General features: G+C 37.4%; 7 protein-coding genes across 9 annotated transcripts; 2 read left to right on the top strand and 5 right to left on the bottom strand.

Moving 5' to 3' along the window:
- Positions 1-9,684: 9,684 nt before the first annotated feature.
- Positions 9,685-12,229, top strand: LOC110879900 (elongation factor 1-delta 1). Its single transcript, XM_022128438.2, has 8 exons — positions 9,685-9,840; positions 10,702-10,808; positions 10,902-11,018; positions 11,103-11,193; positions 11,321-11,441; positions 11,556-11,669; positions 11,760-11,921; positions 12,017-12,229. Coding segments are annotated over exons 2-8 (690 nt in total). The 5' UTR covers positions 9,685-9,840; positions 10,702-10,725; the 3' UTR covers positions 12,019-12,229.
- Positions 12,230-14,509: 2,280 nt separating this feature from the next.
- Positions 14,510-16,153, bottom strand: LOC110879901 (60S ribosomal protein L17-2). Its single transcript, XM_022128439.2, has 7 exons — positions 16,033-16,153; positions 15,911-15,947; positions 15,705-15,745; positions 15,264-15,494; positions 15,070-15,172; positions 14,857-14,924; positions 14,510-14,753 (listed from the first exon to the last, which is right to left on the bottom strand). Exons 1-7 carry the CDS (start codon positions 16,033-16,035, stop codon positions 14,709-14,711), a joined length of 528 nt encoding a protein of 175 aa, XP_021984131.1. The 5' UTR covers positions 16,036-16,153; the 3' UTR covers positions 14,510-14,708.
- Positions 16,154-18,143: 1,990 nt separating this feature from the next.
- LOC110879902 lies at positions 18,144-21,517 on the bottom strand. The gene is made up of 6 exons (XM_022128440.2): positions 21,304-21,517; positions 20,998-21,043; positions 19,334-19,454; positions 19,184-19,242; positions 18,592-18,692; positions 18,144-18,463 (listed from the first exon to the last, which is right to left on the bottom strand). Exons 1-6 carry the CDS (start codon positions 21,421-21,423, stop codon positions 18,425-18,427), a joined length of 486 nt encoding a protein of 161 aa, XP_021984132.1. The 5' UTR covers positions 21,424-21,517; the 3' UTR covers positions 18,144-18,424.
- Positions 21,518-26,970: 5,453 nt separating this feature from the next.
- On the top strand, positions 26,971-30,454 carry LOC110879904 (SNF1-related protein kinase regulatory subunit gamma-1). The gene is made up of 6 exons (XM_022128442.2): positions 26,971-27,380; positions 28,117-28,289; positions 28,379-28,582; positions 29,045-29,320; positions 29,396-29,559; positions 30,157-30,454. The coding sequence occupies exons 1-6, from the start codon at positions 27,215-27,217 to the stop codon at positions 30,452-30,454; spliced, it is 1,281 nt and encodes a 426-aa protein (XP_021984134.1). The 5' UTR covers positions 26,971-27,214.
- Positions 30,455-30,639: 185 nt separating this feature from the next.
- LOC110879903 (exocyst complex component EXO70B1-like) lies at positions 30,640-32,982 on the bottom strand. The gene has a single exon (XM_022128441.2). The coding sequence runs from the start codon at positions 32,762-32,764 to the stop codon at positions 30,866-30,868; it is 1,899 nt and encodes a 632-aa protein (XP_021984133.1). The 5' UTR covers positions 32,765-32,982; the 3' UTR covers positions 30,640-30,865.
- A 10,493-nt stretch (positions 32,983-43,475) lies between these two features.
- LOC110879905 lies at positions 43,476-48,467 on the bottom strand. Of its 3 annotated transcripts, none has more exons than XM_022128444.2 (5): positions 48,216-48,458; positions 47,644-47,814; positions 45,561-45,671; positions 45,414-45,480; positions 43,476-43,778 (listed from the first exon to the last, which is right to left on the bottom strand). In XM_022128444.2, the coding sequence occupies exons 1-3, from the start codon at positions 48,387-48,389 to the stop codon at positions 45,564-45,566; spliced, it is 453 nt and encodes a 150-aa protein (XP_021984136.1). In that variant the 5' UTR covers positions 48,390-48,458; the 3' UTR covers positions 43,476-43,778; positions 45,414-45,480; positions 45,561-45,563. The 3 variants fall into 3 exon arrangements, with proteins under 3 accessions (XP_021984136.1, XP_021984135.1, XP_021984137.1); XM_022128443.2 differs by having other exon boundaries at positions 43,476-43,793; positions 48,216-48,457; XM_022128445.2 differs by lacking the exons at positions 43,476-43,778; positions 45,414-45,480; positions 45,561-45,671 and adding an exon at positions 45,935-47,419 and having other exon boundaries at positions 48,216-48,467.
- A 2,163-nt stretch (positions 48,468-50,630) lies between these two features.
- On the bottom strand, positions 50,631-53,108 carry LOC110879907 (pentatricopeptide repeat-containing protein At5g50390, chloroplastic). The gene has a single exon (XM_022128446.2). It carries the CDS (start codon positions 52,931-52,933, stop codon positions 50,819-50,821), a length of 2,115 nt encoding a protein of 704 aa, XP_021984138.1. The 5' UTR covers positions 52,934-53,108; the 3' UTR covers positions 50,631-50,818.
- Between the last annotated feature and the right edge of the window lie 18,440 nt (positions 53,109-71,548).

Here is a 71,548-nt window from a genome sequence, read left to right on the forward strand (position 1 = left end):
CCCAGTGCACATCCAACTTATAGCTGATCTTGGTCCTCGTCGCGTCACACGACCAAACACATGTTACACCTTCGCGTAGCGTGAAAGGTCTATGCTAGGACAAAGGTGTCATGAGTCACCACGTAGGCATAACACGTGGTGCCATGTGTCCATTGGTGCTCAAAGAGTCGTTGTGTCGCGCGACTGCATAATGTTTCCACCGTCGTGTAGCGTGACGTGGCCTAAATCAGAATTCCTTCGTTTTTCGTGCTGGTTTCCATCGTACACGTTTGGAGTCTCGATTAAGATTCGTTATGGTCTTTTCAAGGGTTGTTACACAAAATCTTATGTGGTTTTAAAACTTATTTTAGTTTATAGCATGTACTTGTGAGTGCCTATATTTTAAACCATACCCATGTCGTCTTGATGATGGCGCATATGTAGATACTATAGCTTATTTGGGTGTCAGGTTGTTTCTTGAATGCACACGGTCGTTCCACGGTATAGTTATTCTATCGACCGTGAAACTTATGTTCCCTAAATATTGTATCTATTAACTTCGTTGGGCTATCATTCCATGACGTGCCATGGATATGGATCAACTGTGAGATTGCTGTCTATTTTGATCTTTTGTTTGTTGTGTTGTGTTGTGTTGATACATGGTTTTAGCAAATGAGAGACATGTATTATAAACATACACGCATCTTATAATAATGTTATATGTTTGAATTTTTAACATCATTAAAACAAACATCCTATAATGGCCATATGTGCATGATGCGTGGTTGAAAACCGGTGTTTAATCGTATTTAAGTTTATGTTTTTACATGACTTTCGATTTCGAATGGCCTACTTTAGATTAGAAATGTGTTTTGCAGGTCTAACAAAGTTTAATGAGCTATTCGGGAGCTTTAGGAGCATCAGGGAGCGAACGGGATCAACCTGGAACGCGAAGTGAATAAAATGGAAACCAAGAGTTAGACATAGCGTCGTCGACGCCCATATAGGCCGTCGGTGATGCCCCTTGGTTATTCGCGTCGGCTAGAAATACTGCTGAGTTCATTCATCTATATAAAAACATGTTCTTATAATTACAACATTCAGAGTTTTTACATTTGTTTATCTTACCAAACTACTATTGGCTAACTCATCGTCCAATAGTAAAGGAACTAATTTAAATAGTATTTGTCACTCGATGGCAGTTCTTGTGACTCTGGTCATATCACTCATTAGCTAACCCATTGTCCAATAGTGAAGATTATCAAGTAGTGTATACAAAATCCCAATACCGATGATAGTTTCCCAGTAAGAATACAAAAACTTAATCATTGTAATACAAGTAACAATTGGAAAACATTTAGGGTTTTGAAAGCATTTAATAAAAAAAGAATGACTCGCTTTGTAGAATTAGGGTTTCGATTTAACAAGCCTCCTGATTCTAAGCCTCTTAATTCACAATAAGTTTCCAGCTCTAAGTCTTTCGATAATTAAGCATCTACTTTATCAGTGAATTTAAGCCTTCTGATCTAACCCCTAATTAAACACACAATGCAACACGTAGTAGTGTATTAACCCAATTCAACTTTAACGATAATCACGAGATTCAAACCACAACGTGATGACAAAGTATAGCCTTATTCAGGCAGCACTTAAACATCCGTTGATTTGGTTTTAGATCGATCGGACAAGGTAACGTACCAGCGATTAGGGTTTAATACACTTTCTGCGGAGCTGAGTTTCGAGGTTTAAGGGTTCTAGAATTTGAATGACAGAACGAGAGAGAAAGAAGTATCAATTTCTGATCGAAACTGGTGCACTAAATTCATCCCAGACCTGGCCTTATATAACTCAATCTGGCTTCTCCCGTGCGTCGCGGAAAAAGACACGGTGTCTTCCGCGTGTCACCGGGAGGGTCACCTGTCACACCCCGATTTCCACGTGTCTCACCGGTGGGCCCGGTGGGGGATTACCGTGATGATGTTGGCAACAATATAGTCAAACCACACAATTATATAATGCACAGCGGAAGCTTAAGATAAATATATAAACTTCAACCTCTGGTTGTAATATCAAAGGTATTACAGAAGTTGAATATATCCACAGCGGATCAAAATAAATAAATATTGTTCATTCAGATACGGCATCGAGTTTGCGAGACTATGTTCGATGCTTAGGCAGCTAATACCAGCCAATTTCGTCTAGTACCTGCACTTAACCTTTTTGGGGAAAATACGTCAGTTTACACTGGTAAATACATTCAACTGACACATTTGAAAATGTTTATTAAAATTGATTTGAATGCACAAGGCACAAACTCTTTTATAACTTGGGAAAATTATAATAAAATCTTGTGAACGTTTTACATGTTCTTTTATGCGTTCAGTAGCCCGGGTCGTGCCGGGTTAAAGATTTATAGACACACCACATTGCGTAAAACCGTAGTATAAAAACCAACGGCTACGTCTTTTAATTTAATGTCGACACTTTATACCGGGTGTACGCCTACACCGGGATGTCGATGGTCGTGGCCATTTCGTAAAATGATGCCAAGGATATCCGGGACAACGGTCATTAAACCCCCCAAAGGCTTATAAGAAACAAAACTGTTTAAATGAGCCGATCATATTATTTAATTAACCACCTAAGCGATGGAAGAATACAATGCTCAATCAAGCGGTATTAATATACCGTAACCCAAGCCCATATAGGGGAAATAAGTTAAAGTATTTACCTTTGCAAGTATATTTCCTTAATTGGATTAAATCACCGATAGCTTTTACTGGGGCTCCTAATCTGGAACGAAGGTTTTAATTAACCTCTTAGAATCCTAACGAGTCTTTATAATGGCCGTAGCCTAGACCGGTTGGTTCCGATATGTATAGATATGGTTTAATCGCGTGAAAGGCGAAAACCGAGAATGGAATGTGATTCTTCCCCAAACGAGTTCAGAGACTTGTTTTACATGGGTTAATGGTTCACACTCTGGATTTTGGGGTTCAAATAATATAATTTGACCCGTATCGGCTAATTTATGAAAACTAGTTTCATAAGCCGAACCGTGCGCGCAATAGGCGAAACGGTTAACCATGAGAGTCGTACGCTTATTTCGAAAGCCAATATGCCTTAAATAGGTTGTGGTATCAGTAGGATACCTTCCGTGACGCCCGTAACGAGTTTAAGTTAATATTATGCCCCGTAGGGGCTTTTCGGTCATTTTAAAGGCTTTAAAAGGGCTTTTCGAGTTCTACAGGAAATCTGAGTTTCTCGAACAGCTTATAAAGCTTAAAATACTTTATTTATTATTTAAAACCAGTAGCAACTGGAATCGGGTCAAAAGACCCTGTAGAACTCATGTTTTGGCCGAAAAGGGCATATTCGGTATTTACCGAACCGTAGCCATAACCGCAGGTTATGAGCGAGGTAAAAATTATTAAAAATCTTTAAAATTCCCAAAATATTATTTCAATACAGTGGGTAAAAGTTTTGGTGACGAAATCTTGGTTTAGATAGGTGTTATGCTAATTGCGCCGTTAATTACTAAAGTTTGCTTTAAATGCGCTATTTAGCATAACTCTCATTCTAGACCTCGGATTGACGTGAAATTTTAAGGACATGCTTATAATTTAATAAGCAAGGTTATGGTCCGTTCACGTGTCCGAAATACTCGTTTTATTTTATAAAGGCCGTTACGGTCAACTTTTAGGCGAATGACGGAAATGCGCAAAAGACTCGGATAACTCATGAACCGATCACAGAGGTTCATACCATCATGTAACCTGGTCCTAAGAGAGTCCTAAGGTATATCTATACCTCAATAAAACGGGTCAGAACTGAAGTCAAAGCAAAAGTCAAACTTTTGCGACATTCGGCTCCGAACCGGATCAATATAGCAAATGGTCGATTCAAACGAGCGCAAACAAGTTTATATACTTATTATCATGTTTTATAAGTGTCAAAACAGATTTCATAACATATACATTACAGATTATGCATAAATCGCTAAAATAGCTTTCTGTTGACTTTTTAACCGCACGTTTGACTCGATATTTGACATAGTTAGAGTGGTGATCAGGGGGAACCTTTTTAGAGGTTTATTACCCACATAATTACCTACTCAAAACTACTTTTGATCCGTCATAAGACTGAACCATTTGCAAGTTATTGTAATGACAACCGTTAGTTACGACGGTTGTGTTTATAGGCTAAAACTATGGAAATGTGTGACCAAAATGGTTATGAACGACTTACAGAAGTGTGTTCTTGCTTATAGAGCAGAGAAAAGGACTTGAGAGCTTAGAATGATCAGTAGATGAGTTGTTTGAGGTGTGGTGAACATATGCTCACAATGTGGCTATTTATAATGTTCAAAAGGCCTTTAGATCATCACAACTCATGCTACAACTGATCATGGATGATGGGCAGGTGTCCCTAAGTGTTATGGGTCGAGTAGGGGGCACCCATGCCTCATTGATTGATGTTTGGTCGTTCAAATGCTCCAAAAGGCAAGTAGTTACAACTTTCTGCATCTGGGCGTCTAATGCGGCCCGCATGGGAGTTCCATGCGTTTCTAATGCGGGCCGCCTGGGATTTAAATACCAGGCGAGTAAAAGAGGAGGCTCGCGGCCCGCCTCAACTTAACCACAAATGCAATGCGGGTCGCGTGGGGCCTGTTTTTCAGATTTTTAAAATCTTTTGAAATGATTACGAAATCCTGGTAATTAATAACGAAATCTTTCGTAATGATTTACCTGACCTTTCGGGTTTGAAGGGGTAACTTTGTGGTTTGGCCCTCGGTTATTTACCGATAGGGGCCTCGTGTTATTTACCCGCATTATAAAGTCCCCGTTTAGTTTATTAATTATTTGGAAAGCCTTAACTTTCACTGTTGACGCTTTTAACCCTTCTCATACGAATTTGAGTATAACTCTTTCGTTTTAAGACGGAACTTCGCGGAATTTATACAGTATATTCTAGTGAGCGTGTAATATTGTTACGAAGCCTTGGGAACGTTAAAGGGTCACTCAGAGGTAATATTAAACATGTTGACACAATTAACCCCTGTAGCTCGTAATCTCTCACCTTTTTCCGCGTTTCGCTTCCGTACGATCCATGATTTATTCGTTTGAAGGTATAAGCGTTATTTAGGGTTACTATACAGTATATATACCCTTGTTGACATTTATAACCCTCGAATTTATATACTTTCAAGGTTTGTCAAAATTAGTCCTTTGTTTATTATGGATGCCACGTGTAATCAAATGACACGTGTTAACACATCATTGGACACAAAAATTCGAGGTGTTACATCGGCCTGGCCTAGACCTGACACGTGGCACCTCGACGTGACACGTGTCCTCGACCACCTTTTTCGCCCAATCATGCGTTTTTCTCGATTTTCCTACTGATACATATCGCGTATGCTCGGGTCTTGATCTTAAATGGTTCGGTTTTTAATTGTGAGTTTAGTAAGTGTATTTTTGTGCGGGTTGGTTCATTAGCCGTCAAGTTTTCTTAACCGCTAAGTTTTCAGCTTGAGTATTACAAGTTTCGACGCACACACTTAGGTTTTGATTACGGGTTGGCATTGGGAATATTGTTGAGGGTTGTTACATTCAATCCTAACCCTAATCTACCACAATCATCACCATCATCCAATCTATCATTCATCCGCATCCACAATCCACTACAAACCCTAACCATCATTGTCACACCCCTCCAAAACCCCACCCCGCCTTGGAGGCGTGACATGCCCAGGATCATAGCCACCAATCATATTGAACAACGTATTTAAGTAAATAAAACCAACCACAATACAATTGGTGTCAAAACATAGTTTGAGTTTACAACGGAAGCAAAACATAAGTTTAATATAAGTTTTCCCCACAACGACCACGCCTCCTTGTGCAAGCTCCTTAAGCTAGGGACCTAACGACCTGCAAGGCATGTAACAACAAGTCAACAACAAAGTTGAGTGAATTCACGGTTGGTTCACTGGCTTACTAGCCCGTATCGCGGTCTCCCAGACATGTGTGCGAAGGTTAGTATTCGTATCGTATCGTATCGTATCGTGTCGCGGGCCTACAGGCATGTGTGCGAAGATTAGTGGAGTGGCATCCTACCTCTGGAGGATGGCCGTGCCTTGTAGAAAGTTTGTGAACTCACCTTTGCTTTTGCTTTGCTTGATTTGCTTATCTTCTTTGATTGTAAGGGTATGGGATAGAGTTTAGCCTACTGATAAGCCTAATAATATAATGCACACGAAATTAGGTAAATAACCAATACAACATTTACGACAATTCACGAGATTAAACCCTCACAACGAATGACAAAGTGTAATACTTAACAATTCAGCAGATTCACAACGAATAACAGAGCATAGTCCGAAATTGGATAATACTCAAATATTCAAGTCGAAATCACGACGATTAACAAAGTATAAACTCAATTTGAGCAACACTTAATCATACGTTGGATAGTTTCAATCGATCGGACGTTGAATCGTAATAACGATCGAATTAATACCCTGAATCGTAGCAGCGTTTCGGGATTGGTGTGTGTTTTGGAGTAATCAGACAATAACTCAACGTACATAGAGAATTTGTACGTCGTTCCAACTCCCAAATTCAAGTCCCAAAGCCCTCTATTTATACTGAAAAATTGACTCCCTCGCGTGTCGCGACAGGGAGATGTGCATCTGTCGCGTGGCGCGACGGGTAACAATTCTAGCCTAGGGTAGCCACGTGTCCAACTAGCCTAGCTGAGTCGACGGAAACGTTAAATTCAATTCTTACAACGAAATATGAGGATAATCGTCAAGTAGGAAATACCCCCCCCCCCTGAGTTTTAGGGGTCCTGATCCTGATTCCGATTGTTATGAAAATTTTAGGGTTTATGCAGAATTACTTGGGTTTCTTAATTAGGGTTTCCTTAATAGATAATTAACACCGTAAGTATTAATTTTAGTGAGAGTTGTTACAATCATCATCATCATCATCACCATCAAGGCTTCAAGATGACCATGTTCAAACTCTCATTGATGGTTGACCATGCTTCATTTGTCATGAACGGCTAATCCTCCCGGGCTTCACCCTGATTTAGACTTTTGTAAGGTTTAAGGTTTGCTTTATGTTTATTAGTTGATTTGTGACAAGTTGAGTTATATTTGAACTGATTGATAATTGTCTTACATTTGAACTAGATTTGTGAATTGTCGAGTGGTGATAAAATTTGACTTTGCAAAATAAGTTTGTGTATTTACGCCTCATATTTTGAAAGGATTTACTTGTTCGAGGTAATGAAGTGCATTGCAGTCCGTTATACACGTTGATAGCAATTGACACCTAAGCCTCATGATATCAAAATCGTTAATGACAAATTCAACCAAATCAATCTAAAAATGTGTAGCAACCCTAGGCTTTGCAATTGTTGAATCGGGTGTGAGCCTTGTTTTCTAATTATTGTTACAATCATGTTTTCGTGCAATTGGAAGTGTTCAAGTTTTCTTAGTCAAGTAATTTAGTAACAAACTTGTCGGTTCAATCCGACATCTCTTTTCAAACAAACAAACAAATTAACCATTTTCGTAGCAAGCTTCATAAAAAGTGCGACAACATTAATAATCAATCACGTCCATACGCAAACGGTTCGACCCCTTACTACCACTAACACATTGTTAAGGGTAATTTGGGCATTATAAATATTATCTTTGACCGGGGCGCGACACTCCGATCAATGCACCAACAGTTAACACAATATACATGTTGATTCAATGGTATACTAACTAACTAACTAATCCATTAAAATTCAACTTGAGGGCCGGCCATAAGCATGTGCGGGGTGGGCGACGGCTCAGGGCCAAAAACGTAGAAGGGCCCGTACGTTTTTTAGAAGCATAAATATAAAAGATCTGGAGGGAACCCATAAATATAATTAGAGATGAAGCCACTTTCAAAAAATAATTACAGCCTAGTGGAAAGGTCCCTTGTTTCCAACCAGATGGTGGCCGGTTCGAGTCCCTTTTGTATATTTTTTTGTAAGATTAATGTCTAGTTTGTTCATGGAAGTTCCAATGAACTTGGTGTATTTAATGAACTTGGTGTATTAGGAATTAATTGTAACAGATTATACTGCACTTATGCCTTTCTTATTAGGAATTAACTATAACAACTCATGTATCAATGTTTTTGTTTTCTTATTTTTTGTTTATAATTGCTTTTAATGAATAATTATATTTTAGATCAAATAAAGAATTGTACAAGTTCAAGCAAGATCGTATTTGTAAAGCAGATAAGTGTGAATTAAAAGCTATGTCGGCACCAACCATAGTTGAACCGGTTGCCGACTCCCCTTCTAAAGTTCATGTGTTGGGTTCGAGTGTACGTGCTAGGCGTTTTTTCTGTTCAGTGGGCTTACTTTGTTTCTCGCTATTTCCTTATTTATTGCAAAAGGTTAGGTCAGACCCGGTTTTTTTAATCTCGCTCAGGGCCCAAAATCTTTTTAGCATTTTCGGAGACGGCCCTCTTCAACTTATTGGTACTTAACCTATAGTTAATTCCCGTATTCCTATAAGAACTAGAAAAAAAGACTATGCATTTATCTTCAATTTTAATTTAAACTGTGGATACCTTATCTTTAAAACAAATAGCATGTGAAGGGGGTATTGACATGAGGTCGGATTCTCATACATAGCCCAGGCATAATCTGGGCTAATCACAAAGTATACGTACATGCATTTAACCAACACATGATAAGGGGACACATGATAAAAGCTTAAGCTTTAACCAACACATGATGAAAGCTTTAACCAGCAATTCCTTAACAAACCCTTGATCTAGACATGATATCCACCACCCTTGTTTAAGCCCGAAACACTAGGCTAGACCCACTATCAAGCCCATTAAGTCTTAACACACAAGGGGAAGACTTTATATTCTATTTTGGATTACAAAAATACTCGAGCCCGATGGGTATACTCAAAACCCAAAGCATTTGGGATGGGTATACCTGATACCCGATGGGTTTATGGGTATGGAAAAAAAATATTCTGCGGATATGGGACGGGTATGAGATTAAACGATATCCGCCCGATTACCCGAAACTATATATCCGTTTACCCGAAATATATACCCGAAAACTTTTAAGTTTTATATTTATTTTTCTTTAACTATAGCTTAGTAATGTTTCATTATTTTAGCTTTATTATTTGAAAAATAAACTTTTTATTTTAAATATATAATTTGATGACACTATTTATATGATATGAAATACATTTTGTAGATTAATATTATAATATATTTAAATTAAACAATATTAATGATCAAACATAAAAGAACATAAAGTATCTTTTTTTATATAAATGGCTGATTAGTTACGATAAGTTCTGCTGCAAAGCTTATTAACCCAACTATTAATTAGTTGTATTTATATAAGTAGTTAGAGAACCTCTTTTATGTTTGTATTTGTATAAATATAACTCCATATGTATTTATTAAAACATAAACAAATAAGCATAAATGAACGTTCACGAACATAAATGAACGAATAATACACGTGTTTATGTTCGTTCCTTTAATTAAGTGAACAAATAATTTTGTTTATGTTCATCCGTTTATTAGATTAGATAAACGAACTTCCCGTCAAACGAGGTTACGAAGGTAGAATAAAATATGCTTTCCACTCTTTTGTTACAAACCAGCAAAACCCGAGGGGCCTTAAAGCAATTAGTTCTTCCTCAGATTTCATCAATATGACCTTTATACCCCTGTTCGTCCAGCTATAAATTGGACTAGGGTTTTGCTCGGAGCCTTTCACTTCAGCCGACTACGAACGACTCAGGGCAGCCATCGGATATCTCACAAACAGGTTCACTCCATTAATTAGCTTTTTTGTTTTATGTATCATCTGTTGATTGATTCACAAATCAGGTGTAACACGATTCAGCGAGTTGTTACTATATTACTATTTAGTTAGATCTGTATGTTCGTTATGATATACAGCTCATGTAGTGGTTACAGATACATTGCGTCGTTCCGATCATAACTAGGGTTCTGAGAAAGAGATGAATATTCGATATTAAGATGCAATTGTATCTAATACTGTATTACTGATTGTCATGTTAAGATCTGAGTTCATGTAGGTTAAAACTTAACAGACGCTATACAGTTTCTAGATCATGATTTATACAAAAAAATTAGTTTAGAGTAATGAAAGGTGGTAATGCAGTCTGCAGGTACTATTAGGATTAGTTATAAAATAACAAAGTTGATGTTAAAATGAGCTGATTTTAAGCTCAACAATGATGTGTTGTTTGATTCACATTTTGTGTTAAATATCTTATATTTAACTCAAGGTTAAAAAAAAAAAGAAATGAGTTTTGTGGCGTTTTCCCTTCGCCGAGGTGGAAATAAAAAATAATATAAAAATTATACATCTTATAAAATAAAAATACTTACTAAATTCATCAAAATCATCAAAAACACACATAAAAAGACATAAATTGCTTGAAACTGACACAAAAAGTCAAAAACATCTAAAACAAATATCAAAAACCCCTGAGGCGCAGCCCTTTTTAGCGCCCGCGCCTCAGCCCTTCTGAGGCGCACATACAATAAAACCCCTTGAGCCTCAGAATCGTTTTTTGGGCGTTTCGCCTCGAGGTGCGCCTCAAGGCGCACACTTCAACCGTTTTTTAAAACCATGATTTAATTTGAAAAACTATTGCAGACTAGAATAATCAAGCATTCTGCTATGGCGCCCACTTTTTATGTTGGTTCAGAAGCCGGTCTCAAGAAGCTCGATGAGTACCTTCTAACTCGTAGTTACATCTCCGGGTGAGTTAACATTACCCTTTGATATACTCAATTTTCTTTTCTTGGTTCTTAACTTTTATGATACAAAGTATTTATGAGTTTTTATATTAACAGGTACCAAGCTTCAAAGGATGACCTCACTGTTCATGCTGCTTTCACTAAGGCTCCATCAGCCCAATATGTGAATGTATCCCGTTGGTTTAACCATATCGAGGCACTTCTGAGAATCTCGTAAGCTCTTAAATTTTGGATTTTATAAAGAATTCTTTAGCTCTAGAGGCTGTGAGGTCATACTTATCGTTGAACTTCTTGTAGTGGTGTCTCCGCTGAAGGAAGTGGTGTTATCGTAGAGGGATCTGCTTCTTTCACAGAAGAGGCTGATGCAGCTCCTGTTGCTGACGCAAAGGTAAAATGATCTGACTTTTTATTTAATTTTCTTTATAATTGTTTGATTATCTGTTACGAGGTGTTGTATTTATCTGTTACTTGCTCTCACTGAAATGTGATTTCATGTTCATGTATATATCATTCAGGCTGCTGCTGATGAAGATGATGACAGTGATGTGGATCTTTTTGGTGAAGAGACCGAAGAGGAGAAGAAGGCTGCTGAAGATCGTGCAGCTGCAATGAAGGCATCTGGAAAGAAGAAAGAATGTGAGTTTTCACTCATTATATTCTATATTCTTGATATTTACCATACATCTGCGTATTACTGTTATCAACACTGTTCTTGTTTTCTTACTTTTTTGCTTTTTGTTATGTTACCAGCTGGCAAGTCTTCGGTGTTGATGGATGTAAAGCCTTGGGACGATGAGACCGACATGAAGAAGCTTGAGGAGGCCGTTAGAAGTGTAGAGTTGGAGGGATTGTTGTGGGGTGCATGTATGTTTCTTTTTCTTTTTTAATATTTTGTCGCTACATTCATGCACAAAGTTGATTTATGTAGAAGTATTTTTTTTTTCATGATTGCAGCAAAGTTGGTCCCAGTTGGATATGGTATCAAGAAGCTCCAGATCATGTTGACCATTGTTGATGATTTGGTGTCTGTTGACACTCTCATTGAGGAAAGGCTTACCGAGGAACCGATTAACGAGTATGTCCAGAGCTGTGATATTGTGGCCTTCAACAAGATTTGTAAGTTTTTTTAACAGTGTTTTTGGGTTTTTATATTGTTTTGGATTGATCTGGTGCATTGTCTGTTTTGCTAATAACCGGATTTGCGTTTGCAGAGTGCATCAATGGTGGACTGGATGCTACTGTGAAGCATGGCGGCTTATTTTTGTTTTATTGTGTTTCATCCTCTCAAGGAAAATTATCTATCAGACTTTATTGTTTCAGTTTTGAGTTTTGAATATTACTCTTTTATTGTTTATTTAGTATATTGTTGAGATACATTTTGGTTTTGCTCGGTCCGAGGAAAAAATCCAACATTTTAGTTTTTACAAGACATGTTTCGACATCTGGGAATACTATTTCAATAGAACTAAATAAAAGAAATCAAAAAACAATGATCATCTCATTAAAATAGATGTAGAAAAGTAGACCATCATTAATCAAACCTCTGCAAAAACCCCACAAAGATGTGTGACAAACCTTGAATGCCTTTCAAGCGTAAGCTGTGGATTCAAAATTCACCGGTTCATGGTAGATAAATATTAAAGTTCAAGAGTTGGCTTGCGTTTCAACGCCTTGTCATAAGCATCAGGTTTCAATGAGTCTTTTCATGAATCAAGAGCAATGTGATAATTCTGTCAACGCTTGGTAACCAAACTCTGCAGCTAGTAACAGTGAATGCTTCATAACCAGACTCTGCGCAAGTAATGTGATAGCAATGGTGGATATGCGGCCATAACCAGCAAAGAGTAGTGTCAAGATGTTATTTGCAAGAACCTTACTTGAATCATTATCCTATGGTTTATGACTTATGGTGGTGGTTGATTAGTTTGAGCAAGCAGTCCATTGTTTTGTTAAACCGTGTAATGGTCACCCAAAGTTTTATTTATTGTTCTTTCACATATGGTTATGTTTTGCTAGGAATGAAGCTTGTGTGTTAATGGGATACTTGATTGCCACTTTGGAGACTGGTCTTTCTTTCTTATATTAACTAACTCCTCTATAGAAGAAGAATTCAGAGAACATTTTGCATGTAGTGAAACAGCAGTGGGAACATGTTGTAGGACACCATTTCCATTTTGCTATGTCTAAGATGGAATCTTTAAAAGGAATCCGGGGGGGGGGGGGGGGGACGCTTACATGGAAATCTAACTGAAAAAGCGGAGATCCCCAGGAAGGAATTGTAAGAGATTCAATCTGAAATGATTGCGGGCCCTTGTAATCCTGAGGAAATGGATTTCTTAAACGCTCTTAAAAGGTGTCGTTAACGATGAGATGTTTCTAAAACAAAAGGCTAAAGGCTTAGTTTCATGATGTTTCAAGGCGGGTAAAAATAGGAGTAGAATTGATTATGGTATAGATATGAAGGGAAATTTCTTTCAAAATTCTCATGTTGGAGAGCAAACATTTGAGAGTATTTGTCATCCTGAAAGGTTGTTTATCAAAGTGGCTTTCTTTGATATAGGATGACGAGGCCCTTGACATAATGGGTTTTCTACCAATTGCTTGTTGTAATGTGTTGTATTAGCAAGATCATCTGCAACTGTTTGAAAAATTCTTTGGGAAGAGGGGTGACCGGTGAGTGAGAATCAAACTGCTTTTGTTAACCCAATAACCAATGAGAAATTACCATTGAAATATATATGGTCCTGCCAAGGTTGCCCTTAAAAAGCGATCTTTAGAAATCTTATGGATCATGAGTCTATCAAATGTTCTCTTGGTTTTCACCCATGCATGATAGTTTGGATCATGACCTGCTTGACTTATGGCTCTTATTCTATTAATGTTAACGGGGAAGTGCCATAGTTTTTAAGAGGTTTGAGGGATTAAGACAAGGGGATCTGGTCTTTTTGTATCTATTTACTCTTATAATGGAAATATTGAATCTTATGATTATCAGAAATATTAATCAAGCTTGCCGCAGAAAAAAAAGTCTTTTATCTTCCCGTCCCCCAAAGAGGAAATCACAATGCATCTTGCTCAGCAGGGGTAGCTTGGAGTGAGAGTGTAATGATGTTAAGGTAAGGAGGCCGCCAAAGAGGAAGGCAAACTAGCCTATTAAGCGCAGTTGGGAATAATGTCAAATGTGACAAAATAAGTTGTGATCATCTTTGTTTTGGTGATGATTTACTGGTTCTCTTGCAACTTGGTGGAGGTCATGAAAAAGTCTTTTAGTAGGGTTTCTGAGCTTCCTAATATGAGTAAAAGCCTAATGTTCTTTGGGAATGTTATGCATTGCTCCATATCAAAGCTGTTTAATGCCTTTGCTTTCATTTAGAGTTAGGCAACTTCAGTTGATGACCGGAGAAACAAGTTTTTGCCGTTTGCTTGAAAACCTCAGTTGATTAATAAGCTCTCCTCTTTAAATCCGGCTTCAATGTTTGAAATCCTCTTTGAATATGTTTTGAGAATCAAATCTACTGCTGGCCTACTATAACAAAATACACAGTATTTTTGGTCGGTCAGCCAACCTTAGCCGCCCTGTTTTACCAGCACATAAAAATAACCAAACTCATTTTAAGCCATTGTACAACCACTCACGAGCTTGACCTATTAAACTCAAACCAATCAAAAGATATGTTGAAACATTTAACTTAACCAAAACAAAATTGGACAACCAGCCCTGAATGGAACAAGTTTTGCTCAACATTTTAGTTTCATAAAGCACAAGTACCTCATAATTGAAAATAGGAGGATAAGAATCTTTGGAAACAAAAACACATGGTTCTGATATAATAAGTGAAAACAAAAACAGAATTCCTTCTACCAACAAACTATGAGCCTCACTCATGAAAATGCACTCCTGACTTAAGCTTGGTTCTTCTTGGTTCTAGGAGCCAACTGTGTCTCAGGCTGCAACATCCAGAAAAGTTTCACAATTGGTTAAAAGTTCAAAACACTTGATAACATTTATTTATTTATCATTGAAGATTGAAATAAAGACTAAAAAACTAACCTCCTTTTTAACTGGTTCTTCTTTCTCAGACAAAGTGAGTTCAATGTGACAAGGCGAAGACATGTAAGCTACACAATAAACAAAACTTTACTTCATTCATCCAGCACTAACACATAACTCATTTTGACCCAAACTCATTTTTAAACCAATTACAAAGTGCACAAAATCCACCCAAAGAAAGAGTCAAATGTAGTTATGGAGGTAAAAACTCACGGTTAATTCTTCCGTGAGCACGGTATGTGCGACGTCTTTGTTTCTGTGCTTGGTTCACCTGAATGTGAGAAATGTGAAGAGCATCCACATCCAACCCTTTGACCTACAACAATTAAAAACAATCAGAAACCTCGTAAGCTAAAAATATGTAAAAACTAAACGACAAATTCTTCAAGTATTAATAGTCTGTCTACCTCAGCGTTACTCTCGGCATTTTTCAGCAGATCAAGGATGAACTTTGCAGACTTAGCGGGCCAACGTCCTTGTCCATTGGAGTGACGGTTTTTGGCTTGTGCGGTACGGCCAACACCACGGCAAAACCGGGTGAATGGAATAGCTTGCTTGTGAGCCAAGACATCTTCCAAGTATCTCTTAGCCTTGATCAAAGGCAACTTACGGATAGCATGGGCAGTTTCTCGGGTGTTCTAAAACAAACAAAAACACCATTCATTCAACAAACATATGCACAACTGAACTACAAGTTCCTGAAACTAAAATCCAAAACATACCTAAACTAGAAACCATTTTTTAAGTCTAGAATTTCATATCAATGAATAGAGTTATAACCATCAATCCACAGTTTAAATCAATAAACTAACAAGTGGCACATATGTAAAAACTAAATATAAAATTACCTTAAAGTGACACCTGAGATCTGATCCCCTAGCTTTGCAAGCTGATTAAATACCCAATAATAGTACAAACAAAAGTTAATATTTAGTATACATACACACAAGCTATGAAGCCCTAAAAATAACAAACAAAGCAATCTCAATAGAAGATCGGTATGAACATTTCAAATCTGACACGTATGAATATGAAACATGAATAAAAGACTTACATTTGGTGGGGTTTTCTGGTTCCTTTGAGTATTTCACCTGAGATTATCGGAAACAATAATAAATTAGCACATAAATCCAGAAATATTAGTATGTTTTGGGTGAAATAAGGGTAGATACGAACCATGACTGCTGAGGATGATCGTGCCGCCGGTGAAAATGCTGTTGGATCTTCGGAGGCCGCCCCAGAAATAACCTAATGGGAGGTCTAGGGTTTCTAACTATAACTACCCAGCCCTGCCCTGGGGTTTACTTGGACTTGGGTTGGGCCTTATACTAGCCCACTTAAATGGGCTTTTTCTATGTAGTTACAAAAATAATTCTATTCTATCGAAAGACCACCGACGCACCGACTCAATGAACAACTTATTAATTATTATTACCTTGTTTCTAGGGTTTTAAATGAAAGGAAAAAAAAAAAAAAAAGAAAGGAAAAGTGGAAGGATGGTAAATAAAAGAAAAACTTCATTTGTTAGTAACCAAGTTTTTAAAGTGTCACACTTAAAAAAGACAGTTAAAAGTTTTTTTCTTCTCTAAAATCACTCAACTTTCATTAGGTGTTTCACACATGATATTAACCAAGTGTCACACTAAAGTCGATCTTGTATCTTCAATAAACCTGGCCTAAACACCAATCAGTTCTCTTCGTTCTATTGGTGTATAAGCTTTTTGCTTTGTATCAATGTAGCAAAACCATGAAGACTACAAAATAACTTGATAATTTCACGCCGACACCGTTGTTTTATCAAAAACTTTCGTCTTCCCTTCCCACAAAGATTTAACCATGTTTGATGACTTGATCTACGATGATGTGGTTGCACTACAGTGGAGTATGTCCCCTATTGATATCTCAAACTTGTATTTAGAAAACTTACTATAATCGCATCTACATCTTGTATTTTGATGACTTATCAAAAACTTTCGTCTTCCCTTCCCACAAAGATTTAACCATGTTTGATGACTTGATCTACGATGATGTGGTTGCACTACAGTCGAGTATGTCCCCTCTTGATATCTCAAACTTATATTTAGAAAACTTACTATAATCATATCTCAAACGTGGATGAAGTAATTGGGGGGGGGGGGGGGGTCACTGTTACATTTGGTTACTGTGTTCTGAATAGTCTGCACTTGACCGCTCGACCATCCTCAACTCTTCCTCATCTCGCCTCCCTCTAGTTTGTGGGTCTATACTGACATGACACCTGACTACTTTTATGATTTCATGTAAATTTTTTTTTGTGTTTTTGTTTTTGTTAACCCAAAAAATAACTTATATACACATGTGGATTCTTGCCAAAAGAATCAATATTGTTTCAGAAAAAGCATGCAATATGTTATGCCAATACAGATATTAGTCATGTTACTTTTGTATCTATTATGCAAACTGAAGAAAAAAAATATCCCCATCAACTTCGCATCAACAAATCCACGAAAACCATTTAAATAAACTTCAAGCTCATAGCAATCAATTATGTGAATCCCATTTCCCAGTCCCAACCTCCCATCATTGACAATCTTTACTTGCAAATCGCATACACATGGTCGTGGGTTTGAGGGCTTCTAATCAGCCTTGCAACCTTCTTCGCAGAAGCTGTTTTGACCCAAACCAAGTTAATACTTTTTTTAAACGGACCTTTTCAAATTTCAACCCAAACTCATTTTGACCCATCCGTCGGGCTTACTCCTATATCACCCAGTAAGGAAATTAGTTACCGTGTGTAAAAGATATGTATGATATGGCATATAACAAAACCATTTCACTACCAAGTTGGTCAATCCATGATTCGTTGCCAGTCCTGTCTGCTCTATCGACCACATCCACCACCGTCTTTCTTATATCCCACCCTACTCTCCCCAACTCCCTCTCCCAGTCACATCTTTCACTCACCACCTTTTCTCATTGACCTCCGTCCAATCCGTTTGAAACACATGATACAATTTGATAAAGAAATATACTAACGCAACAAATACACGACACCAAATGTTAAAAATCAAATATTTTAGACCACTTCCAGTGGTCCGTCAGTGATCCAAATTTGCCGTTCAAAAAAAAAAAAAAAAAAAATTTAGACCACATATACATATGCATATAGATCCATCAACTACGCTTCCAAGTTGACAATCATAAAAGCCTAGAGATGATTTTCGTGGTTTACTTTAATTTCAACTAGCAATACCTTTTTCCTAGTGAACCAAAGCACCATTAGATTCGCCATACGCAATCACCACAACTAGAAAATCAACCAAGACCACTCCTGTTAGGAATCAGTTGGGACCAACATCCCCAATCATACCAACTTTCGGTTGCCATACACACAAAAAAGGGAAAAAAAACTACAAAAGAAACACAAATCGTTTTCACGGTCTAAAATGTAATCACAAGCATCAGCTTATAATATTACACAAATTGACTTGCTGCAATTACCATTTTAGTCCTTTAACACACTGATAATATACTTCTTTAGTTATAAGTGATGTGTGAGTACCCAAAACTTGGGAGTCCCAGAGATTGCTCAACCAAGTGCAGATTTCAAACGTGCAATTATCTCATCCTGCCATGTTGGACAAACCAAAAATGTCAACTAAAACAATACGTATCGTCAAACCATAAACTTGATTATAAATTTATAAAAGTTCACAAAAATGTAATATTATAAATTCAGTAATTCAAGTTACTTGCCTTCCTTCCTCTTTGGGAAAGGCCTCTCTCTCTTAATAGCACTCGGAGTCTCTCTACAGTCAAAGCGTTGAGATTTTCAGGTAGCCGTGATTTCGGTCCCTCTACATGACGTTAAGATCAAAATATCAACTGGAGTTATTTAGAAACAAACGTATATCTCATCATCATCATCATACTCAGTAAATCCCACCAATAGAAAAGCAAAAGGTAGGGTCTGAGGAGGGTAAGATGTAGACAGCCTTACCTCTACCCCGTAGGAATAGAGAGGCTGCTTCCAGTGAGACCCCCGGCTCGATAGTAGTTTTGCATCAAGCCTTGGACATAAGGCACATAACACTCAAGCAATCGGGGCAAAGACCGATTACTCGATTAGTGCATGTACCCATTTGTCTTTCAGCTATCAACGCCACCACATGATGCATGATTAACCATCCTCAGCTTTTAACATTATTTTCACGAAATTAGTAAAATAACGTTAAAATTAGTGCACTTTCACTTTTGCCCCCCGATGGCCCACACATATATACATTATATGCGCATACTACAAGCGGGGCGTAGATACAAACGTATATCTAAAAACTGCAAAGCTCACCTTGTTGGGATGCTGCCCGTTTTGTAGAGGTCCGACCATCCACAGCTCTTTCGGAAACCCTAGAATTGATTATAAAAAGACAAGATAAACAGCCAAAACAAAATATAAAACAAAAAAGAAATGAATTAATGAAAAAGAAGAAACATGTACCGCTTTCTTGAGCCTTCTTTTGTGCCCACACCTTTTGCGCTTGATTCAGTTTTCTGTTGCTGCTTAAGCAGAAGAGATCTTATAAGTATGTTCATTTGATCCGTTTTTATTAGCTGGTTATCTGGATAGAAAAAATGAAATGAGTCAAATATTTGAGTTAACATGCAACATTGGTTCATTGTCAAGCTATACGTTCGCAAACCACAAAACCCACTTCCTATTGTAGTAATTACGGGTAGTCAGACGCCACCGGCGAAGTATAGTGGGTGCCCGGGGGTGCACCCGCCCACCCCAATGTTTCGGTTAGAAGTGTATAAGTTCCGATTTTTCGTCCAAAAAAATTAAAATTATATAGGATCGCCCCCGATTATTTTTCCTAAATTGTATATCCTAAATTTTTATAAACTTTGTATATAAATGATGGGTAGTTTGGTAAATATACACTTTGTTTTATTTGGAACTATTATTATTTGACCTGAGGAATCGAATAGCCAACCCGACCCGACCCGAAACATAACGATAGGAAAAAATTTTTTGGGTCCCATCACTTTACGCCCCCTCGAAACTTTTGGTCAAGCTCCGCCACTGTCAGACGCATAATACGATGATAGTATTCACAACCTGTGTAAAATCTTGATGCTTGCAGCTAATTTATTTAAATAAACTCCTTAGTCCTTACGTAACTAAATGTGGACCTTATTCTTTGAATTTTTCCAAAAGAATAATATTCTCAACATGTTACATAGTATCCGGTTCATCTTGGCTGCATGCGCAGCAGCAATAACTATGAGAAACCCACCAATCCACGTATGATGTGTGAACAATGACAGTCGTGTACCACGGTCAATAGCTAGATATAGATAAGGGGGCATGGCATGGCATACATATGGTGAGCTACAACAATGGTTAAAGAGCCTACATAGCTAGGTTAAGAGATTAGTTATAAAGAAATGCTGGTTAAACTATGGTGCAATATATTCATTATGATCTTCAAACAGTGTTTACAGTCCAAACTTGAACTCCATTAATGTCGTGACCAGGGGCGAAGGTTAGAAGGGGCCGGGAGGGGGCCCGACCCCCCGAACTTTTCGCTTAGTAGTGTTATGTATGCAGCTTTGGTATAGAAATTTTTGGGTATATACGTTTTCGACCCCCCGGTTCTATAGAAATTTTTGAGCATATACGTTTTCGACCCCCCCCCCTCGAAAATCTCAAGCTTCGCCACTGGTCGTGAACTATAACAATCAAATCATATGTTCGCTTCATATATTTTTTCTAATAAGTCGTATAATAAGCACATATATAAAAATGCTAAAAGTAAGCATTATTAAGGTGTTACATCAATTAGGAATTAGGATACACCTTTATTGATCATAAAAAACATAGCATTTCTCCTATTGACACGAACATAAAAGATAAACCTATCTAATACCATAACCAATGAACGATGAAGCATGTTTCACAACCACTAATAACATTCACACAAATTGCTCAATGAACCAAATCTAAAGTTCTAAACCATGGGCGAGGGTGCCCGTATTCATCAAACAGCATATCGCTTAGATTAAATCTTAAACACAGTAATCCAGCATAATACACGACGACAATATGTAATCATCAATCTATTCACATATCATAATTTGTACATAAGATTCCACAGTTACCTGGGGGTGATGTATCATGATCAGTAACATAGACACGCATTCCACCCTGCATATATGTATACATATATAAACATGAACAAATACATAAAAAGAGAAAAACATATGCCTGCCTGAACAGACTCTATTATATTCGGTTGTTTTCGTTTACCCTAGAAATCATTTTATGTAATTCAGGACTGAAAACAAACGGTGCAATTGCTAGTGTATAACATCAGAAATCAATCATGAATCATGATAAAACAAAAGGAATGATTAAAGGAGATAAGTCAGTTAGGGTTTAGACTTTAGAGGGAAAGAATGAATTACGAGATTGGAGGAAACAACAGGGGAGGAGAAAAGGCCTTTGGAGGGAAGATTAGAGAGGAACTTGGAAGCTCCCTTTTGGTTCCTGGATGGAGTTGCAGAAGCAGAAGCATCCATGACCATGGTGTTGAAGAATACCCCTGGTTTTACCGGTTATTTGAACCAACGAACGAACAGACAAACGTTCGCGTAAGTTTTGATGGTGGAACAAATATATACAGTACAAGGGGGAGTGTGCAAAGTCATCTAATTCTAGGGTTAACAGTACAATTTTAATGAAAAAAAAAAAAGAGTAAATTACGTTTTTTTGCTCATGTGGTTATATCACTTTTACTATATTAGTAAAAAATAAAAATTTTTAATATATTTGCCTTCATGGTCTCTATAACTAACCATTTTAGCCCCCATGATCTCTAGACTTAGGGGCCAAAATGGTTAGTTATAAAGACCATATGGGCAGATATGTTAAAATTTCTTATTTTGGGCTAATATAGTAAAAGTAATATAACCACAGTGGTCAAAAACGTAATTTACTAAAAAAATAGTATAATTCGCAGTTTAAACAGTTTTGCCACACTCATTTAAAAAGTGTCATTTTCGTCCAATAGTTTACTATGTTTTTTTCTAATCAGCCCCCAACACTTAACTCAGTTAAATAAAACAATTAAAGGTAGGATATTTCGGTAATTTTATATATAAGTACTTTATTTATTATTAGTTCCGAAAATCTGTTTTGTCTTTTTATTTATTAATATTAAATTAAAAATATATAAAACATGTCTCTCATAATTAAAACTCCTCTCTGTTACTACAACCTCTTTTTCTCTACTTCTCTCTACCAGATATTACCATCATCTCCAGCCGCCACCACCTGCTGAGCACTGCCACCACCACCATCCGGCCGCCACCACCACCGCTCTCTTATAAAAAATACCCCGAAAATCTGTTCAAATCTAGTAAATCTAGATCCAATTGATGTTCTTAGCCATTACTTCAAATCTATTCAGTGTTCACCTCAATGAACAATAACCCCCAAAATTCGAACCTCAAAATTGAACCAAAAATACCCAAGTTCACTGTTCACCACCACTACCACTCCCTTTCTATCCTTCTCTATCTCTCTCTAAATCTACTACCACTACCACCACAAAATCAATCCAAAAACTCCCTAACTCACTAACGAGATCTGAAACCTCCACCATGTCTGTGGAGATTGAATGAATGAAACTTAGGTACTGGAGCAATCATGGTGCTGGACGCAATCAAGGTCTACGACGATGATGTCGCAACAATGATGGTGGCCAGATCTGAAACCTCTACTCACCCCCTCCACCACTGTTATTGCCGCCGGTGCTGATGGCTTTGGTTGACGACGGTGATGAAGGATTGAGGTGATAGCGCGACAATGGTGGTGATGATGGTGCGATAATGGTGGTAATGGTGATGATCGGAAAATGATGGTGGTTGTGGGGGTCGGCAGGTGGTGGTGGCTGGTGCTCATGGGTGAAGGTCGGTAGGTGGTGGCTGGAGGCTAGTGGCAGTGGAAGTTAGTAGAGAGAAGGGGTAATGAGAGGAGGTTGAGAAAGGGAAATAGTGTAAAACAAAATAAGATTGATATTTATGTTTATACTTTTATCTATTAAATTACCAACATACCCTTCTAGTTAATTAATATTTTGGATGACGTTAAAGGTGGGGAGCAAAACCGTGATAAGTTAGTAAACTATTGGAGGAAAATGTCAATTTTAAAATGATTTGGACAAAACCACATGGAGCAAAACAGAAATTTAGTCAAAATAAAATGACCAATCGGTCTCAATTGATAGACACAGATGCCTCTTAAGACTATGGGGTGTGGAAGGCTTGGGGTTGGCAGCATGAGTTGGCACATGACTGCCACGTAGGCAGTGTGAGCTCCCCAACCCAAGCCCAAAAAGATAGGGGAGTGGAGGAGCTTGGGTTTGGGCATGAGTTGACAAGTGAAACTAAATTTTTTTATACATTCTTTAATAAAAAAATCATCAAATTTTTTAAAAGATCAAGAGAAAAATGCCCGGATAGTCCCTGTGGTTTCGCCTTTTTCACCTATAGTCCCCAACTTTCTAAAACTACCTGAATAGTCCCCAAGTTTTCATTTTTTGTTCCCGGATAGTCCCTGTGTCTAACTTCAGTTACTTTTCTCTGTTAAAATGATGTGAAATGACAAAAATACCCTTTCCTTAAAAGGCCAAACCATAGGGACTATCCGGGCATCTTATTCATTTTTATTTATAAAACCCCACCACCACACTTCATCTTCAACCTCCACCCACCATCACCCTCATCCACCCTCCACCATCAACCCGAGCCGGAACCGAACCGAGTTGCACCAAGACCTAAATTGAACCGAATCACCACTCGAGCCGGAGTCACCACCACTGCAACGAATCGAACAAAAATGACCAAAATGAAACTGACCGGAGACTGAACCGAGTAAACTCAAAACTAAAACCTGAACCAAGACTAACCTGCACCGGAATCACTTGTCAGAAACTGAACCGAGACTCGAACTGGAACCGAACATTGAATCTGATCTGAGCAGAAACTGAACCTAGTATCAAACCGAGACACGAGCCGAGACTCCAAACCTGGACCGACGAGACCCTGAGTTGAACTAGATGAAACCAAAACTTGAAGCCCGTATGAACCAAAGCCGCCGCGAGCGGCGCTGCTGTTGCCGGAACGCCACCACCGTCTACCATCGTCGTCTCCATCGACCACCACTATTGACACCACCTGTAAATCACGTAAGGAACCAGAAAAAGGGTGGATCCAAAAGGATCAAATGAAAAACGAGATGAAGAAGATGACGAGTTCATCTGTTACCGGAGTGAACCTGTTGAAACGCGGTTGCCGGAGCTGAAAGTGTCATCCCCGCAGCTCGAATTGGAAAACCGACGCTGGAAAAGGTCTCGGGAGGTGCGGTTTAAGGGGGTACACCCTGGTTCCACCATGAAAAACGGCCGGAAAACCCTGGTTCCACCGTGAGTCGCCGGACTTTCGCCGGAATTGGAGAGGGAGAGAGAGAGAGAGAGAGAGAGAGAGAGAGAGAGAGAGAGAGAGGGTGATGGTGGAGGAGGGTGATGGTGGGTGGAGGTTGAAGATGAAGTGTGGTGGTGGGGTTTTATAAATAAAAAGAGAAAAATGCCCGGATAGTCCCTGTGGTTTGGCCTTTTAAGAAAAGGGTATTTTTGTCATTTCACATCATTTTAACAGAGAAAAGTAACTGAAGTTAGACTCAGGGACTATCCGGGAACAAAAAATGAAAACTTGGGGACTATTCAGGTAGTTTTAGAAAGTTGGGGACTATAGGTGAAAAAAGGCGAAACCACAGGAACTATCCGGACATTTTTCTCAAAGATCAATTATATTAACTAAAAAACACATTAAATTAAAAAACTACAATAAATTATACTAAAAAAGACCTCAAAGTAAAAAACTACAATAACTTGTATTAAAAAACACATCAAATAAAAAAAAAACTACAATAAATTATATTAAAAAAAGACATCAAATAAAAAAATACGTCAACTAAAAAGTTGTATGGTTGCATTTTTTATAAAAAAATGAAGGTTTTTTTTTTTTTTTTTTTTTTTTTTTTTTTTTTTTAATTTGAGAGTGTAGTAGTAAAGAATGATAGAAAAAGGGTTGGGTTGATTTATATAGATAGTAAATAATAATATTTTTTTAAAGTAGCCGTTGGTTGGTAAACAGTCAAAACAACAAACCAATTATCTTCCTCCACGTCCAGGCTCCAATCAGAAGCCGCCCCACGCCCAACCCATTTCCCACGCCAAAGGAACAACACCCATTCTCAAGCCCCAAGGGGGACGGTGTAGGGGGCTTGGGTGGGTTTCCCACGCCCAAACTCCCGCCCCACTCCCTTCAGTTTAAAAGGGGCCCATTTAAAAAGCACTTGCAATCCGAGGCAGGGCCGGCTCAAAATTTTCTAATTTTTTCTAGGCCCAAAGCGGATAGCAAAATTGGGGCGCTTTTTGTAAACGAAAAAAATTGCTATGAATCCTATAATTCATATATCATCTTTGTATACGCATAATTATAGATCATAAACCTTAATGTTAACAATCTCAAAGCCAAAATTACCAACATATAATATATTTTCTTAGAATTTAAGGCCCTAGAAATATGGAGGACTAAAGCTCTTGCTTTATTTCACTCCCCCTTGAGCCGGCCCTGAATTCCGAGGCAAAGAATAGCGATGAGTGAGGGTAATAAAACAGTCATACTATCAAACGAGATCAAACCAGACATTTGTCTTCACTTTGGCCCAAGAAAATCACTACACAAGAGACCATGATTTTGCAGCACCAAGGTAATAGTTTCAGAAAGGACACTTGTAGAGATCTCAAAGTGGCGTTGGAACACCCTTCGATATCCGAACATAGAGACAAATAGAACTTAGCATAAAAGTATGTTTTCGGTACCTCAAATGACACGGGTTAATTATGAGGCCCTCTCCCACTAGGAGTGCTAAGTGCAATTGTAAAGATTTTTATGAGTTGTTGCTCAGCTCTTAATTAGTTGTATCATCAATATCGTATCCTTATAGAACATTTATCAAAATTCAAATTGCTATGAATAATATCACAAGTTTTTTTTTTTAAATCCATATACCATTATTTAACAATTTAACCTAAGATACACATGATCGTCTATTCAAACAATAAAAAAAGTCTCTTAGGGACATTCAGGTGGTAAAGTGCCTTTCATCTATCCATAAGATGTATGGTTTAAATCCTGCAAGGTACATGTATGTATAGATGATTAATACGAGTAGATTAGGACCCATTAAAAAGTAATATAAGGAAATGAGTATATTCCCATGGCGAGGTGTGACCTTGATGTTGTTTAGTCATGCAAAGTGTCACAAGTTCAAGATAACATTTTGTCGTCAACGGGTGATAATGGCCTAATTCGTTACATACTCTGCCTATTGTCATCCCTAATATAAAATTTTAAACATGCATAAATAGTATCCATATGGAAATAATAAAAAAAAAACTCAATATATAATAACTTATAGGTACCCGTCACACGTATGAAAAAACATTTTAGTTCAAAAACAAAGGGAATTGAAAAGAGACGGTATCAAGGGGAAGACCACACTCATTTAGTTTTAAATACAATTTATCACATAATGGAATTCTAGTTAACCATGTTTAGCTAGGTGTTATAAAATCGGGACGCTGACATGGCCATTGTGGGGCCGCAAGGAACACCACACCCATCCCGCTTACCGTGAAATTTTAGGGTGAATGCCAACCCCAATCTCGTTTGTCACGTAAAATAAAGAAGGTTTTGAAGTGTTGTGTGGAAGAAATCTGATATGGAGGCGGGGAGAGGGAAAGCGGGGAGCTTCACATGTATAACACATTAACACACAACCTTAGTAGTTCTACTTATTGAAGTGTTTCAAGGTTAATTAACTTGTTAGAAGCTTAGAAAGCTCGTGTCCTCACTTGATTAAGCTAAATTGCATTAACTTATTGTTTTTAATGAAAAATAAAACTATCATTTGATATCACTCTTTTCAAAAATCAAATATGTAATTTCTGAATTACAAATAAAATTCAAAATATAACCACAATCTCAGTATCCATATAAGCAAAGCATACATTCCCACAAAAACAGGGTTTCATTTGGATGAGAAAATTTCTGATCATCGTTCGTATACGGTCTAGCGAATAACTCGTGAAAACACATTTTGACCAACTTCATATCATCCACGTGTCGCCATGCACACTTTCACATTGCTATCTCAAATCCATCAACGACCCATATCTTAAAATAACTGTTTTGAAATGAGAATTACATTTACGTGACCTCCAAAATTAACCGATTTGTACAAGAGAAAATGGTGGTTGAAGACGGAAGCCCGAAGAGCCCAGAGGCGAAGTTAGGACTCGAAGTCGAGGACCTATGGGACATACAGGAGCCACAGTTGTCTCCAACCGAGAAGCTTAATGCTTGTTTCGAAAGCATTCCTGTTTCCGAGTTCCCACAAGCCTCGTCTTCGCAAGGTATTTGCATGCCTTTTCGAGTTTTGTTCATTTGCTTTTAATCAGGCCTGATTCGGCAGATCATGTTTTCAGCAATCAAGAGCATTTCAGATCATGTTTTTATATCAATTGATCGGCACTATCGTCATATAATGTAAATGAGAATATCAACGAAGACGTAAAACACGATTTGGAAATATCATCAAGTTGTTAGCGGGGGAGCTTGAATAAAAAATCAGCTTACTCTTAAAAATTCAATATTTTACACTACAAAAAAATCGGGAATTTTCGGTAAAATTAACACTACAACCGAAAAAATCAGTGGGGGCTACCAATAACCTCCGCCAATGCAAGTTGTGACATCAACGGTTGGGCCATATTTCACTAGACAATGTTAAGACTCGTGAAGGATGATGTACTACCACTTCTCAGTTTTAGTGATTTTGAAACATGTATTAAATACATAAAGAGAGATGTACAAATCAAGAGCATGTTTTTACAATCACAAACATGTATTAACTAATAAGAAATTCAAGCATGTCACAGTCATATATTTGTATCAGTGAATAACGATTAAAGGATAATTAATCCTAAACAACATCGGTTGGGAACATGATCATGATACGCTTTCGATTGTTGATGATTTTTACATAATTTATGGATCAAGTTAGTGGATTATTGAATCTCTGAATTTATCAATGTGACAATTGTATGGATGATCAGATCTCTGATTCTTATATTTGTATCCATTGTTCAGTAATTGAGATCAAATCAGACGCTAGTTTGGGCGAAGCTGTTCAGTTGCTATCCCAAAACAAAATTCTTAGTGCACCCGTTGTGGACGTTGATGCGCCAGAAGATGCAAGTTGGCTCGACAGATATCTTGGGATAGTAGAGTTTGCAGGCATTGTGGTCTGGATTCTGCATCAGGTTCATACTTATATCCTTAAGTTAAACTTCAATAACTCAAATGAATCAGCAAATATTAAAAATTTACCGCGTTGCCTTTACATCTGTAGTCGGAAAAGAAAGCAGGGTTAGAGGGGATAGATGCTGCAGAAGTATTTGCTAAAGCATTACAAGAGTCCACAGGACCTGCTGTTGCGGCAGCCGCAAGTGGGATGTCGTCGCCAAGATATAGAAGTTCACAACCTGGATCTCCGAAAACAGACGGAAACTTTTTTGAATCCTTGACTTCTTCAGATTTTTATAAGAATACAAAGGTTGGGTTCTAACTGGTGTTTAATATCTTACAAGCATGGTTGTAAAAATCGTGACTAGCAACCGATTAGTCGCCGAATAATCGCTAGTCAGAGGTTCACCGAGTAATTTTCCTCTAATCGGCCAATTAATCGCTAGACAGACAACGGCGCCCCAAGACAGTCCCAATTGGCCAAAAAACGGCGGTTCTGGACAAATTTTGGCCAAACTCTGGTCAAATCTTGAAAATTTCGTGATTAATCTTGTCTAATTAAAAAATGCGGCGATGAGGGGTTAAACTTGTCTTGCTAAAGAAATGTACCTAAAGACATGTGCGTATATATATAGAAAAGCCAATCCGATTAATCCCGGTTAATCACTAGTCTGTACCCCACTAGCCGACTAGCGCGTAGCGATTCTTACAACACTGCTTACAACACATGAAACTCTCAACGTTTTTTTTAACTTTGAAAGATGTAATATAGGTTAAAGATATCTCCGGATCGTTTCGATGGGCTCCATTTCTGGCACTGCAACCATCTAACTCCTTTCTCACCATGCTTTTACTGCTATCTAAGTACAGAATGAAGAGTATTCCGGTAGTTGATTTAGGGGACAGAAAGATAGATAATATTATCACTCAAGCTGCAGTGATTCATATGTTGGAGGAATGTGCTGATCTCCAGTGGTTTAAAAGCTGGGGATCTAAGAAATTACATGAACTTGGCCTTCCTTATATGAAAAATAATCGGATTATTAAGGTATACAACTTAGACCATAATTCTATATTTCTAATCGTTTTATATATATATATATATATTTTTTTTTTGTTACAGGTGGATGAGGATGAACCGGTTCTGCAGGCGTTTAGAATCATGCAGGAGAAGGGTGTCGGTGGGGTGCCAGTCGTTGCGAGTGGTGGAAACAAGGCGGTTGGCAATATAAGCATCAGGGATATTCAGTTTCTCTTGATCGCCCCCGAGATTTACAAAGATTACAGGTTGGCTTAAATCACTCAACCATTTGCTATTACAGTAAGATAATAACTAGGGTGTAGCAACCAGGGACGAAAATGCCCCTGCACGTGCCAAGCACACTTAACAGGTTGAATGATTGGTGTTACGTGAGGTGCACTATAATTGTTACAAAAAGTGAAAGAACTGGTACTTTTTTCGCAATTTTTAACTAATGGACTGTAATGGTTATGTTCAACAAACCACAGGGACGAAAAACGTAATTAACTGTTTTTTAAAAGGAATGGACGAAAATGCCCCTGCATGTGCCAAGCACGTGGTCTGACTAATGGTTAAATGAATGGTGTCCGATTAATTTTAAGTTTTCTAGTAACCAATTAGTGTGCCTTATGTCCAAGGCTTGATGCAAAACTACCATCGAGCCGGAGGTCTCACTGGAAGCAGCCTCTCTATTCCTACGGGGTAGAGGTAAGGCTGTCTACATCTTAACCTCCTCAAACCCTACCTTAGCTTTGCTATTGGTGGGATTTACCGAGTATGATGATGATGATGATGATGAATTAGTGTGTCAAATATGGATACAAACGTAATACTTCCAATGATGTTGGGGTTTTTTACTGCAGATCTATCACAGCAAAGAACTTTCTAACAGCAGTTAAAAACTATTTGGAGGAGAATAAAAAGGAATCCCCTTTGATGAGTAGTATGATTACTTGCAAAAAGGATGATACACTTAAAGATGTAATCATGAAACTTGATTCCATGAAGATTCATCGTATATATGTAGTCGACGGAGAAGGGAACCTTGAAGGGTTAATAACACTCAGAGATATAATTTCAAAGATAGTACATGAACCTAGAGGATATTTTGGTGATTTCTTTGATGGTATTTTACCCATACCTCAAACCTCTAGGGTTTAGTAAAAAGCTATGACTTTGTGATAAAATATTTTCATTTTTCTTTTTGTTAGTACGCTTTCCTTTAAAACGCCCTCTATAACAAGGGCGTTTTTGTCGGGAAGAGTTTTTAATATGTATTTAAATACTCTTTGATTTTAAATAACTTGAATGTCGATCACATTTGTTAGAAACCGAATATAACAACATACAACAAGAAGACCATCAAGTATATCATTACACAATGACACAAGTTACATGTTACATGTACAAAAAATTATTACGGTATACCGAGTTGGGCAATTTAAAACCTTCAACCCAACCCCTAATGACACAAACAACAATAATAAAGGCCATTTCATCATGCCGGATTAAATAGATGAAGGCAAGTAACATACCTGCTAACTGCTGCTAAGGGTGTTGCATGATTGCATCCTATGTACCTTTTCTCTTTATGTTGTTTAAAACTGCAGGCTTTCCTTCGAATAAATCCGACAAATAATTTTCTAAATCATCAATGGTATATTTGACGTATTTCCCGGAATGTCTTCCACCATCGAGTTGACTTCCAAACCTCCCTACAAAAGCACGGTAAGCGGGGAGTACTTTTTCGGATATTGATATTCGAAGTTCTTCTCGAAGTTGATCATCCGGGACTCTCCAAAGCGACTGTATCCTATAAATTTCTTCAAAACATGCATTGAAGTTTTTAAATCTTTCTTTAAGAAGTAATTTAGATGCACTGCTCGACCCCCCGCCAATCCCATCATCCTTCAGACACAACAAGGCTTTCCCCCATGCTGATCTGAGATAACTCGTGTGCCATTGACGAATCTGACCGCTATGTTTGCGGATCCATCGATCACCCAAAAGGTTTCTAAGATCAGAGTCTTTTACCTTTTGAACAATGTAAAGTATGTTGTTCATCAAGAATATGTATTTCAGGGCGTTATCATCATACAATCTTGATTTCTCTTCAATATTTGCTTCTAAAGAAGTGATTAGCGACAATAATCGACATGAAACAGGAGATAAAGTATCACCAGTGTCAATATCGTCAACTTCTTTAGAATTCAAATCATAATCTTGACTGTTGGGCAACAGAATGTTTAAAATTTCACTATAATCAACCAATAACTTGAGATAATTCATGACATAACGAGTTACCGGATGAATCTCACCACCCTGTAAAGCTCTTCTTGAATTCTCACCCTTCACAGCATTCTCAAACTCCACAAACGTCCCAATAGCTGCCTCACCTAATCCACTTAAAACCGCTTTCACTTCATTGCAAACTAACTCACCAGATTCATCAACGAAAAGCGTTTCAAAATCAGGTAAAACATCTGCAACAACATCATACATGTCCAGAATTCGAAACAGTTTCTCCGAAGATCTTTGCCCAATGGCGACCGCTTCACCGAAATTCAAAACCTGCATCACACACCCTTTTGTAGTCTCCACAAAACTGACTTCTTTTATCAATTCCGATTCACTGAATACTTGCTCACATAACTGTTTTTCCCCAAACAGAAGAGCTTTAACCACAACTTTAACCGCTTGAATCCATTTCTTCATCTTCTCATCCAAAACCTTCCACTCAATCCTCTGTACTTCCTCAATACTAACCTTTTCAACACCGAGAATCAACAAACACTCGTCCAACACATCTCGCCGAACATTACAATACACCTGACAACACTCTTTCTCATAACCAGACCTAATCATCCGATCCGCAATCGCTTTCAGCTCCTTAATCGCATCCGCATAAACCAAATCAACACAAACATCACCTCCAAAGCTTAAACCTCTATCATAACAATAACTACTACCTCCACAATCATCTTCTCGATAACTACTCTCAAAATCATCCTCAATTTCAATCTCATTAGCCGCAAATGAAACCGAACCCTTACGGATCGATCCGTACAGCCGATCTACATCTAACGGAACAGTATTACGAATCAAAACATGATAAAACTCATCTTCTAGCTTCAGCATAGCCAACTGAAGTGCGTTTTCAGCTCGATCTATCACCTCACCGTTACAATCAGATTGAATATTTAGGTTTTCAGTCAATTTGATAATTGTATCAACAGCTTCTAAATACTCAGACGAAGTTTCACCTAGACCTACAGAATCATGCCGGAGGATTACCTGTTCGGCCGTTTCGAAACGGTGATCGGTTAGATCGGAGATGTTAGACAAGCGGTTATCGAAACTGGAGAGAATGAGGAGCATGTCTTCCGTTGCTTGGTTGTTGATGTTGAGGCTTTTGACGATCTGTTGAGCGGTTGCTAACACTCTGTCTTGACCTTCAACGGTTGCCGCCATTGGTGGTGAGTTTATGGAGGAATTTGGTGGTTGTGTGTGTGTGTGTGTGAGGGTGAATTAGGGTTGTAGAAGTGAGTGTTTGTATGAAGAATGAAGAAGATAAGTGGTTGATTAGTGGATTAGACCCACCGGTGGAGATATTTTTCCGGACAGAAGGGTGGTTGGCCGGCCGGAACACGTCATGTCAATTGTCAAAATACGTTTTAGTAAAGGGGTTTTTATTTTATGACTTGATTTGACTTATGTTACAGCTTTTAATAAATAAAGTTCTAATAAAAAAAATGGTCTGTATAGAATAAGATAAATTGATAAAGCCTGTGTGTATACGAGTATAAGGTTATACGGTCTGTATAGAATAAGATAAATTGATAAAGCCTGTGGGCTCAGCCTTTATCAGTTTATCTTATTCTATACGGGTCGTATAACCTTATACGGTCTGTATACACCATGTTAAAATAAGATTTTACCATATGTTATTATTAACACCCTTTATTTATGGGTCGTATTATTGGCACACCTGACCTTCTAAATCGACACCCTCAATACGGGTCATATAGGCCTATACGGGTCGTATTACTTTTTCAATTTCCAATAAACACTGATTTGTCAGATCTTGTCTTTTTTACTAGACCTATAAGGGTCGTATAGGCCTATACTGGTCGTATAGGCCTATACTAGTCGTATTGGTTAAGGTTTTTTTATTTTTTTTACAAAATTTTTTATACATTTGTTTATGGTTTTAACAAAGTTTTCTAAAATAATATTTTTTTTTAAATAAAACTTCCTTGATTTTTTTAAGAATACCATTTACAATGTAGTATAGACGTATAGTATAGACTAGGTATAGGTCATGTATGAGCATGGGTCATATTGGTTAAGTCTTTTTTTTTACAATTTTTTTTTATACATTTGTTTATGGTTTTAACAAAGTTTTCTAAAAAAATATTTATTTTTTAAATAAAAACTTCCTTAATTTTTTTTTTAAGAATACCATGTATAATGTAGTATAGTATAGATAGATGAGGTATAGGTCCTATATGAGCACGGGTCATATTGGTTAAGTCTTTTTTTGACAGTTTTTTTACACATTTGTTTATGGTTTTAACAAAGTTTTCTAAAAAAATATTTTTTTTAAATAAAACTTCCTTGATTTTTTTAAGAATACCATTTACAATGCAGTATAGACGTATAGTATAGACTAGGTATAGGTCATGTATGAGCATGAGTCATATTGGTTAAGTCTTTTTTTTTTTTTTTACAATATTTGTTTATGGTTTTAACAAAGTTTTTTAAAAATATTTATTTTTTAAATAAAAACTTCCTTAATTTTTTTTTAAGAATACCATGTATAATGTAGTATAGTATAGATAGATGAGGTATAGGTCCTATATGAGCACGGGTCATATTGGTTAAGTCTTTTTTTGACAGTTTTTTTTACACATTTGTTTATGGTTTTAACAAAGTTTTCTAAAATAATATTTTTTTAGATAAAAACTTCTTTAATTTTTTTTAAATACCATGTACAATGTAGTATAGTATAGATGAGGTATAGGTCCTGTATGAGCATATATAAGTGTAGTAAATGTCCCGTATATTTCTTTTAATTATTTTTAAAAATACTATGTATAACGTGTAATCCAGAGATCGGTCTCGGGTGGGCATAAGATCCGTTGGCCCTATTATCGGACCTGTAACTCCATGGAACATGTGATTAAGGTAAGTCTGCCGTAAAGTTGCAGCTGTGGCAGTCCAATGACTTTCTTCCCATGTGTCTGCACCGTGATCTTCATATTCTTGGTTCAATGCCAACGTATCTTCAGTAGTGTTTGTTTGAGAACCTGATTCAGATACACAAGGGTTCTCCAATTCCAGATCAGTAAACAAATACACAACGGTTCTCCAATTCCAGATCAGTAATGTAAGGAGGAGCGTTGAGATAACGGACATCCATCGAGTTCAAAAAGAAAACTTGTGTTTCCCATAGTCACAAACGATTGCGGTTTGTATTTCGCATAGCCACCGTTTCCGTCAAAATACTCTAAAATACGCTAAAATACGTTAAAATACGCTAAAATACGAAGAAATACATGAAAATATGTTAAAATACGCTGCAATATGTTAATATACATCATATTACAAAAAAATACGTGAAAATACGCCGAAATACGTAAAATTACCCTAAAATAGGTTAAAATAAGCTAAAATATGTTAGAATACGCTCAAATACGTCAAAAAATACTATAAAATACGCAACAGTATTTTAGAATACGTCAAAATACGCAAAAATACGTCAAAGTACGCGACTAACGATATTTCCACACACGTATACATATAACACGACACTATTGAGTACAAGTGGATTTCAAACAAAACTTTACGTAATCATAGAATACGATATTCGCACGCAACCGAACGACACCGAAACGACGTATGTTGAAGGTATACGTCATAAAACGACAAAATATGCGAAAGTTCGGCAAAAAACGACACGTATACGCGTCGAATCGAGGGAAACACGATAAAACTAAATTTGAAATAATGCCATATACGATCGTATAGGTCTATGTCGTATCGTATACCGGCTTAATACGCATCGTATAGGCCTATACGATGCGTATTAAAGTTTGAATATTCTCAAAAATACCCCTGAATTTATCAAAAAAACAAGGGTATTTCAGTAAATTCATCGATTAATACGCATCGTATAGGCCTATACGATGCGTATTAAACTATAAATTTCTCAAAAATGTGTTTCACATCAATGGTTCCATCATTACAACCACTTGTTTTCAATGGGGATGTAATGCAATGATTCCTCTCAATTGAATAGACAGACACTTGAATCGTATCGGAAGTACCGAACAACAAAAAAATAGCTTCGGTTTCATCAACTGCATCGTTTACCGTGGAATGCATCCTTATTTCTGCAATACGCATCGTATAGACCTATACCTCATCTATCTATACTATACTACATTATACATGGTATTCTTAAAAAAATTAAGGAAGTTTTTATTTAAAAAAATAAATATTTTTTTAGAAAACTTTGTTAAAAACATATGCATGATAAATTTGTAAAAAAATTTTTGCTTAAAAAATAAAAGAATTCTTTTATTAAACTTTGTTAAAACTATGCTTAAATGTTTACAAAATTATGTAAAAAAAGTGTAGTATATAATACGGTTATAACATAGATAGTATAGTATAATAAAGATGTACCAAACCTATACGCATGATAAATGTTTAAAAATGTATTTTGTTTAAAAAAGAGTTAATTGCTCGGATGGTCCCTGTGGTTTCACGTTTAGTCCCCACCTTTTGAAAATAGCATGTATGCTCCCTATGGTTTGTCATTTTGTTACTCGGATAGTCCCCCAACATTTACTCTGGGGACTATCCGAGTAACAAAATGACAAACCATAGGGAGCATATCTGCTATTTTCAAACTAACTGACATCTACTTAGGGACTATCCGAGTAACAAAATGACAAACCATAGGGAGCATACCTGCTATTTTCAAAAGGTGGGGACTAAACGTGAAAAAACTTGAAACCACAGGGACCATCCGAGCAATTAACTTTTTAAAAAATAAAAGAATTATTTTATTAAACTTTGTTAAAACTATGATTAGATGTTTACAAAAATATGTAAAAAAGTATAGTATATAATACGGTTATAACATAGATAGTATAGCATAATAAACATGTACCAAAACTATACGATATGATAAATTTTTAAAAATGTTTTTGTTTAAAAAATAAAAGAATTCTTTTATTAAACTTTATTAAAACTATGATTAAATATATACAAAAATTTGTAAAAAAAAAAAAACTAAAGCAATACGACCAGTATATGCCTATACGACCCGTATTGAAATAGTCAGCCGCCAGACAAGAACTGACACATGCAGATTTGACTTTTGAACCAATACGACCCGTATAGGCCTATACGATCCGTATTGAAAAAGGCAAGGTGTGTAGATAGATAAGAAGGTGTGGGAATAGAATTCCCCTTATTTATTAGACCTTGCCTTATCGTACGATGCATACGCAATTAGTGTATAACATGCGATTTTGTATATTTTGGTTGTCCGAGTTTGTGAGTCCGAGGTTATGACCATGCGATTTTGTGAAGCCATGTGATTTCATGACCATGCGATTTTGTCAGTCCAAGTTTATAGTCCAAGTTTATGACATGTTCCCTGTTTGTGAAGCCATGCGATTTTGACTATATAACATGCGAACAATCATTTTTAAGTCTGAGTTTGTGAAGCCATGCGATTATGACATGTCTGGGTTTGTGAAGCCATGCGATTTCTAATCGCGTACGCATCGTACATTAAGACCAATTGTACAATAACCGACCTCTATATATGTAATACTACTATGAAGAGAGGTTTTAAGATGTACAATAGAGAAATTATTGGATTAGATGGTTGTTTTATGAAAGGTCCATTTCTAGGTCAGATTTTGAGTGCTATTAGTGTAGATGGCCATGCCTATTTCGATGTTACAATATTTTCTAGAATGTGCTTTGATTTTGGTTCAAATCATTAAATGTTAATGATTTGTGGATTAGTTTGTGATCATCGAAGAACAAGAAAAATTAGAATGTGATTGAAAGGAGGAATACAAGGGTAATTTTGCTACAGGTTCAACCTTTACCACTAACCTCGTCCAAAAACTCAGTTAACTTACCTCACATTCTTTGCATGTGAGGGTATTATGGTCTTTTCCCAAACCTTTTATTTAATATATTATTTTAAATCAAACAAAAAAATTTATTTTAAAACTTTACTTGAACTTAAAGAGGGCTTAATGTAATATATATACCTGATAAGAAAAACCCTATTACTTCTCTCTCTTTCTCCATACACCATCAAACACCTCCAGCTATCACGCACCACCACCTCTTTCTACCGCCATCATCAACCACCTCCAGCCATTCTATCATTTTTCATTTGTGTAAAACTAAAACCCACCCATCAGAATTTACTGTTTCCAAGGTTGAAGATTAAACCATCTTCACCAGCCAAAATCAACGAAACAGAGTCTCCGGCCAAAATCAACGAAACAGAGTCTCCGATCATTGGCGCAGCTTAGAAGGGGCCGGGAGGGGCGCCCGACCCCCCGAACTTTCCGCTCAGTAGTGTTATATATGTAGTTTTCGTATAGAAATTTTGGGTATATACGTTTTCGACCCCCCGGTTCTATAGAAACTTTTTGGTATATACGTTTTCGACCCCCCGGTCGAAAACGTCAAGCTTCGCCACTGTCTCCGATCATCCTCGGAGAATGAAACGGTAGCTTGAAGATTACGGCGATGATATATTCAACGAATTAGACCTCGTCAGAATGCCAAAATTTGACCCCAACCCTAATTCTGCTTCCGACACCGACCAATTTCTCGATCAAATCATTCGACACAGCGATTGCCCCGAAGCTTCTACTTCCGGTTCATTACAACACTCGTCTAGATTTTAACATCCTTTTTTGTTTTTTTGTTTGAATGTCTTGTTAATATCTTTAGTGAGCTTGACTTTACTTCTGTTGTGTGATGATTCTGCCCTCACCTTTGCCTTATTCCTTTCATTATTGGACAAGTCAGTTCATCAACATTAATTAGGCATTCATTAACAAGAATTCAACAATCCTCAATCGACAAAGAAGTATCATCGTTAAAGTCAAAAGCAGTTGTGTACGTATCTAAAGCAAATGCGTGTAGTTACATGAAGCAAGGAAAACTATGGTCGGTAGAAATAGATGTTGAAACAGAGTTTATTTGCAAACAGAGGTTTGGCAAAAATGATGCCGGGTTGCATTTGATTTAAAATAATATATTAAATAAAAGGTTTGGGAAAAGACCATAATACCTTCACATGCAAAGCATGTGAGGTAAGTTAACTGAGTTTTTCGACGAGGTTAGTGGTAAAGGTTGAACTTGTAGCAAAACATGAACATAAAGGCTGGTTTTTGCTGATTTCATAGTGAAAGGTACGAAGTGCAGTTTGAGTATAACATAAAGGTTGATTTATGCAATTTTGTCTAGAATTAATTCCGATTCGAATATCAACATTTGTATATTTTATGAACTAAACAAGACTCTAAGACTATGAGCAATGAGCATTATGAGGGCGTGAAGTGGCTTGATAATGCCCTCAACACCAACCCCGTGGGCTTTATATGGGCATGAAGATGAAGAGACATTTCTAGTATAATGCCCAATGAGGATAACAAAATTTGGAAAGTAATGATGGAATGAGGGCATTAAAGGGGGTTAACCATTACACATTTTTAAGGGGCGTTATAATGTTGATGTGACGGAAAATGCCCCTTAGGGGGCATTAACCATTACGTATAGCCTAAAGTTATGCGTAACGAGCATTATAGAGACGTGAAATGATTTGATAACGCCCCCACGCCATCCCCATAGGCATTATAGGGGCATGAAGTTGGAGAGACATTTCTAAAATAATGCCCAATGAGGAGAAAAAACATGGAAAAGAATGAATGAAATGACATTAAGGGGCCTTAAGTCCTTAACCATTATGTGGGACATTATAATGTTGATATGACAAAAAATGCCCCTTAACAGGCGTTAACCATTAGGCCTTGGGGTGTACACTAAATTGGTGTTAAAGATGACATGACAAATTAGCATGTCTTTCAAACCACCCCTCCCTATGTTAAAGGGTGTTAAAACCTCCATTGGTCCATTGGCTAACATGTTAACAACAACAACAACAATAATAATAATAATAATGCTATTTATTATGAATGCTTATTTTAGCTAAAAAGTTAGTGAAATGGTATTATTATGTATTTAATTTGATTATTTAATATCAAAAGGAAATAAACGGGTGACGTGACGCTTATATGAAGTTAAAAAGGGTTAAGATATACTTTATGGCCTTACAGATGGTCCAATATGTTTTGGATAAATTATAAACTTAAAGCCAGTTCTACATATCTATCTAATTAACATAAAGCTAGGGTTAACAATAAATATCCGTATAAGAAACGATTAGACCTGTTTACTTAAAAAGTACACAACATGATTTTTTTACTTTTTTAAAATAAATAAAATTATGAGGTCATTATCCATCATTCTTCTTCTTGGTACATAAAACATAAAAACTGTGTTATAGACATGAGATATAAAGTGGTTAAACGAGTTGTATTCATGTTTAATACTTGTGTTATACGCGTCGTCAAAGAACTGTTAAACCTGATAAAACACGATTTGCCAGACCTACTTAAAACATACATTTCCAATTATAGACATCGAAATGAATCATAACTCACAAAAAGATCGAGCAAAAGATTTCTATTACTTTCTTAAATTTTAAAATAATACTAATATTTAAGATAATACACTAATTAATCTTTTAAGACAAAAAATGTAATAGCAACTTGAGATGGCTAATCTGCTTGATTTTGATTTCGATGTTGGTACAATAGAGATGGGATCAAATACAAACCTCAATATGTGTAAGAATTATAAGAACCAACCACTATTAGACATGTGTCCATTAAAAAACAAACTAGACAAGGGTATTTTAGACTTTATCACTCTATTTTTTGAATTTAATTAATTCCAAATTTTAATTATCCCCTATATTGATGCACTATTTCAAATCAAAATTTGAAAATTTCCAACAACAGGCACTTTGTAAATCAGCACAATCTTCACAAATCGCAACAATAGGCACTTTGTTAATTAGCACTTTGTTAATTAGCACAATCTCCGCCAACAACAGGCAATTTGTTAATCAGCACTTTGTAACAAATTATTACAACTATATGATTGTTTTAAACTAAGATAAAAGTTAATAAAGATAAGTAGCAAGAATTCAAATAAAGAAATAAACAGATAAACTAAAATAAAAACATGAAATTAATTTTCCATTACGCAGTTAGCATGTGTATTTAAATAAATTTAGTTTCCTGTTGTGCTTGTTTTTCAAGTGCAGCAAAAAACAAATTTAATTCCCTGTTGTGCTTGTTTTTCAAGTACTGCTAAAACATGTGCTACTTATTTTTTTCAGTATGTTTTTAATGTGTTGTTTACACATGTGCTGGTATGTTTCTAAAGTTCTGTTAGCACATGTGCTGATATGTTTTTAAAGTGTTGTTAGCATATGTGTTGGTATGTTTTTAAAGTATTGTTAATACACGTGTTGGTTAGTTTTCAAAGTGCTGATTCAAATCACCTTCAAGCAGGATGAAATCTTATGGGAAGAATATTTAACAAATTTTATAAAATATCTCGATGGGCAATTATATTATAATTAACACATAATCAGCACATTATCAGCACAATTATAAAACAACTTTTGGTAACTTTTTTAAAAGTTACTTTTATAAATAAAAAAAAGGATAGCAATATGGTACTCATATTAAAGATAAAAAAAAACTTGATTTTATGGTATATTTTTTTAAAAAAAATAATGAAGTATATAAAAGTTATTTTTAGTTTAAAAAACCTTGGTGGAATTTGTATTTAATTGAAAATGTCAAATGACTAGCAATTTTACATAATTACCCCTAACTTGTTAGTACTAATTTTTAATTATAAGAGTTTTATTTATAATCAACCATAACCCTTGATTTAAACTATCAATGGTTCAGATCTGTTCTTACGGTTCTTACAGTTAGCACTGTTTGTACAGGATCTCAACCCTGGTACAATAAATATACAGAAGAAAAGATTGTCCCCAAGCGTTGAAACGTGGCCTACTATGCATACAAGGAAACAAATGTGGAAACAGAAAACATGTTAATCTAATAGAAACGTGGGTAAATCTAAGATCATGGGCAAGTGACCCGTATCAACAAACACGTTAACTTGATCTTTATTAAATTAACATTAATATATTTTTCTCTTAAGATTAATATCTTAAGTTCCTAACACAACAGGTAAACTTAACTTTAATAAAACTGATGAAACACTATCAAGGTTATCCAGCAGGGTTGTCTCGTGTATTAGGGTTCAATCTCTTCCTTCACTCCCCAATCGCTGGAATCCTGCAAAACAGAACACCGGTGACTCGCCACAAGGTGGAGAATAGGGGGGGTTCTTCTTGTGACCACCCTCCAGCGTGAGAATAAGTATTGTTCTGAGTGAAATAGTGTGTGTTGTGTGAGAGAGAGGGAGAGAGAGAGAGAGAGAGATGGGGGTTCTTCTTGTGACCACCCTCCAGCGTGAGAATAAGTATTGTTATGAGTGGAATAGTGTGTGTTGTGTGAGGGAGAGGGAGAGGGAGAGAGGGAGGGAGAGAGAGAGGGGGTGAGAGAGGGGGAGAGAGGGAGAGAGGGGGAGGGGGAGGGAGAGAGAGAGAGAGAGAGCAGAATGTTAAACCTGAAGGATAAGTCCTCTATTTATAACCGAAGAATGAAGGAGGGAAGAGGCAACCTGCCAGCTACCATCGAGCGCCAGCTGTTCAACCAAGAGGAATATCCTCTTGGTCTCCTCTGCTGTTACCAGAGTAGTGGATGACGTGACGCGCCCTTATTCGTCCAGTTAGGAAAATTCTGGCAGTGGCTGTTGGCCTGTCCAGCTGTCCTATAGATCTCTTGCAGGTTCAGCTGGCGTCCATCTATAGGTGACACGTGTCGTCCTTTATGTCTGGGAGAGCATCTTTTGTGTCGCCTGCGATTTCTTCCAGAAGCTTCTGTGCATTCTGCTGATGTAGGCGCCATGTTGGAAAAAAAGTGGTGTGGTCCATGCCATGTATGCATAGATTTGGGACCATACCTCTTCAAAAACGAAAACATTTTTTAATTACACATTTTTTTTAATATTGTCTAAAACCATATTAATTTTTTTTAAACGACAAATTTCTTTATTCCCTTTCAAAAATGAAAACATTTTTTAATTACACATTTTTTTAATATTGTCTAAAAACCATATTAATTTTTTTTAAACGGTAAATTTCTTTATTCCCTGCTATTATAATACAGATACATTTATTTTGTTTCAAAGACAAATTATATCTTTAAAACCTTACTCCAACTAAATAAGTTTTATACCCCTAAATCAATTGAGAGCAAGACAAGGCAGATAGCATAGAAACTTACTAAGCAAACTGAGAATACCATGTATAGAACTTCTATACTGCCCCAGTTGATTAAATTTATGATGTTAAAATTATAAAATACAATTTAGTGAAATAAAAATAGTGGATACATTACACACCCTTATTGAACAATTATACAAGTAAATGTTGCTGCAACCAGGAAACTGGAATTGAACAATTATATTAACGTGTATTTATCCATAGAAAGTAGAAATATTTAAAAATGCAACTTTAATAAGCAATAATCAATACGGTTAATTGTCACCACTCAGGTCTTAGGGTGTACCCTAACACCTGGGGGTTAACAGTGATATGGTATGTTCATCGGCGTTGCACATCACTCCTCCTTGTGTTAAGGGACGTTAAAACAGTTATTTATTAACATGTTAACGAGATGTTAAAAAATTGAATTATTATTTTTTTTCTTTAAAATAATACTAAAAAATAGGGTTAGATGGAGTTAACGGGATTAAACGCTATCTTTGGGGAAAAGTGGGTGATGTGGCACCTAGTTGAAGTTGAGAAGGGTTAAAGTATATCCCAAAGCCTAAAAACTTGACTTTGGGTCCTTAATTAGTGGTAAACAGTCCAAAATATGAACAACACACCTTACTTTCTAGCAAAAAGTGTGGAAACACAAATAAACCACATAAATTCCTTTACACGTCACGTGATAAAATATTAATACATGACGCTATGACAATCAATAGTACAAAACATGACGCTACAACGATGTAAAGTAAACCATAAACAAAATGACAACGGATATCTAGGCTAAACTACATCTTATCTTCTCCCTTATACGTCTTTTAACATTAATCATGATGGTCTACCGAACAAAGTATCAAAAATGGGTACTCACATGTCATGTACCTAGTGAGACTACACAAAGTGCACTGTTACATGGTTTAAGGAGAAAATATAACCTCTCCTAGCCTGAATACACATCTCCTACAATAAAGCAATTGTTAATTTATCATCCAAACTTCCACATTTAAACTTGAATTCGAAATTACTCCATTCCATAAAAATTGCAACCTATTTTGTTTTTGGGAATTGGGATGGCTATTAAAATCAAAACATTCACTTTTTTTGGGAAAAATAACAAGTTAAAATCACCTACGTTCATAAATCATAACTACGAATAAGCCTATCGCATTGATTTGGGTCCACAAGATCTAATTACTGGGATTCACTAAAAGGGTATTCTAAAGAGGAAAATTGGATTTTAATAATCCTTACCTAGAGGTGGTTGGCCACTGGCAGTCCCACCTTTGAATATTACCACTTGCAGTCCCACCTTTTATGTATTTTTCTCTCACTGCACCTCCGTTAAAAAAACTTAACAGAGGTTAAGTTTTTTTCCGAATTACAAACTGATGTTTTAGGGCTTTTGATCGGAACGAGTATACGAGTCGATTGATGTAAAACTTAACTTGAAACTGCTCAAAACGACGAAAATGGTGCTTCAATTCGGATGTTTAAGCCCTTTTGAGCATTGTTTCAAGGTAAGCTTTACATCAATCGACTCGTATCATCGTTCCGATCAAAAGCCCTAAAACATCAGTTTGAAATTCGGAAAAAACCTTAACTCCGATAAGTTTTTTTTTAACGAAGGTGCAGGCTCGGAAGCACGGAAACGCCTTGGAGGTGCCGTCTCCCGTCCCGGGGACTGCTAGGGGACGGAAACGGCACGGGGACGGCCGGGAAACGTCCCCGGGATGTTGGGTACGGCGTGGAAACGTGCTGCAGAAGGGGACGGCGTTTGGGGATGTGCAGGAAACATTTCCGGCATGTTTCCGTTTATTTTTTTTTTGGTTTTAAAAAAAAAACAAATAGACAATCTCGATGTTCCAAAACGCGCTCCATTGATTTGTAAAAAGCAAACTGGAATGATGAATTAGGGTTCCGGTCAATGTCCAGGAAGAAGGGGAAGAAGAAACAAAGGCCACGTAGTTTTTGTCTTTTTAGGGTTTAAATTAGTTTAGTTATTTCAACATTTAACCCCTATATTTTTACTAGTTTACATTTAAACCCTAAAACTTGTAGTTTTTTACATAAAAAGTGTAAAAATAGTTTGTGTATTTAAACATTTAACCCTTTCTATCTTCACTAGTTTACATTTGGTTCTTAAACTTATAAACTTATACATAAGAAGTATAAATTAACATTACATCAATATATAACTATTTTGGGGTTTTGTGTTACATTATCTTTAATATATATTTATTTTTTTATATGTTTTTATTCCCGTACCCGTCCCGTCCCGTCCCCGCTTCTTGAATTTTTTAGTTTTGCCGTTTCCCGTTCCCGTACCCGTCCCCGTACCCCGTTCCCGTTCCCGTCCCAGTGCATCATAGGGTGCAGGGAGAGAAAAATACTTAAAAGGTGGGACTGCCAGTGGCCAACCGCCTCTAGGTGGGATAATTAAAATCCAATTTCCCTTCTAATATTTAAACAAATAATGGGGCATTTAGATTGAACTATGTATGGGCCGAATCAAACTTTTCAATTTTCATGGGATGGAGGAAGTGAAATAATCATCAAATAATGATAATCAAAATCAAGTACCTTTATAGTTTGGGAGATGTGAATGTTTATATTTTCCAGTGATAACATGTCACATTGATGCCTCCGCCTATTAAATCACATCATGATACATATTTAAATACAGAATTAATGGGACATTATATATGAAATACCTCAGACAGAACTTACAGTTCAGGACAGCTGACTTTTCATAGATATCAACATCGTCTCTAGTTTATCTTTAGACAACTGAAAGTTCACATCCATTTCTCCTGAATTTGGTCTTGTACTGTTTTGAATCTGAAAGTTAATACTAGATTTAGAAAATCAAGTATCCATTTTGCACGTGTGTTTTGACTTGACAGTTTCAGAACAAGGGAACGTGAATGATAGAAAGTGTTTGGTTTGAAGGTATACGTTTCAAAATTAGGAATCATAGATTCATATCCTCCAAATTGAGGCCACTCCTTACTTGCAAAAGAGGGTTAAGTTTAGATTTTCATTGTCATTCCACCCTGATATCAAACTCATACCTGTAGGGATTCCTGACTGCAAACCAAACACCATCTTAAGTTATACCTTCAAACTCATACATCCAGTTTTTGAACTAACGAATAAATCCACATGTATCGAGAACGGTAGCCAACACATAGCATAAGGTATTGACGACCTTCAAAAAACGAAATACTTGCGGAATCCCAAACATCACAATGAACCAAGTCTAAAATATTATCATTGCGCAAATAGAAACATGTAAAAAGAGTTTTGAGGATTTTCCCATTTGACAAGAAGTACATAAAATTGATAAAGACTTCATTGTAAAAGGAAGAGAAAATCTAGAAAGTATAGAATGTAAAAGACGCTAATGTAAATGACTGTATGCTAAACAATGACACATGATCAAAAGAGAGGGGGAGTTAGTGACTGACTGAAGCTCAGGAAGATGAATTGAGTGGAGACCATGTTAATGGGGTAGTGCGTAAAAAAAGTCAAGTGAAATTAACGAAAACATTATTATCAAGACAATTTTTTTTAAACCAAAAAGGTTTTATATTGTGAGTAAATTCAATGTGAAGGACAGGGAGTCCCTACCCAATATCAACATGGATTGCGTCAGTACCATGATATATCTCTGAGTTGTCCAAACTTGCTAAATCAACATGACATAATTGTTTGCTCCTATGTTTGGAAAACATGAAGTGGACACAACGAATGATGAGGGACAACTGTCAACAAGGTTCATTGTTAGCCTAACACGAATAGTAGAAGGATCACAACGATTCCAAGTGCAATACATTATGTTTTGAGTGGGCACTCAAACAAATTGGTTGCAACCAACACCACGGCCACAATTTTCACTACGAATATTCCCCTGTTCACGGTTGTCAGGTTGCAGTTATTTTTTGTTGACAGGTACTATAAATGCCACGTGAATCGGATGAAGCAATAGGTATTAGCTGAAAGCCAAGTTGAGTAGCATGTTGGGCGGCTAAAAGCTGAGATTGGTGTGAGGTGAATCCAGAAGATGCAGATGGTATGGATCCCAAAGAGTTGTGGGGATCTCTGGTAGTAGCGATAAGGGATTGAGCAATGGATGGTCCATAAGCAAGGGTTTTCCAAGCATGTAGTCATGATCAATAAGAAAAGCATGAAGTTCATTAAATTTTGTAGAGAAGTGACTTGCAATGGTGGTAATTGGTAAATTTAAGACCTTCCAAGCACGTAATTATACTTGAATAATGACTTTCCAATAACCATAGTTAGTAGCGGATAGGATAAGGGCAAACTTGTGGAAGTTGTGAGCGTATATCTAGGTGGTTGTAAAAGCGACAACTAATAGTAAAAGAATATGGTTGGAAGACCAAGGTGGTGTCGTGGTGACTTGGGCAACGACACCAGCAGACAGTCAAGAAAGATATGACCAAAAGACTGTTTCCCAGCAAGATCTGATGGCAGCATGTGAGCGGTGAGTTTCGGACGATTATCTAGACTTTGGTTTTCCTGCTGAACATGAACCTGATAGCTCTAATCTCATTGCTAGAATCGGCCTGTGGTGGCAACAACAGATACAGAATTGACACACAACATCACTTGTAATAAGTGGTTAGAATTTAGGCAGGTTGTTGTATACGCAGCTAGGGTAGGCTTTCATACCGACTCAGCTCTGATACAACAAGGTGATTGCATATTGATTGTACACATAACAAGGTTACATAGGGGCACTATACATAAGTAAAATTAAGTACAAAACTAGTTTAATACAATACAGTACCTGATCCTTGGATATATCTTCCCTCCACTCCCTATGGAACTTCTGGAGCAAAAGTGTCAATAATCTCTGTATCTCAGGCAGAACTTCAGCAGGGAACAGCTTCTGTATTTCATCCTTATTAGCATTCTCACACACACATTTACGAATCAACATGCGCAGGCATACCAATAGCTGCAAAATTCATTTTAAAAATTAATTATAAGTCATAACAAGCATTTAGAAATCAGAATAAAATGTTCACAGGATGTTGTTTTCTAACTAGTATAAACTACACACACACACAAAAAAAAAAAAAAAAAAAAAAAAAAAAAAAAAAAAAAAAAAAAAACAGAACTAATAACGTATGTTACAATCATCTGAACACAAATTAATAGTGACGAATCTTCCAACAGAATATGTATAAACAGTAAACAGTCTATTGGCACGTTCAAGGAAGTAATTAAGTTTTTTTTACAATCAGAAGAAAGAATTGGATTACAATCAAAACACAGAGTGAATTCTAACGATTTCAACAGTGAGATGAAACTATAGCAATAACGATTGTGAAAAATAAAAAGGTGAAGATTAATTACAGGATCAAGGTCGGCGTCATTCTGAAGCTGAAGCAGATCACGGATGACATCACGATCGGCTGAATCGAGACCAACTTTGCGAGTTTTCCATAGGGTTTGGAGTATGTATTCCACCGATTCTTTCGAATTTGCTCTCACTAACAGCGGTAAGTTCCCCCACAATGAATGCTCCATCGTTACAAGATATGATTCACTCTCCCTCCCTCCCTCCACTGTTTACGGTTGCCCTAGAAATGGCGTCATTGGTTGGTTTTTGCATTCTTTTGGGTGCAAAAGTGAATAACTGATTATTTTCGTTTCGATCCCTCGTGAAAATACAGTTTATAATTTTGACACCTTTTCGTGTTTATACAAAACTAGTAGATGCCCCGCCCGCGTTGCGGGGCGATGGCCGAATAATTCTCAACCAATTAAAAAAAGACTACTATAATTTTGCGCGAAAAAAAAAAAAACAAAAACGATGATAAGACCGTAATTTTGGGCTCAGGGCAAAACTGTAATTTTTCAGGACTAATGAGCTAGTGTTAGACAACTACTTGACACGAAAAAAAATTAAATCGAGTAAAGCAATTAAAACAAAAAAAAACCTTTATAGTTTTGGTAAAAAAAAAACTAAAACGATGGGAAAAACGTAATTTTTAACTGAAGACCAAATCATAACTTTAATTCGGGGATAAACTGTAAACTAAATGGACCAACGGGGGAGTGCCAGGAAGTTGCCGGCACGACTGTAATTTTGCACTGGGGGCAAACTTGTAATGTCACCAGGAAAACAAACAAAAACGATGGGGAAAATGTAAATTTAAGTTGAGGGTAAAATCGTAACTTGGCTGTGAGAAAAAAAACTAATGGCAAAACTATAAATTTATACGGGGCAAAATCGTAATTTTGAACCGAGGGCAAAATTGGAATTTTTAGCTGGGAGCGAAAGCGTAAATTTATTTTTAAGTGGGGGTAAAAACATAACTTTGAACTGATTGGAAAATCGTATTTTTAAGGGAAAAAACTAATGGCAAAACTGTAAATTGAAACGGGGCAAAATCGTAATTTTTAACCGGGGGAAAATTGAAATATTTAGCTGGGAGCATAAGCGTAAATTTATTTTTAACCGAGGGCGAAAACATAATTTTTAACTAATGGCAAAATCGTAATTTTAAAGAGGGATAAAATCGTAAATTTGTTGGTCCAATAGGGGAGTGCCAGACAGCTGTCTGACACTATTATCCCTGCCGCCCATTTAGCCCAATGAAAGCCCACAACTATTATCGTGTCGGCGGCCGACACTTGGTTTTGTTGTTGAAAATTCAGAGCATTCACTTATTTCACCCAATAACGGGAGGTCAATTATAACTACATGCTTCAAATCATATTTTTTTTTCTACAAAAATATCAAATTCTTTATCGGGAGGTCAACAAATTCCCATGGTCAACAGCCAGGTGTCAATGGACGTTCTTGACCCCTCCACCATAATCTCTGTTAAATTGGCCAACCCATGAATTACAACCCCACCACACTGTTTAACATGTTCACAACCCGTCGGCCCCGTTTGACTTATTATATAAATGGGTTAAGTGGATGCGGATCACCGGGTCGTGTTCAGGTCACATGAATTTTAAGTGTGAGTACAGGTTAGGTTTGACGTCTTTGAGACAAATAAATATATGGGCCGTATTTAGGTTCAACAAATCAACCCACCAAGTGACATGACTGACGCCTAGTTTGAAGTTGAACTAACGATTATGCAAATTCTTATAAAACTCCATACCTTGCAAGTTGCAACCATATAAGGTTTTCTTGAGGCAATAGGTTGAATTTGTGCTGTGAACTGGTCTCCCTGTGAGATATATCCTTCTGCAAATGCTAGATTACCAATATGAAATACTTGATTATTGATGTTTAAATTCTGAATTTTGATTATGTTAATAAGTTGATTATAGTTTTTTGTTTATTTGATTATTGGAATACAGATGTTCATCTTTTAAGTTAAATAAAATCAGTTTATTTATATTTCAGTTTATTTCAGCAGCTTGCAGAAGTTAAAAAACAAACAGTCTTCCTCTCGCATGCTGCAAAGGTTTGGTCCACCTCTTCAGCTACAAATGTCTGCAGATGTGGTCCGTAGACTGCAGACATTTTACCTCTGAAAAAAGAAACAACACCTAAATGTATTATTCAACCCGCCAGTAAAAAGCGCAAAAGAGAAATCTGCACGCTGATTAATAATCTGAAACTGTAATGAATCTTTGTCTTCTTTTTACGTTATCAGGATTGGAATAATTCTTAAATTTGTACTGCTTATTTACTGAAGCTATCAGTTAGAAGAAGATATATGAACATTTTGCAATCATAATCATATTTGTAAAATTTTAACCTTTAATGGTGCCTTTTGGTTTTCACAATGTCTAACAAAGAAATTGCATACAAAACATGAAACAAGAACTTAGTTGATAAGCATATTCAAATCCATTTGTACTACAAAACATGATGTAACAACAATATCTATACTGGTTCCTAATGTTCTGTTATACAATAGAATAGAAACTGTTATAAGAAAACAAAAATCAGTTGTGCAAGTATCAAAGCACAAACTTATGAATGTCCTTCACCAATAATCACCACAAGAACATTTCCCGTCTTCAAAACGATGAAATCTACTAGCATCTCTCACGACAATCACTCGTCCCGTTGCCTTAGTCATCAACTTCACCGCCAGGTGGCAATCAGCGCAAATCCGGTGACTTTGCACAAGTTGCAATTGTGTTGAACTTGTTGTATTCATCAGCCCATAAGAAACCGCAAGTTTCTCACTATGGTACAGTGACATCTGTTCTTCCTGTTCATCGACATCCGGAAGCAACGAGTTTTTCTTCGGAACATAACCGTGATTCGCAATCTTCAACATCAATTTCTTCAAATTCTTAATAATCTGAACATCGGATTTGGATTTATCTACCGAAATAAACATATGTTGTTGTTTCTTGACGTCTATCCACGTACACGCAGGCAACATCCTCAAGCCCTTCTTTTTTAACGTATGGAAAACCGAAGCAGCCTCTTCACGTTTTCCACAACTGTTGTATATGTTTAATAGTACAATGTAATTACTGAGTTTTTCTGGTTCCATACCGTATATTTTCTCTGCTGCGAATTTCCCGAGCTCGAAATTCTTGTGGACCCTACACGCTGTCAACAAAGCAGCCCACATATTGACTGTCGGCTTAAACGGTGCATCTCTAATCAAAGCAAACGCTTCATCCAAAAGCCCTTCACGACCTAATAACTCGATCATACACGCATAATGCATGGCTCGAGGCTTCACTTTAAAATCCGTGCCCATCGATTCAAATATCTCCCATCCTTGATCTGATAAACCCGAATAGCTACAAGCCGATAAAACAGCAAGAAAAGTGACATGATTTGGGGTCATTCTTTCATCAATCATACGCTTGAATAACTCTAAAGCTTCAATTCCGCGACCATGCTTACCGTATCCAGCAATTAACGCGTTCCATGAAATGACATTCTTAAGAGGCATTTTCTCGAACAGGTTGCGTGCATCATCGAGTCTTCCCCATTTACTATAGAAGTCAACAAGTGCAGTGTTGGCAACTATGTCTTGCCCGAAACCGTGACGAACGAGCCCCGCGTGTGCTTGTTTGGCATGTTCCAATGAAGCTAACCGTGTGCAGATTCTTACTATCATTGAGAAAGTGAAGTGGTCCATTTTAACACCGGAATCTTGCATCTCGTAATAAAGATCCAAAGCCTCCTCACTATACCCATGAAGTGCATAACCCGCAATGATTGTGTTCCAACCCACGGTAGTTTTCTCAGGCATGATATCGAAAACACATTGGGCATCCGTGATGCTACCACATTTGCTATACATGTCAATCAGTGCACACGATACAAAGATATCTTGACTCACATCCATTTTTATAGCACACGCATGCAACTGTTGTCCCGGAAATATCATCTCCAGCCCTGCAGATGCACGCATCATTGTAGCAAAAGTACGCGAACTAGCCTCAGATTGTTCCTCCCACATACTTAAAAACAACCGAAACGCATCCATATAATCTCCAGAATCCACAAGCCCCGCCATTATCGTGTTCCAAGAAACTAAATTTCTTTCAGGCATTTCATCGAACAACATGCGTGCATCAATCATCATCCCACATTTCACATGCATCAACAAAACTCTATTCCTCAAATACAAATCCGGCTCAAACCCGCTATTAACCATATAACCGAACACTCGTTTAACCCCTCTAATCGACTTCAAACTAATACAAGCATCCACTAACGCATCGTAAGTACTCTTACCAACATGAACATCATACTGACACTCACTTTCCAAAATCTCAAACATTTCAAGTGCATCTCTATATCTTTTACAAAGAACTAATTTCTCAATCTGGCCACAAAGTCCAGAACTAGAACCAGATCCTTTCATCTGTCTAGACTCTTCTAAACTAGCTTCTTTCTTTACAACCTCGTAACCACTTTTCAGCGGCTTCGGTTTCGGTTTCGGATGCAATCCATGTTCTACAAAAGAACAAGTAATCCTAGATGCATGTGTTTTGTGTTTTCTTATGTTTAACAAGTGAGGCCCAGAAACTAAGGGTCTTTCTTGAATGTTTTTAACATCTGTTGAGGGTAAAGAGCTGCTTTCGACAACTGATTTGTTCTGATAAGGAGATAAAGCAATGTCCATAGCGATTATTAGGAATAAATGGGGTTTAGTAGCTTACCTTTTGAGGGAATCCAGATGGAATTCTTCTTGAAGTTGCTGAAAAACGCCGGTTATTGGGAGATTTGACGGATTTTGTGATTTGGTTTAGTAAAATAGGTACGAGCATAGAAAAATCCGTCGTTTGTTTGGTGGAAGTTAGTTTTGCCAACCGAATTAAGGGTTAAATTAAATGGTACGGGTTTGTGATTAAGAGGTGCACGATTTGGTTTTTTTACTTTAAACTAGGCCTCTAAATGAATTGAACGTTCATAATTGAACGTTCATAATTGAACGTTCATGAACTTGTTCGGTGAGAAATTCGTTTATGTTCGTTTATTTAATAAACGAACGAACACGAAAAAAAAACATGAACACGCATTGTGTTCGTTCATTTATGTTCATGAACGTTCGTTTATGTTCTTTCATGAACGTTCATTTAAATTTTAGTAAATAGATAAATAGTTAGATTTATATAAATATTAGGTTTTCTAACTACTTATATTAATACGACTAATTAGTATACTTATGAACTTTAATTTAGATATGTTTTCGGATGAATTGTAATATATTAGACTTGTTTGTTCAATCATGTTAATTTATGTTTGTTTATGTTTATTCAAATATGTTTAGTTAATTTTTTTTGTTTTGTTTGTTCGTGTTAATTAATGTTCGTGAACTATTCGTTTAGGCTTTAAACGAACGAACGAACATGCCCGATTTCTTAATGAACGAACACGAACAAAAAATGTGTTCGATTATATGTTCGTGTTCGGTTAAAGTTAAATGAACGAACACAAACATGCCTATGTTCATGTTCGTTCGGTTCGTTTACAGGCCTAGTTCAAACCGTGTTACCCCTCAATTTTCAAAGTGTAATACTAGTATAAGAAACAAAAAATTCTTCACCGTTTTATCTATCGTGATACCCCTAAGCAAATAATATTAGGATACCCATAAGTCAAACGATTTTACGCTACCCATAAACTTTTCTTCTAGATCCGTTACAGAGGATTGGTATTGCCTCAAACTGGTTCCAACGGGGTTCTCAAATTGGTCTCAAACTGACAATTCCTATCGGTTCCAAACCAGTTTCAATATCAGCCAACCCACCCATCTTACTACATCCTTAAATCATCCTAAGGGTAAGAGGGGTGCATGCGGGGAACCCGTTTGCCGCGAGGGGAGTCCGCCGCCAACCCTGGTTTTGCCGCACGGTGAGGTCTTAAGCGGGGACTACTTGCCGCATGAGGGGAAGATGTGGGAGAGAGGGTAATGGTGGGGCCTACTATCTTTCAAACCAATCATGCCTTTTATTTTTTATTTAAAAAAATTGTTTGGGTGAAACCACCCCTTGTGTTTTTGGGCAAGAGTGGTGTATGAGAGGAGAATTGACATGGGCATATCATGATTGGGTGGGTGAAAATTTTCCCCCATCCCATGAGAGGTACACCCCCTTCACCATAATAATACCATTTATGAAGCATTATTGCCGTTTCGACCCATAACCAACCCACGGAGCCGCCCGAATCTCACGACATATGAAAAGTAGTATTACCACTCATGAAAAATTAGTGCATCTTGAGTATATGCTTATTTTGTAAGTTTAATGGGAAATTCATATATTTTCCTTGTATTCTTATGAATTTATACTCCTTTTTAACAAAAACAGATTGACGTACCGTTATATTATTTAAATATAACTACACTATCATATAAATAACGACCATTGTAATAAATAAAGACGGTGATAGTATTATTTAACTGACCCTTAGTTGTTAGAAATAGACACATTAAATATTATGAGTTGGATGGAGATAAGTATTCATAGTTCTAACCCGAAACTTGATTTTAAAATTGTATCTTATATTTGGTGGTATACTCTTCGAGTAATCATTTACTCATTATGTTACGGGTTCAAGGTAGAAGATGTTATAATATATACGATCTTAAATGGTTAAAATTTACTTTTAGTATTTTCTATTAGCAAAAAACTTGAATGTAAAATTTATCATAATAACATATTTATAATATAAAAAACTCGAATATAATTCTAACAATCCATCATCCAAAACCGTCATCCATTATGTCAATACCGCTATCCATCTGGTGAGGCTAAAAAATTAAAGTCAATTTAAACAAAGAGTATGTGTGTGTTGCGCTAGAAAAATAAAGCGTACGAGAGAGGTTTATCAAAGAAGAATACAACATTTTTAAAGAAATGAATGTATATCAAGAAGCAAGTCATTTGACACATATAAATCAAAAATTGACCAACTTACCTTCATTGGCCCAACTCGGATTCGAATCAATAATTATGATTCTAGATGCCCCGACAATGCGCTGAGGAACAAAAGAAAACCAAAAGCTACAAATATACCATTTTCCACGAGTTAAAAAGTCAAATGTATAAATTTATCTATAATTTCTATAATAAGAGGAATCTTAATGACATAAGAAAAGCTGATGTGTCAGCAGGAGATGTTGTTCAACAATGCTTTTCTTATGTCATCAACAATGAGGTGACAACCATAAAGAGAGCATAGTGATATCATAAATCTTAACTTAAAATCACTTTAAAATCCAAACCACTGCCATATCTTCACATTTCAAAGGTCTGACCCACATTTAAAATCCAAACCACTGCCCATCTCTAAAATTCAACCTATGTTGTATCCTCAACAATCAAAATCACTGCCCATATTCAAAATCTTGGCTCTAGATTCAAAATTCAAAACATAGATCATTTCAAATTTCAAAATTCATACATAATATTTGTCTCTCTCCCTCTCTCTCTCTCAAATAAATTCAGCTGCTTCTTCCTCATACCCTAATTTCAAAAAACTTATTCATCTCTCACTAAAACTCATTTTCTCTCTCTCTCAAATACAGACCAAACCACCGTATCATATCTTTGTGCGATATTGAAGAATAGTTGTTCATGATCTAAGCGACATAATTGGGAGCTTAATTTGATTGGTCCAGAAGCTGTTTGTCACACCCCTAATTTCCACGTGTCACCAGTGGCCCGGTGGGGGAGTATCGTGACGTAGTTGATATCATCATAGTCAAACAACACAAATTATAATGCACAACGGAAGCAATAAGATAGATTTATTTCAACCAAACAAAATGTAATATCCAAGTATCACATAGTAGCTGAAATAGATCCACAGGCGGATCAAAATAAAAAGGAGAATTGTTCAACAGATAAATGGCATCCAAGCTTGCGAGACTCTACGATGCTAAGGAGTAGCCAGCCTATTACGTGTAGAACCTGCACTTAATCTTTTTGGGGAAAATACGTCAGTTTACACTAGGAAATACAATTTAACTGACTTATTTTGAAAATGTTTTAGAAAATTGATTTGAATGCACATGGCACAAAACTTTTTATAACTTGGGATAATTAATCAAATTTAAACTTGTAAAAGAATTACATGTTTGTTATGCGTTTAGTCGCCCGGTTCGTGCCGGGTTTAAGATTAATAGACACACCACATAGTATAAATCTGCGGCGGGAAACCAACGGTTATACCTTAATAATATGGACACATTGTCGGGTGTACGCCTACACCCGCGTGTCAATGTCGTGGCCATTTCATGAATGATGCCAAGGATATCCGGGACATGGTCATTAAACTCCCAAAGGCGTAAAACAAACAAAACCAATTTTTAAATGGGTCACATTGATAATACCCAACTACTAATGAGTTAGGGTCAATTGCCCGACCAAGCGGTATTTTATATACCGTACCCCAAGCCCGTATAAGGGAAAATAAGTTAAAAGTATTTACCTGAGCAAGTATAAAACCACAATAAGCAAATGCAAGTGTCTTTTACTGGTCTCCTATTCTGGAATGAAGGTTTATAATAACCTATTAGAATCCTAACGGGTCTTTAGTTTAGCCTAAGCTTAGACCGGTTAGTTTCAAGGATAAATATGGTTTAATCGCATGGAAGGTGAAAACCGGGAAGGAATGTGATTTAGACCCAACAAGTTTGGAGACTTGTATAAGATGGGTAAACTAAACACATTCTGGATTTTGAGACAAGGATGATATGGTTTGACCCGTTTCGGCTAATATGTGTAAACTAGTTACATAAGCCGATCCGAACGCGAAAGTGCGTAATGGGTAACCATATAAATCATATACAAGTTTCATGAGATTATATGCACCAAATATGTTTTGATATCAGTAAGATATGTCCTATTATGCCCAAAATGATTTTAAACTCAAATTATGCCTTATAAGGGCGTTTTGGTCATTTTAAAGGGTATAAAAGAGTTAAACTAGTAACCTGAGTTACATATCTGAATAAATCAGATAATATACTTAGTTTAATATGTTATAACAGTATAGTATCAAATATATGTGAATTTTATTAATTATCACCATCTTATGCACCGAAAGGGCATTTTGGTAATTTCACATAAGCCTAAAAGGTCAAAACTGGAAACCTGAGTTTACAACTTTAGTTTACTGTTAAAACATAAAAATTTACTGAGTATATCGGTAGGTATCAACCTTAACACATATAGACTAGTTTTGGTACATACTATGTCGTAAAAATGCCTAAAAAGACGATTTGGAGCCGATTCCGGGTTTTGTATAAAAAGCTGATATTTTTAATATTCCAGAAGGCTCAAAATAATTATTTTAACATAACAAATCAGTAGAAAAAGGTTTGGGGTCAAAAGGGTTTATAAAACTCATTTTATAGCCCAAAAGGGCAAAACCGGCATTAGCCGAATTAAGCTTAAAACTCTAAGTTATGCTCAGCCTAAAAATAAATAAAAATCTCGAAAAATCCCAAAATATTATTATATATCAGTGGGTATAAAGTTTGATATAAAAATTTGGGTTTAGAGAGGCTATATGCTAATTATGCTAATTAATCACTAAGAAAGCTTCTAATTACGCTAATGAGCATAACTCTTAGTCTAGACCTCAAACTGGTGTCAAATTTTAGGTACAAGTTTATAATTCAGTAACTAAGATGCCTACCCTTTTATATTTTCAAAAATCATATTTTATGGGCATTTGGGCATAATAGTCAACATATGGGCATTTAACGGAAATTTGCATATAATTAGACAACTAGTGAACTAAGTCGCATAATCACAGAGGGTTATACTAACATGTTACTAGGTCCAAAAGAAGCTCTAAGGCAATCTTAAACTTGACTAAAACGGGTCAGAACTGAAAGTCAAAGCGAAAGTTAAACTATGCGACTTTCAGTTCCAAACCGGGTCTAAACAGAAAATTGTCGAGTTGAACATGTTGGGACATGTTCTTACATTAGTTACCAAGTTATATTAATGATCAAACAGGTTGCATGTATCCTACATTGCTAATTATGAGTTAATTTGGATTTAAGCATTCTGTTGACTTTTTAAAGTATACTTTGACTCGACAATTAACATGGTTAGAGTGGGAATCTGGAAATACCCTTTTAAGGGTTTGTTACCCACATAATTACCTACTTATAGGTATTTTTAATTCGAGATATTACTGAGTAATTTTAGACTAATCTCGAAGTCAAACCTTAATTATGACGGTTTGACTTTTAGCTAATTAACTAAGCTAAAATGGATTAAGGAGGATTAAGGACACTTACAAGAGTCCTAATTACTGCTAGAGATCACTAAGAAGGTAGCTTGCTGTCCAAACAGCTCCAAAGAAGTCTTGAACAAAAGTTCCAAGTGAGCAAGACTAATGTTTACAACTCAAGCTCCTTATATAGTGAACTTCATGGCTCAAGATCATGCCAAGTGACCCTACAATTGACTTGAGATGGTTCCAGGTGCCCCTATGTGGCTAAATACTGCCTAGCAAGTCCATGGTTTCGAAAACCATAACATTAAGTCGGTGCAACAGGCTGAACAGGTAGCTGTCCATTTTCTGCTGCCAGCGACAGGCTTACGGACCGTAAGCCTAAGCTCTTGCGGTCCGTATACAGCTCTTGCGGACCGTATGCTGAGATGGTTGCGGTCCGTAACCGACCTTTGCTGAAATCGCCCAGGTGTGCACTTTACGGACCGTAAGCTTAAAGCCATACGGTCCGTAACCGATGGTCAGAAGCCAAAAATTTTACAACCTTCCAAATCTTGACCATGCAACTTACAAGTCCGAATCCATGCCATCTTTTTCAGTTGTGGGACCTTCTTGCTCAACCATTGCATGCTTGAATATCCCTTACATGTTTTCACTTCACTTTGGATTCTTGTGGGAAGATGGAATTGACGGAAATAACATGAACAAGTGTTGGATTCTCACAATTTATGATCTTGCTTAATTAAATTATTTCCAACTCCTTTTACAAGGATTTAAAGCAGAATTTTAGTAGTAACATTCCTAATAACCCAATTTCCATATAAAGGATGGAATTTTATCTATATAGAAACAACCGGCTAGATGTTTATCATAATGATTTAAGGATCTTGGGATTTATGATTCGGGTCGCTCAGAGGTGTTTTAATAACATGTCGCCCTTGGGTCGTTCAGAGGTATCTTTAATAACATGACGCCCTTTTTAAATCCTACCATACATCTTTATTTGATCTGGGTTCCTGACACGTTTGTCTCATGACAGGTGTCTTTATTTTATTGGGTACGATTTTACGAGGTGTTACATCCTCACCCTCTTAAAAGAAATCTCGACCTCGAGATTTATTGAAATAATTGAGGGTATTTATCTTTCATTGTGGACTCTAACTCCCACGTATAATCGGGACCTCTGCGGGCATCCCATTTGACCTTGACAATAGGCACGTGCTTCCTTCGAAGCTTCTTTACCTGTCGATCTTCAATCGACACAGGTTTTTCCACAAACTTCAAGCTCTCATCTATATGCACATCTGTGTGTGGTATGACTAGTGATTCATCAGCTAGACATTTCTTTAGATTGCAAATGTGGAACACATTGTGAATACCACTGAGCTCTTCAGGTAAGTTCAACTTATAAGCCACTGACCCAACACATTCAATGATCTCGAATGGTCCTATATACCTCGGGCTTAACTTACCTTTCTTACCAAATCGCATCACCCCCTTCCAGGGTGATACTTTGAGCAAAACTTTATCACCAACATCGAACTTGAGGGGTTTTCGCCTTTTATCAGCATAGCTCTTCTGCCTATCCCGGGCAGCTTTTAGGTGGTCACGAATTTGGACAATCTTGTTCGTCGTTTCAAAGACTAGATCGGGACCTGATAATTAAGTGTCTCCTACTTCTGCCCAACAAATGGGTGTTCTGCACTTTCTACCATATAATGCCTCAAAAGCCGCAGCCTGAATGCTGGTATGATAGCTATTGTTATAGGAGAACTCGACCAAAGGTAGGTGCCTATCCCAGCTACCTCCTAAATCAATCACACATGCCCGAAGCATGTCTTCCAAAGTCTGGATGGTACGCTCACTCTGCCCATCCGTCTGAGGATGGTATGCCGTACTAAAGTTCAATTGCGTGCCTAGAGACTGTTGGAAACTTCTCCAAAAATGCGAAGTGTATCTAGTATCCCTATCAGAGATAATAGATACTGGTACCCCATGCAGGGACACGATTTTATCAACATACAGTTGAGCCAACATGTCCGAACTGTAAGTTTCCTTAATGGGTAGGAAATGAGCTGACTTGGTCAGTCTGTCAACTATGACCCATATAGTATCATTTCCCTTCTGCGTCTTAGGCAACTTGGTGATGAAATCCATCATCACCATTTCCCATTTCCAAGTGGGAATTTCAGGCTGTTGTAGCAAACCTGACGGCTTCTGATGCTCAGCCTTGACTTGAGCAAATGTCAGACATTTAGCTACATGGGTGGCTATAGACTTTTTCAAGCCTATCCACCAATAATTTGCCTTCACATCCTGGTACATCTTATCCGCTCCAGGATGAACGGAATATCTGGAACTGTGGGCTTCCTGAAGGATAACGTCTCGAAGTCCTCCATAAACAGGAACCCATATTCTTCCATTTAATCTCAGGATTCCGTCCTTGCCATAGGATAACTGCTCTTCAGTTACTCGCAGTTTTTCATTAGGATAGTTAGCTTCCAACACAGCCTCCTTCTGTGCAGCTAACAACCTTTCATTTAAACCGTTCTTGATTTCAATGCTCTTGGCATTGATTCTGATTGGCTTCACTCTTTCTTTTCTGCTCAAGGCATCTGCGACTACATTGGCCTTGCCTGGATGGTATCTTATTTCACAATCTTAATCGTTCAGAGTTTCCATCCAGCGTCGCTGTCTCATGTTCAAATCCTTCTGATTGAACAGATACTGAAGGCTTTTGTGATCAGAATAGATCACACACTTAGTCCCATACAGGTAATGCCTCCAAAGCTTAAGTTCGAATACAACGACACCCAATTCCAAGTCATGAGTGGTGTAATTCTTTTCGTGCACTTTTAACTGTCTCGAAGCGTATGTAATGACCTTGCCTTTTTGCATTAACACACAACCCATCCCGGTGTGTGATGCATCACAGTAAACTACAAATTCTTCACTTCCTTCAGGTAATGTCAGCACTGGAGCGTTGCTCAACTTCTGCTTCAAAATATCGAAGGATTCTTGCTGCTTAGGCCCCCAATTGAACTTGCTATTCTTGCGAGTTAGAAGAGTCAGGGGTGCTGTAATTCTTGAGAAATTCTCGATAAAGCGTCTGTAGTATCCTGCCAATCCTAGGAAACTGCGAATCTCCGTAGGCGTCTTTGGCTCCTGCCAATTCATGACAGCTTCAACCTTAGCGGGATCTACTTGAATACCACGCTCACTGACTACATGTCCAAGGAATTGGACTTCTCGTAGCCAAAATTCACATTTAGAAAATTTGGCATAGAGCTTTTCTTGTTGTAGCAGTTTCAGAATGCAACGGAGATGCTTCTCGTGGTCAGCTTGATTCTTCGAGTAGATGAGAATGTCGTCGATAAAGACGATGACGAATTTATCCAAATAAGGCTTGCAGACGCGATTCATGAGATCCATGAATGCGGCAGGTGTATTAGTGAGCCCAAAAGGCATCACTAGGAACTCGTAGTGACCATAACGAGTCCTAAATGCAGTCTTGTGTACATCTTCATCCTTGACCTTCAATTGATGGTAGCCTGACCTTAGACCAGTCTTGGAAAAGTAGCTCGCTCCTTGAAGCTGATCGAACAGATCGTCGATCCTGGGCAGAGGATACCTATTCTTTATACTGACCTTATTAAGCTCACGGTAATCGATGCACAAACGCATCGAACCATCTTTCTTCTTGACAAATAAGATCGGTGCTCCCCAAGGAGACGAACTAGGTCTAATAAAACCTTTGGCTAGCAAATCATCTAGCTGCGTCCTCAATTCCTTCATTTCTGTTGGTGCCAATCTATATGGTGCTCTTGCAATAGGAGCTGCTCCTGGAATGATGTCGATTCTGAATTCCACTTGTCTATCTGGTGGCAAACCAGGTAGTTCTTCCGGGAAAACTTCAGGGTAGTCAGAGATGACTGGAATATCTTCAATCTTGGGTCTTTCCTCACCAATGGTTACCTGTGCCATATAAATGACACAACCCTTCTTCAAACATCTGAATGCCTTTAGCATAGCCACTTGTTTAGGCAATCCATGTTGAGTATCTCCCTGAATGGTAAGTGGTTCACCAGACGGAGTCTTGATCACCACTTGTTTCTTGTTGCACACTATCTGAGCTTGGTTACGCGATAACCAATCCATGCCTAGGACTATGTCGAATCCGGCTAGCTTAAAGGGTAACAGGGATAAAGGAAAAGAGTGGTTCCTAATGGATATAACACATCCATCTAACACAGTCGAGACTGTTTCCATAGTCCCATCAGCTAATTCTACCTCATAATTCACACTTAAGGCTTTAACAGGCAATCTTAACAACTCACAAAACTTATTATCTACGAAGGATTTATCTGCTCCAGAATCAAACAATACTCTTGCGAAAACATCATTAATGAGAAACGTACCGGTTATGACGTTGTCGTTCTGGATGGCCTCCTGAACATTCATTTGAAAGACCCTGGCGTTGGTCTTCTTCCCTTCTTCAGCTTTCTTCGCCAGTTTTGGGCAGTTGGTCTTGATATGCCCTTTTTCGTTGCAACTATAGCAAGTTGCATGTTTCAACTTTTTGCACTCGAGGGTCCTATGCTCAGAGGACTTGCAAATCCCACATGCCTTCGGCTGGGATTGGGATTTCTGTTCATACCTGCACCTTCCAAAATGGTGCTTCTTGCAAATCTTGCAGTTGGGCCTATCACCCGATTGTTGCCCATCTTTCTTGGTCTTAGACCCCTTCTTGTGGTCACAATTCCCCCTATGCTTCTTGCTTGACCGACGTAAATTATCATCTTCAAGTTTCCTCTTCTCTGTGTCAACATTTCTCAATGATCTCTGTCTCACTGCATCCAGAGTGAGAGACAGAGATATATCAGCTATGGATCTGAAAGTAGCGGGCCGAGAGGCCTTCACGCTAGCTTTGATTTCTGGGGCCAAACCCCCAATGAAACGTGCGATCCTTTTGGGTTCCGGGGTCACAAGGTACGGAATCAATCTTGACAGGGTGTTGAAACTTGTGAGATAAGCCTGGCAATCCAGGTTCTTCATGACTAGCGATAGGAAATCAGATTCTATCTTTTCAACCTCATGCTAAGGGCAGTAGTTTTCCTTGATAAGAGCAACAAATTGCTCCCAAGACATGTTGTACAACGCAACTTTTCCAGAGGCCTGGATCAAAGATCTCCACCATGCCAGGGCTTCACCCTTAAATGACTGGTATGCAAACTTTACCATGTCCCTCTCAGCACAACCACTAATGTCCACAACAGTGTCCATTTCATCCAGCCATGTCATGCAATCCATAGCGCCCTTCTCCCCAGTAAAATCTCGAGGCTTGCATGAAACGAAGTATTTATATGTGCAACCCTTGGCGCGAGGTGCATTGTCGAACACTATCTTCTTAGGGTGAACAATGTTCTTATTTGATGAGTGTCGATCATCATCTTTCTTAGGTTTGGGCTGAACAGAGGGTGGTTTGCTATGAGCCTCAGAATGGGATTTTGGCTTGGAGTGAGGTGTAGACAGGGTTCTACTTTGGGTCCTAGAGGACTCACTGTTCTGCCTCTCCAAAGCTTTTGTAACGGCGTTGTCCACTAGTGCTTGCAGCTCCGCACCAGTCAATTGTATTCTAGTGTTATCATGGTTTTCCACTGGATGGCTATTCACTTCATCCGACCCAGCCATGTGGCTTCAATTGCTACATATAAATAATGGGCAAGGTTTTATATAAAGGTTTTTACAATAATTTATATTTTATTAACCATGGTTTTAAATTGCCATTTTAGGTTAATTTGTTAAAATTTTAGGATCTTTATTATTACCCTAAATTATGAAATAATAGCACATAAGGCCTAGTCACAAGGACAACTTTTAATTTAATTATGAACCAGAAATTTACAGAGTCCTAGTATTCAGGTTTGAACCATAGTTCGTTACCTGTTATTTACAGGGAGTCATAAGCTACCACTGTTCTTAGTCCCAGAGGACATTTAATTATTGCCCATAGGCACTTCACCCTTAAGAAGCGGTTATATAATTAAGGGAATTTAAATTAACCCTTTTTTTAAAGGATGGCCTGTGTGACTTTACTGATTCACAGTTTGCCAAGAATGTTAACATACTAACAGATGTTAATAATAGTTGGAATCTATTATGTGGGTTCTACCATCTTAGCCATGTCTGCAACAACATAAGGCTAGGTTTTACCTCTAAGATTCCTTTAATAATTAACGCAGAATGTTAATATGGATCTTAATCTAATTATGAAACTACCATCTTGGCCTTGTTTTATGATAACATTTGGCTAGGTCTTTGTCCCTTTTTAGATTTTACCATTTTAATATGATGGCAGATCTTTTAATTATTTTCATTTATTTCATGTTTTATGCAGGTAATTAATAATAAATAAATAAAATGAAAATTTAAACTAGAACATCTCATAAATTGTTTTAACAAATACATCTTTTGCCCTAAACGGGACTTCTACGAAAATAAATGCCCACGCAGGGGCGAAAAAACCAAAACAAACCCACGCAGGGGTCAAGTAAAAAGACATGCTCACGCAGGGGCAGAATACAAAATGACAAGCCCACGCAGGGGCTTGATTACAACTAAAATAAATAAAACAAAAGGTCTTCAATGACCCCTTCTTTTGGACTTCCCTTTGATCAAGTCTGATAATCCCTTGAAGAAGCCTCGTGTGTTACTGCGCTCTGTTCGGATTTCCCGTTCACATCGGTCCAATCTCTCAAGGACCTCTTGCTGGCGCTCAGGCGGGATCAACTGCAGCTGCGGCGGCTGGTACAGAGGTTGAGGAGGTGGCGGACGCTGGTACCCATAAGTTGGGTAACCAGTGGTCCAAAGACCACCATAGGGTCCCTCTGGGTGACTAGCATTGTAGTCCCATGCCTCCTGGTATGGGTCTACATCAGCATAGTTGTAATGGGTATGCGCCGGCTGCTCAAAAGGGTTATACGCCGCTGAACCGACGTAGGCAGGGATTGGGTTGTCAAAAGCCACTATGGCACCATAGGCGCAGAGTTGATCTCTGGGATGGGGTTTGATGGACCTCCCATCTGTGGTTCTTCTTCTTCCTGGAGTGGCGGATAATGACTGCCACTCGAGGGCTGAGGAGTGCTAATGCGGACTCCTCCTCGCACGGATATCCGTGCGTTTGACCTTCTCCGCCTCGGTGGCTCCGGAGGCGGTTGCTGTTCCACTGGTGGTGGTGGTGGCGGAGTGACTGCCACAAATCGGTGATCCTCGGAAGGATCATGCTGCTGCTGCTGGTGGTATGGGGACGAGTGTTCAGAGGGCATGAAATACCAGTCAATCTGCCTGAACCTCGCCTCGTAACTGTTAGGACCACGATAAGGTGATCCATGGAAAGATGACCCATCAGAGATCTCGATGGGGTGGTTCGGTGTTCCGGACGCAGGCTCCACGGGAACCGTGTCTTCGTCCATGTCGTCCGCGTGATCCCCTGAGAAGTGATCCTCAGGTCCTAGTGGGTTAAAACCCACGGGTTCTTGAAAGATATTAGCCGGGTTGAACCGGCTCTGTAAGACATGTGAAGGGTCGCCAAAGGAATGGTGTGAGTTCGATCTTTGCAAAGGTATAAAAGAAGGTGGTTGGTTGTTGGGCTCGTTTTCTGATTGGGGCCCAAATGAATGCAAATACGAAGGTGAGGAACTGAGAGAGACTGACCGCCTCCCAGGTTCAACGTAGAGCCTCTATGGCTCCTGCGGGCTAGTACTCATGGTGATTGAAGGCGTTCGCCGGTGTGAGGGCCCGACTTCATGATCATGGCCCGTAACTGGGCCCTTGCCTCGACGTCTCAAAAATCTTGGCGGCATTTTCGACCTGCAAACATGGTTAAGATAACGACCAATATATAAAAATAAAAGACCGAATAACAAAAACAAAACAGAGTTTGTCCTATGTTCGATGTCTAGACTCGGAACTCGAAGAATGTGCAATTCGTGCACTGAGATTAAACACAAAAGGCTAGTGTTTAATTCACTCAGTGTTGGCTCTGATACCAACCTGTCACACCCCTAATTTCCACGTGTCACCAGTGGGCCCGGTGGGGGAGTATCGTGACGTAGTTGATATCATCATAGTCAAACAACACAAATTATAATGCACAGCGGAAGCAATAAGATAGATTTATTTAAACCAAACAAAATGTAATATCCAAGTATCACATAGTAGCTGAAATAGATCCACAGGCGGATCAAAATAAAAAGGAGAATTGTTCAACAGATAAATGGCATCCAAGCTTGCGAGACTCTACGATGCTAAGGAGTAGCCAACCTATTACGTGTAGAACCTGCACTTAATCTTTTTGGGGAAAATACGTCAGTTTACACTGGTAAATACAATTTAACTGACTCATTTTGAAAATGTTTTAGAAAATTGATTTGAATGCACATGGCACAAAACTTTTTATAACTTGGGATAATTAATCAAATTTAAACTTGTAAAAGAATTACATGTTTGTTATGCGTTTAGTCGCCCGGTTCGTGCCGGGTTTAACATTAATAGACACACCACATAGTATAAATCCGCGGCGGGAAACCAACGGTTATACCTTAATAATATGGACACATTGTCGGGTGTACGCCTACACCCGCGTGTCAAGGTCGTGGCCATTTCGTGAATGATGCCAAGGATATCCGGGACATGGTCATTAAACTCCCAAAGGCGTAAAACAAACAAAACCAATTTTTAAACGGGTCACATTGATAATACCCAACTACTAATGAGTTAAGGTCAATTGCCCGACCAAGCGGTATTTTATATACCGTACCCCAAGCCCGTATAAGTGAAAATAAGTTAAAAGTATTTACCCGAGCAAGTATAAAACCACAATAAGCAAATGCAAGTGTCTTTTACTGGTCTCCTATTCTGGAACGAAGGTTTATAATAACCTATTAGAATCCTAACGGGTCTTTAATTTAGCCTAAGCTTAGACCGGTTAGTTTCAAGGATAAATATGGTTTAATCGCATGGAAGGTGAAAACCGGGAAGGAATGTGATTTAGACCCAACAAGTTTGGAGACTTGTATAAGATGGGTAAACTAAACACATTCTGGATTTTGTGACAAGGATGATATGGTTTGACCCGTTTCGGCTAATATGTGTAAACTAGTTACATAAGCCGATCCGAACGCGAAAGTGCGTAATGGGTAACCATATAAATCATACACAAGTTTCCTGAGATTATATGCACCAAATATGTTGTGATATCAGTAAGATATGTCCTATTATGCCCAAAATGATTTTAAACTCAAATTATGCCTTATAAGGGCGTTTTGGTCATTTTAAGGGGTATAAAAGAGTTAAACTAGTAACCTGAGTTACATATCTGAATAAATCAGATAATATACTTAGTTTAATATGTTATAACAGTATAGTATCAAATATATGTGAATTTTATTAATTATCACCATCTTATGCACCGAAAGGGCATTTTGGTAATTTCACATAAGCCTAAAAGGTCAAAACTGGAAACCTGAGTTTACAACTTTAGTTTACTGTTAAAACATAAAAATTTACTGAGTATATCAGCAGGTATCAACCTTAACACATATAGACTAGTTTTGGAACATACTATGTCGTAAAAATGCCTAAAAAGGCGATTTGGAGCCGATTCCGGGTTTTGTATAAAAAGCTGATATTTTTAATATTCCAGAAGGCTCAAAATAATTATTTTAGCGTAACAAATAAGTAGAAAATGGTTTGGGGTCAAAAGGGTTTATAAAACTCATTTTATAGCCCAAAAGGGCAAAACCGGCATTAGCCGAATTAAGCTTAAAACTCTAAGTTATGCTCAGCCTAAAAATAAATAAAAATCTCGAAAAATCCCAAAATATTATTATATATCAGTGGGTATAAAGTTTGATATAAAAATTTGGGTTTAGATAGGCTATATGCTAATTATGCTAATTAATCAATAAGAAAGCTTCTAATTACGCTAATGAGCATAACTCTTAGTCTAGACCTCAAACTGGTGTCAAATTTTAGGTACAAGTTTATAATTCAGTAACTAAGATTCCTACCCTTTTATATTTTCAAAAATCATATTTTATGGGCATTTGGGCATAATAGTCAACATATGGGCATTTAACGGAAATTTGCATATAATTAGACAACTAGTGAACTAAGCCGTATAATCACAGAGGGTTATACTAACATGTTACTAGGTCCAAAAGAAGCTCTAAGGCAATCTTAAACTTGACTAAAACGGGTCAGAACTGAAAGTCAAAGCGAAAGTCAAACTATACGACTTTCGGTTCCAAACCGGGTCTAAACAGAAAATTGTCGAGTTGAACATGTTGGGACATGTTCTTACATTAGTTACCAAGTTATATTAATGATCAAACAGGTTGCATGTATCCTACATTGCTAATTATGAGTTAATTTGGATTTAAGCATTATGTTGACTTTTTAAAGTATACTTTGACTCGACAATTAACATGGTTAGAGTGGGAATCTGGAAATACCCTTTTAAGGGTTTGTTACCCACATAATTACCTACTTATAGGTATTTTTAATTCGAGATATTACTGAGTAATTTTAGACTAATCTCGAAGTCAAACCTTAATTACGACGGTTTGACTTTTAGCTAATTAACTAAGCTAAAATGGATTAAGGAGGATTAAGGACACTTACAAGAGTCCTAATTACTGCTAGAGATCACTAAGAAGATAGCTTGCTGTCCAGAGAGCTCCAAAGAAGTCTTGAACAAAAGTTCCAAGTGAGCAAGACTAATGTTTACAACTCAAGCTCCTTAATAGTGAACTTCATGGCTCAAGATCATGCCAAGTGACCCTACAATTGATGTGAGATGGTTCCAGGTGCCCCTATGTGGCTAAATACTGCCTAGCAAGTCCCTGGTTTCGAAAACCATAACATTAAGTCGGTGCAACAGGCTGAACAAGCAGTTGTCCATTTTCTGCTGCCAGCGACAGGCTTACGGATCGTAAGCCTAAGCTCTTGCGGTTCGTATGCAGCTCTTACGGTCCGTATGCAGCTCTTGCGGGCCGTATGTTGAGATGGTTGCGGTCCGTAACCGCCTTTGCTGAAATCGCCTAGGTGTGCACCTTACGGACCGTAAGATTAAAGCCATACGGTCCGTAACCGATGGGCAGAAGCCAAAAATTTTACAACCTTCCAAATCTTGACCATGCAACTTACAAGTCCGAATCCATGCCATCTTTTTCAGTTGTGGGACCTTCTTGCTCAGCCATTGCATGCTTGAATATCCCTTACATGTTTTCACTTCACTTTGGATTCTTGTGGGAAGATGGAATTGACGGAAATACCAAGAACAAGTCTTGGATTCTCACAATTTATGATCTTGCTTAATTAAATTATTTCCAACTCCTTTTACAAGGATTTAAATCAGAATTTTAATAGTAACATTCCTAATAACCCAATTTCCATATAAAGGATGGAATTTTATCTATATAGAAACAACCGGCTAGATGTTTATCGTAATGATTTAAGGATCTTGGGATTTATGATTCGGGTCGCTCAGAGGTGTTTTAATAACATGTCTCCCTTGGGTCGTTCAGAGGTATCTTTAATAACATGACGCCCTTTTTAAATCCTACCATACATCTTTATTTGATCCGGGTTCCTGACACGTTTGTCTCATGACACGTGTCTTTATTTTATTGGGTATGATTTTACGAGGTGTTACACTGTTTCACACGATGAACATCAAGAAGATGATGATGAATAAAAGACCCCACCTAACTTCTGGTAAGTTCTCTGAGAATTAGAAGTGAAATCAAAGGAAGGTTAAAGCTCGATGTGAGAACTTACCAGTAATGTGTTGATCACCAACACCACTCGAGCGTTAGTATGTAATGTGAAGCTGGATTATTGTGATTTTCGAGCTTTAGTATGTATTGTGTTGATCACCAGCACCAAGATTGAGAATAAGAGTGGTGTTGGTGGTCGATGAGGATAACCTTTCACCTAACTTCTGAACAATCTTTTCGTTTCTTGTCGATTAGGTTTATCAGTAATGTGTTGATATGGTTAGTGTTTTGATAATCTAGGTATGTGTTTTTAGATATAAGCATCTAGTATGTAATGTGAAGCTGGATTATTGTGATTTTCCGGGTCATCAGAGACACATTCTAGGTGTTCGATGAAATGTCTCAGTAGAATTTGTTAATTAAAAGTTTCGATTTTAAAATTTTAGCTGATATTACAATTTTAAGAGTTATATGTTAGTGATGTTATGGTTCATGTGAACACAGGAACATACACTTTATGTAGCCAAAGCTGAGAAAAGGAAGGCCGAGTATGAGAAGACCATGGTAGCCTACAACAAAAAGCAGGTAATCTTTGTTAATTAAACTGCATTTTTTTATTGGCATATAAAGATTTTGTTTTACTGATTATGAGTTTGTTTCAATGAAAACAGGCTATGGGTGGTAAAGATGAGGATGATGATTCTGACAAATCCAAGTCTGAGGTTAACAACGAGGAGGACAGGATGATGATTCTGACAAATCCAAGTCTGAGGTTAAACTCTCAAATGTTCATCTGTTTTGTTAAAAGTTTGTTTTTAAGTTTATAAAAACCATTAAATTTACTGTGATCCCATTTTAAAGGAACATCATGTCGTCTTAATATCGCTAAATGACAGTTGGAAGCTAACTTAACGTATGAAAGGTGATTGTCAATGACAGTTTTAACTTTTAACTTATAATATCGTTAAAGGTGATTCTCTCTCTGCTCGAAGTTTAAGTCAAGTGATTCTCAGATATTGAGATTTTTTTTCAGATACGTATAGTGGATTCAGGTCGACCCATGGGTTATCTTCAGTGTTATTAAAAAGTGTTTCTGCAAATGTGGTATGTGCTGGCGGAAGCACCGTTGATTGTGATGATAGCATCAGTTGGTTATGCCAGCTTTTGAAAGAATATGCAGATCTAAAGTTGGAATCAGACATTGAGGAGATACACACGTGTTTTCGTCTTTTGAGAAGGTACACATGTAAACTTTAATGTTA

Source organism: Helianthus annuus, chromosome 9 (genome assembly GCF_002127325.2).
Source record: "Helianthus annuus cultivar XRQ/B chromosome 9, HanXRQr2.0-SUNRISE, whole genome shotgun sequence".
NCBI classification, from domain to species: Eukaryota; Viridiplantae; Streptophyta; class Magnoliopsida; order Asterales; family Asteraceae; genus Helianthus; species Helianthus annuus.

Excerpts from the sequence above, each read along its gene's own strand:
- LOC110879900 (XM_022128438.2), top strand. The coding sequence starts at position 10,726 with ATGGCGCCCACTTTTTATGTTGGTTCAGAAGCCGGTCTCAAGAAGCTC. Across the intron at positions 10,809-10,901 it reads ACTCGTAGTTACATCTCCGG|GTACCAAGCTTCAAAGGATG; the intron begins GTGAGTTAACAT and ends TTATATTAACAG. Across the intron at positions 11,442-11,555 it reads ATCTGGAAAGAAGAAAGAAT|CTGGCAAGTCTTCGGTGTTG; the intron begins GTGAGTTTTCAC and ends TTATGTTACCAG.
- LOC110879901 (XM_022128439.2), bottom strand. Across the intron at positions 15,495-15,704 it reads ATCTCAGGTGTCACTTTAAG|AACACCCGAGAAACTGCCCA; the intron begins GTAATTTTATAT and ends TGTTTGTTTTAG. Across the intron at positions 14,925-15,069 it reads TGCTCACGGAAGAATTAACC|CTTACATGTCTTCGCCTTGT; the intron begins GTGAGTTTTTAC and ends TTTATTGTGTAG.
- LOC110879902 (XM_022128440.2), bottom strand. The coding sequence starts at position 21,423 with ATGGTCATGGATGCTTCTGCTTCTGCAACTCCATCCAGGAACCAAAAG. Across the intron at positions 21,044-21,303 it reads CTGTTGTTTCCTCCAATCTC|GGTGGAATGCGTGTCTATGT; the intron begins GTAATTCATTCT and ends ACATATATGCAG. Across the intron at positions 18,693-19,183 it reads ACGGGCAGCATCCCAACAAG|AGGGACCGAAATCACGGCTA; the intron begins GTGAGCTTTGCA and ends AACGTCATGTAG.
- LOC110879904 (XM_022128442.2), top strand. The coding sequence starts at position 27,215 with ATGGTGGTTGAAGACGGAAGCCCGAAGAGCCCAGAGGCGAAGTTAGGA. Across the intron at positions 27,381-28,116 it reads ACAAGCCTCGTCTTCGCAAG|TAATTGAGATCAAATCAGAC; the intron begins GTATTTGCATGC and ends TCCATTGTTCAG. Across the intron at positions 28,583-29,044 it reads ATTTTTATAAGAATACAAAG|GTTAAAGATATCTCCGGATC; the intron begins GTTGGGTTCTAA and ends GATGTAATATAG.
- LOC110879903 (XM_022128441.2), bottom strand. The coding sequence starts at position 32,764 with ATGGCGGCAACCGTTGAAGGTCAAGACAGAGTGTTAGCAACCGCTCAA.
- LOC110879905 (XM_022128444.2), bottom strand. The coding sequence starts at position 48,389 with ATGGAGCATTCATTGTGGGGGAACTTACCGCTGTTAGTGAGAGCAAAT. Across the intron at positions 47,815-48,215 it reads ATGACGCCGACCTTGATCCT|CTATTGGTATGCCTGCGCAT; the intron begins GTAATTAATCTT and ends TGAATTTTGCAG. Across the intron at positions 45,672-47,643 it reads AAGATATATCCAAGGATCAG|ATTCAAAACAGTACAAGACC; the intron begins GTACTGTATTGT and ends ATTAACTTTCAG.
- LOC110879907 (XM_022128446.2), bottom strand. The coding sequence starts at position 52,933 with ATGGACATTGCTTTATCTCCTTATCAGAACAAATCAGTTGTCGAAAGC.